This window comes from Cyprinodon tularosa, unplaced genomic scaffold, assembly GCF_016077235.1.
Source record: "Cyprinodon tularosa strain WSP-4 unplaced genomic scaffold, ASM1607723v1 ctg407, whole genome shotgun sequence".
Lineage (NCBI taxonomy): Eukaryota > Metazoa > Chordata > Actinopteri > Cyprinodontiformes > Cyprinodontidae > Cyprinodon > Cyprinodon tularosa.
In genome coordinates this window covers 155,484-226,826 of record NW_024039127.1, presented here as the reverse complement: position 1 = coordinate 226,826, position 71,343 = coordinate 155,484, and the positions used below count along the sequence as shown (strand labels likewise).

Below are 71,343 nucleotides of genomic sequence, written 5' to 3'. Positions count from 1 at the left end.
TGTCAGTTTCCAGAAAGAAATTAGTTGTTTTTACAATTGTAGATGAGTTAAAAAAAAAAAAAAAAAACCTTTTTAGTGCTGCCTTAAAATCATCATATTCTGTGTAAACTGCAGAGATTGTTGCACTAACAAAAACATGTGAAAATTCAAAAGGCATCAAGGATGCAGGGGCGGTTCTAGAACTTCAAAGGGGGCTTTCAGCCCAGACCAGTAAAAGCAGACCAGGAAGAAAGAGTCCACAGGGGAAGTTCTTCATCTGAGTGTGAATAGGTGTTTGAGCAAATGGGGGAGCCATTAAAATAGTAGATGTGTATGAAGCAAGGGGGATATTAAATGCATTAAAGGAAAAAACATGAATAGTTCTAACAATTATTAGACAAGCGGTTAGACTTATATGCAATTCAGGAGCCTGTAAAATTTACATTAAAAATAATGTAGGACTAAAACCATCTAAAATGCTATTTTTTGTAAAATCAGCAAATGGTCGAACATCCTAGGAGTGGATGTCAAAGGATTAGGAAAAAGATTGCAAGTTTGCATGTTTTTGTAGTAATATCACCAACTCACCAGATTAATTTGGTAGGATGGGAATTGATCGGAACATTTAAGCAATTTTTCCCAAACAGGGGGGCATGAAGGCTGAATGTGTGGAACATATAAATAGCGTTTCAACAAAATCTTCTTGTGTTTATATGCACTATGCTAGAAGCACATAGTGGGTGTTTCCTTGTAGGGACTGGTAAAGATGGAAAAAACCAAAGTGGTTTTGCTGCCTGGTGATGATCGTTGGTCTGGTGTTACTAGGGACTGAAACTGACTGTCTGAAACAAAGGAGGAACAGAATGGTCTTTGATGGATCCACAGCAAGTCATCCTACAGTGCCAAAATGTGGTGGCAGCATTCCAAGCGCATTGCTGAAGATTTGAACAAAACAGACTGTTATGTTTGTACTCATATTCCTACTTCTATGCATACAATATGAATTGAAAGATGCTGATGTTTAATATGCCCAACAGGGGGGAACAGGGGGTTACAATTATAAAATTAATGTGTGAGCATATGAAACATTGAAGAAATAAGATGCTACATTCTGTCCTGTGATTTAATTAGGAGGTTTATTCTAGACTTGCCTTCAGCCAGAAAGCATTTACAGGGTCATAAACCTTTATGACCTGCCTCTCAGCCAGTTGGTCATTCTAGGGTCATAAAACCCACCCATCTGTTTCTGCTCTGTGAATAAAAGACTCTGCTGTTCTGTTGGGGGTGAGAAAGGCGCTGGGATGTGAGCAGCAGCCTTTCTAATTCCTGCAGGAAAAGCTGTTTAAAAAATCCTTTAGTACTTCAGATTCATTTTTGTCCTATATGAAATATGAACTCACAATATTTTGATTCTAACAGAATGTAAAACAACAATTCTTTTTGTTCATAATTTTGTTTAAGATTACATTATATAACTCAGACCCACTATCAACAGGAGTCATAGTAGCTCTTAAATTCTCAACTTTGCTGGTAAAACAATTATTAAAATAATTTGCAATTTTTTTGTGGTTTGTTAATAAAAAGCCCATTATGTCTTATTTTGAAATAATTCTTTTTTATTTTTTTTATTTACCTTAACTACATTATTTCTTAAACCTTTGTAGTATTCTTTATGTACTGATTCACCAGAACTATATGCTTTTGTCTTAGCACTATCCCTAATACGCATCAGTTCCTTCAATTCATCATCCAACCATGGTGCACTTCTATTCCTAACTGTACTTTTCCTCAATGGGGCATGTTTATCAACAATTTTCATTAATATTTCCATAAATCTGTTTAGAGCTGAGTCTAGGTTAACATCAGTGCACACTCCTGACCAGTCGGCAGCTTGAATATCATTGATACACTGCTCCTGATTGAAATATTTAAATGATCTTCTGTGGATTACTCTTCTGCCACCTTTAAGTAATTTTGTTTTCCTTGTGACCCCTATAATGTTATGGTGACTACAGCGGCATAGACTTTAATCTCAGAATACTGACTTTTTTCTCAGAATTCTGACTTTTTTCTTCTGACTTTTTTTTCAGAATTCTGACTTTAATCTCAGAAATCTGACAGATGATTAATATTTCTAATCAATTTACAGTGTTGGTTTTGGGGGGGGGTACTATATAGATATATAAAAACAAGAAGGTCTAACTAAAAAATAACCAGAATATATGTTTAGAGTAAAGATTGACTACTTGTGTTTACACAAGCACACAATTTCAAATCTGCTAAGCTTGCTGTGCAAGAAAATGTAAAAAATACGTATAAAGAAATATAACAGGAAGTACTGCTAAAACATAAACTAAATGTTAAATAATGTAGATATTGGTTTAAAAAATTCTTCAGATTTGTAAATTTGGAAGGAATACATAATTTTGGGGGCCGGTGCAAAGTGGATTGGGCGGCAGCCAGAGGCGGAGACCTCGTCGACCTGCTCCGCGGGCACTTAAACTGGCTCTGGGGACGTGGAATGTCACCTCACTGGCGGGGAAGGAGCCCGAACTTGTGCGGGAGGTGGAGCGATACAAACTAGAAATAGTTGGGCTCACCTCTACGCACAGCCAGGGCCCTGGAACCGAGCTCCTTGAGAGAGGCTGGACTCTCTTCTACTCTGGAGTGACCCGCGGGGAGAGGCGGAGGGCGCGGTAGGGGCTGCTTGTCTCCCCCCAGCTCAGCCGTCTCATGTTGGAGTTCACCCCTGTAGACGAGAGGGTCGCCTCCCTTCGCCTTCGGGTTGAAGGGAGGACTCTGACAGTTGTTTCGGCCTATGGGCCGAACGGCAGTACGGAGTACCAGGCCTTCTTAGCATTCCTGGGGAGGGTGTTAGAAAGCACCCCTCCCGGGGATTTCATCATTCTACTGGGAGACTAAACGCCCACGTGGGAAACGAAAGTGACACCTGGAGGGGCGTGATCGGGAGGAACGGGCCCCCAGCTCTGAACCCGAGTGGTGTCTCATTATTGGACTTCTGTGCAAGTCACGGATTGTCTATAATGAACACCATGTTCAGGCATAAGGATGTCCATCGGTGCACTTGGCACCAGGACACCCTAGGCCGAAGGTCGATGATCGACTTTGTAGTCGTATCTTCCGATCTTCGGCCGCATGTCCTGGACACTCGGGTGAAGAGAGGGGTGGAGCTGTCCACCGACCACCACCTGGTGGTGAGCTGGATACGCTGGAAGTGGAGGAAGCCTGAAAGACTCGGCAGGCCCAAACGAGTAGTGAGGGACTGCTGGGAAAGCCTGGTGGAACCCTCGGTCAGGGACGTGTTCAACTCCCACCTCCGGGAGAGCTTCTCTCAGGTTCCGAGGGAGGTTGGAGACATGGAGTCCGAATAGGCTCTGTTCTCTGCCTCTATAGTCGATGCAGCTGCCCGTAGCTGTGGCCGTAAGGTTTGCGGTTCCTGTCGTGGTGGCAATCCCCGAACCCGGTGATGGACACCGATAGTAAGGAATGCTGTCAAACTGAAGAAGGAGTCCTATCGAGCTTGGCTGGCTTGTGAGACTCCTGAAGCAGCAAGCAGGTACCGTGAGGCCAAGCGTGTCACGGCCCGGGCGGTTGCAGAGGCAAAATCTCGGGCCTGGAAGGAGTTCAGAGAGGACATGGAAAAAGACTATCGGTTGGCCTCAAAGCGATTCTGGCAAACCGTCCGGCGCCTCCGGAGGGGAAAGCAGTGCTTCGCTAATACTGTTTTCAGTAGGAGTGGGGAGCTGCTGACCTTGACGGAGGATATTGTCGGCAGTGGAAGGAATACTTTGAGGATCTCCTCAACCCGACGGACACGCCTTCCGTGGGGGAAGAAAAGACGGGGTGCTTGGGGCTGAATTCGTTCATCACCCAGGCCGAAGTCACCGAGGTGGTCAAAAAACTCCACGGTGGCAAGGCTTCGGGGGTGGACGAGATCCGTCCTGAGTATCTTAGAGCTTTTGTGTAATGTTTGTTTTTTCTCCCAAACTGTTAATATTTGATCATTGCTGCACTTTAAGGAATGGAAATGTCAGGAAAGCTCTACATAAACGAAATGTCATTTTTTATATGTTACACCCCAGTAAAAGGGGAAAATAGAAATACACACGGACACGATGTAGCTCAGTCAAATCCAATGTTGTAATGGATGAATGAAAGCAACACGGCATTAGCAGTCGAAAACAGATCATTTGATCCCAACTTAAAACTTACAGTAAGAGAGAGTTAAACTTAATAAAACAACACACAGAATTGTTACTTCCCAACACAAAACACTGAATAGAAAAGCGTTCTACATACAGTTTTATTTTTATCTTATTAACTTTTTTAACAAAGAAGAAGAAAACCAATGGATTACCGATCTCTTGATCATTCAGTCGTAACTTTAATAATCATGTCCGTTTCTATCATCTTATGCAAAATGACAATAAAAGTTGTCTGGGTCTAAGTTACTATGGTTGTAGTCTGGATTCAAATTCTTTGATTGATGGACATTATTGATCCCATAGTGGAGAAATGTACTTAAATTCAAACACCTTTCTCTCTTGTGCCTGAAGTATCTTTCTCTGCCATTCAGTCTGGGTGAAATTTGACCGGGACTGATGTGTTTCCCTGCAGGAGCAGATTTAGGGCAAGAGTCCCTCTGTTGCCCTTAGTGGACAGGAGGCCAAGATGGTCTTTGAGAAAGTTTGTCACTAAAGTGTCTGAACCCTCATCTTCTCTGGGTAACTTATAAAGCTTAGTGGGTTTTTCTCTTTTCCCTCCCAGTTTGAAGGGAATGTTAGAGATCTGGCTTTGCTTTGCTTCGGTTTATTCTCCTGAAGCCTCTGTTTGCTGTAATCATTGGTCCTTGGTTAACTGTTGTTGGTTGTTTTCTTGAATTTCCTTTGGTTGCATCTAATTCTGTCTTTGTTTCAAAGCTTATTTTTTGCTTTCCACCATCTATAGAGATGTTGTTCAGTTCCTTTTTTATTTTCATTGTAAATTGTTTCTTTTGTAATTTTTCTGCTTGCTATATTTTCATCAGTTGAATCTGCAATGTGATCATTTGAATTATAAATTCTGTTTCACTTCATATTAGTTTATCTTTATAGCATCAATTAACAGTAAATATCGTTTTCATGCTTTAGATGAGTGAATGTAATTTCTATTCATTTCATGCTTATACAATATTTAAAGCTACATTGTCAGTTCTACCCAATTAAACATCAGTTTGTTATTCAAACAGGTTAAAATGTTTGTGTCTAGGAAGGTCCAGCAGATGGCGTCGCTGCGCTGGCTTTGCTCCATCCCTCCACCACTAAACAACATCCAGTCCCTGATTGGCTGCTATTTCTGAAGAACCAAATATGTTTTGTTTCCATCTCAGGTGTTGCTTTGCTCTCGGTTCGCCACAGTCACTCCGTTGGCCGTGCAACAAGCAACGCTCATTTCATAGGGATGGAATGTGAACACCATGATGCTGTGCTCACACTGAACACAGTGCAACTGCCAGGGGTGAATCTAAAGGAGAGGCTAGGGGTGCCACAGCCATCTCTAGCCAATCGCTGTCCATCCTTGACCCTGAACTGTTTTTGGTGCCTATCAGTTTTCTTCACCCCTCTATCCATATCGGCCTGTCTGGCCACCCCCCCCCCCCCCCCCCCCAGCAGCTCCTCGTAGTTGTGCTGCAGAAGGTCCCGCTTCTTGAGTACTGTAAAGGAAGAAAATATTCTAACATAGTTAACTTTGGAAAAAGATTGGCTTCTGATTCTTCCCTTCCCCAGGTCCACTCGGCGAGCTGCGTTTGGTAATAAAACCAACATTGCGTGTTGACGTCACAGAATTACAGAGTTTAATCCAATATAAGACAATGCATACACTTTAGAAATAAGACAATGCACAAACCTACACCAGAAACTGCAGAACAACAGAGACATACATTCCATTACCTGACATAGGAGGAAAGAAAGCAAAGAGTACAGAGACATCTTTGGAGAGTTGCAAGGGCAAATCTGATCTTTTTCTTCTATTTAGAAAGCTTTATCCTCTTGTATCTAATCCATTCAAAAAGGGCTGGCCCTCGGTCCTCCAACCAAACGCCATCTCTGACACTGCTAGGGCTTCCCCTTATTTACTGCAAACATCTGGGGTCATTTGCTTCTTTGTTTTAACAAGAAAAGGCGGAAAGCTTGTCCTGGCATCTAGAATTCCTAAAGTCATAAAACACAAGATAAGCTCTCACAGACAGCTTGTGGAATGCGGGGGGCCTCACCATCCCTGGTTGTTTATTCTGAAAGACTTTTGACCTTCTGTAAACCAAGCAGAAATCTCTCCTGCAGGCTTAACTGTTATTCACCCCCCAGGAGATACTCATTTTAAGGCCTCCTGTGCTTTGAATACTTACCCATTAGTAGTTTTAAATCATTAACACAGCCTTGTTCAAAATTAAGAAATATGTTCAAGTGAGAGTGTTTACACATGCCATAAGATTAACTGTAATAAAGTCTAAAAAATAATCATTTTTCTTTAACAGTCCCCGTTTTGAGGTCTGAGACATACAGACCTCACAAATAAAATGATTAAGCCTTCTAATAGAGGAACCAAAAAATTATTTAGTATACTAAAAAACTAAAACATTAGCCCAATTTTATAACAGTCCCCTTTTTTAAACAGCACCTCCTAGGTCCCCTGCCAGGCCATGTGTCTAAAGCTGAACTCCATAATCTAAACTTATCAAATGTATCTTGCGCTGTCCAACAATTTAATACTCACCTGATGAACCACAAAATTTTAACCAGTAAAAACTAAACTAAAAATACATTTCACTTATCAAATATGAAAAATCATAAAACTCAGTTATCTGAAAGAGAAGCAAACACACAATAGGAATATCAGCCCAGAATATGAAATAAAAAAAAAAAAATAAAAGTAAGATATCTCAAAATTACTAAAAAATGCTCAGCAGACTTAAAAGACAATATTCACCACAAAAACTACAATTTGTCAATAAAAAACAATAACAACATCAAGAAATACATCATAAACACATAAAAATTACAAAATATTTTTTTTTTTTTTTTTTTTCACAATTCAATAATAAGAAGTTAGAGTTCGTCTCTATGCTCCTTCGATAGTCTTTCAAAAATGAATATGAATTCTTCGTCAGGAAACGATCCAAAAATACGCGCAAAAAGAAACGAATGTTCTTGAAGAGTTCGCAAAAACAAAAACACGCAATAAAAAGAAGATAAGTTAATGATGATCTTGTAGCTGGATCCTTCACGTGTTCCTCCTCGGTTGTAAACCTCAGGTTTTCACCTGAGTGTCCGTTGCTCACTGAAAATTGGAGTATTATGCCAATTTAACAGTGAGTTTAAGGAGAGGGTGCAATCTCCTTTTCTCAATGGAAGGACACCGGAACAGGATTATTGTGCCTGTCTGGGCCTTTTAAGCCTTGTAATTCAGGAAAATGAAGTGGTTTTGGCAGACTTCTGCCCGGAAATGCAGATCCTCCTCCGCGCTGTGATGGCCCTCAGACACTCCTCGACCGCAGGTTGAGACTGTAGATTCTCCTGTATGCCCTGCAGCGTGCGTTGTGGCTCCTCAGCTGACTCCAATGGAACCACGTGTCTCCTTCTCTCTTGTAGACGGACAGCCTGAGATGTACTCTCCACGACTCGGTATGGTCTGGCGAAGCGAGGTTCAGACCACTTTCTTTTGATGACCATCAGGCGCACCCAGTCGATTCCCCGAACTGATCCCGAGCCTGGACGTTCCTGTGACATCTGGTATTTTGTAAATTCTGCTGCCAGGACCTGTAACTCATTGAAGAAATCTTTATGAGATAAATGTGCAAGCTTACCTTTCCATCCTGGAATGCGGGTAGCAGGTCCTGGAAACATCCGTCCTGTCTGGAGCTCATATGGAGAGAACCCTGTTGATTGGTTAATGATTGATCCTACACTTTATGACAGCTTCACTGTCTTCCTTTTGTATTATAAATCTGCTACTTTGGAGTTGTATTTTATCAATCCTTTGACCCTCTTTTTATATAAGGCCTACATGAGAAATGAAAGTTTCCTATCATGTTAAACCCAAAACTTAACTGTATTTTAGAAGCAGTTCCATAACTGTTAATTTGTAAATTTCCAATTTAGACCAATTTAATTTCAATCATCATATTTTCTATTTTTTAAAACCTTAAAGAATGATCAGCCTGCTTTACATGAGTCACTAAATATCAAAAATGACCTACTTTATTCCAATCATATTTTAAATCCCAAAAATTTCAACCATTTTTACCTTTGATCCATTTATTCATTTGAAAACCTATTTATAAAATATTTAATTGAATAATGTATTACCCTTTTTATATTGTTTATCAATTATCAATGCCTTTTCAGTTTTGGAGAGAGATTCAATACAGCTAAATTTATTAAATGATGTAAATCTTTAGTTTAGACCTTCCTGGATGTCTTAGTTAAACAACTTATTTTAAAACATATGAATAGAGATACAACAATCCAATGATCACCTTCCTTAGTTTAAGAACACTATTTTATGTAAATTATTTGATAGTCAATATTTTGTTTAGTATATTCAATTTATACATTTTACTTATTTCATATCCAAATAGTTAGCTCATCTTTAATGCTGGTAATACACCATAAAACATTTAATGTATTTTGATTTAACTTCAATAACCTCTTTTTCCGAAAAGTAAATGCAGAGATCCAAACTAAAAATTTGCCTATCAGATCAATTCCATTCATGTCCCCCTGTTTCTATAACAGAACAAATGTTCTGTCATAGAATACAATAAAAATCCTATACAACTCATTGAGATGAAATCCGCTATCACCACTAACTTTAGCCTCATGTAACACAGTTGGATGCAATTCAAACATGGTGTCCCAGTTACTGTTACAATCTGCACACCTCAAGCAAAGAATTTAATGTTTGATTAAATTTATGAAATCAACACAGAACTTGGTGTCATTTGCTCAGTAAGTCAGTCTATAGACACCCAATCCACTTTAACACCTTAATTTCAAATTCCATTTAAATTTAAATTTAGTTTTACTGAATGGTAGCCACTGTACTATGCAAATAAAAATTTAGATCATCTTCCTTAGTAGATGAAGCGTAACACACAATGCAATTCAGCTATAGTTAAAAAAAATGTAATTGCAATCATTAGTCCCTGCCCATTCTTTTCAGGCAGGAAGGGAAAAAGACACATTAGCATTTTGTGAGACAAACAGAGTGAATCATGGAGGAATGCAGTGTCGTAACAGTTGGTGCACACCAACCCCTAACTGCATCGTAAAACCTCTGACCCCAGGAGATGGGGTTGTCCTCAACACCTAGAATTACACTGCAGGGCTGCAGGACGTGAAGAAAACAGGGCGCCTCAGTGCTATATCTAAAATAAGAAGAGAACAATGGCATCACACACTACAAAAATTTAAAGAAAAGAACTTATTCACCACTACCAAGTTGTGTTGGCACCCATTTCGTCTCCAACCTGCAGACTGAAGGGAACCCCAGGAGTGGGCCTTGGCGCCCAGGTCACATGATCAGAGGTGAGAATCCAGGATCAAACATGAGAACACACAACAGGACCACCGCTGAGCGACTTGCCATGCCCCAATTCTGTATCTGCTGAATCAGAACGTGTCTAGAGAAGCAGTAATTCCAGCAGTGCAGAAACATCTGGATACAGTCCCGCTTTGATGAACTTTGGTCAGCCTTTCGTGGTCGACAGAGCAGGACATAGAAACCAGCAGACCAGTCATCTACTGAAGCCCCCGTCCGGGTTTGTCTATGATCTTTGTGGTTCCGACTCACTGCTGATTTCCAGCCATAGAAGACTCCCACAGATAACGCCTGAGTCCCTTTTGTTTTCAGCCAGGCATGAAAAGCAACAGTCAAAGGAGACATCTGTTGCCAGGTAACAGTTCGCCTTCACTGACCTTCGTAATCGCTCAACAGCGTTTGGCTTTCATACAGCAGTCCAGCAGAAGATGGGCACAGTTCAGCATCATCATGTCTTTGTTCAGCAACAACAGCGGCCTGATGCGGTAATCAAGAAGATCCCTTCAAATACATCTTCCCATGATCTCTGAGCTCAAAAGACCCTTCCCCCAAGATTGCCATCAAGTCAGAAGGAAGGAGAACTGCCAGAGAAAAAATAATACAAAGTAATTAAAAAGCAAAACTTATATTTGCCACATTTTGTTACTTTCACTACTATAAATAAAATTTATCTTGTGATGCCTCCTCCCGTGTGGCGCTAGATTTGTTGTTGTTATAGCACAAACGGCCAACTGCCCCAAATCCTGAACTGCAAAAAGAATAGATAGAAATTTGTTAAAATAGTCCACGATCGGATGTGCCAGAATTAAGAAAATAATGACACTTACTGTTCAAAATCAATAAACGTCAATACCTCGATGACATTCACTCTGCTTGTGCCAAATATCAACTACAAATTCTAAAATCACAACCTCACAAAATCATTAAAGAATTAGAACAAACTCTAGAATGTCCAAGTACTGATACTTATAAAAGTTGTGATGGAATTGCCCTTGGTCAAATAATTATGAATTGCATATTGTTCTACTACATACCAAACATCCTTATCATTGTCCCACGCTTCAAGACAAAGTCCTATTTCAAAATTTCAGAAATCCTTTACATTTTATCTGAATTTCATAGCAGTTTTAACCAAAATTTTCCTCAAAATTAACAATTTACACCCAACTGTATATAATCAAAGTCAGCAGTGATTCAGAAATCTATCAACAATTTTAAATGTAAATAGACATGGCATAGATGTTATTTGAAACCGTTCAATTTGAGATGATCAAATCTAATTTAGTAGAAGCTTCTATATCACATACACCATATTGTAGTAAAGCAGGAAGGCCATATGACTCTACATTAAAGAAATCCATAATTCACTATTGTTGAATCGAAAAAATCAAAATTATTGATTAACTAATTTACCATTAACCATATCCAAAAATTTACCAGGAATTAGGGTCTACTTCTGCTTCTCCCCCTGTTGATATAATAAAATTACCATTTTGAAAACAATTTGGAATCTATGTCACTTTTATATAATAATTTGCTGAAAAACCAAAATATCATAAGATGTTCCACCATTTCTCCAAATCTTCCATCTAGTATTCAAACTAGACTGAGATTATGTAAATTTAAAAGTTCCATCTGTAATGTCTTATCTTTATAACATCCCCCTGTGTTTTCTTATTTCCAAAAGAAAAACAATTTAGAGGTGGAAAAACAAAAATGGAAGAACTTACCCCCATTATGCTAAAATTTCAACATGTCCAATCAGTCACCCATATGAAATATAAACCAAGTTTATTTAGTTAGAATTTAGGTTAGTTTGTTAGTGTTGTTAGTCAAAGTGGATAACACAATTTCCTAATAACTACATCTATCTGCTTTAAGCCAAGGCTGAATTCTCGTTTCATATTAATTTCACTGCACAAGCAGAAGATTCAGCTTCAACCAGATTGTGACACCAAAATATGAAATCGTCATTACCTTAAAATTGTCCCTTAAAGCAGTAATAAAAACATATTTATGAAACAAAACCTTCAGTGTACCTAAATAGTTTAAAATAAGAAAAATATCACACAGCTACACACTAAACTGAGGTCATATTTACATAGAGCATCCTAAAACCCATCAAAGGCCATCAGCCTACACATTCACTCTCATTCACACTCAAGCACTCATCAACACCCCATTGTAAGAAAGATGCAGGATGTTACCCCAGATTTCAAACCAAAATTCATCCTGTAAAAGTCTTAAACACAAATATTATAACACCATGGTTGAAAAAAATAATAAAAAGACATTATTATCCAATAGTTCTAATATTGTTCAGTTTTGAGTGAACCTTTTTAAAAACTCCAAATTATACACACAACCGTATTTCATGATAGCCCACTGTTATTAAATGGCTACCTAGACCCCCTGTAGGAAAACCCAAAAACCGTTCATGTGGTCATGTAATATGCGAAATTGGCTGCACACGAAGATCGTCCTACAAGAAACAAAGTCATTCATTAGTGTTTCAACATGTCCCACATTAACAGTGTAGAAAACACTGTTACGCAGAAAAACATCCATATGTTCTCATTTTTGTTCTCTTACAATCAGTGAGGGTGTTCCATCCTGTCAGGAAACCTAGAAATTTAAGTGATTGTCAATGTTACAGTATTATAATAAACAATTGGATCATTCCAGTGCTCAAGCCTGGAACTGATGCAACACATTTCACCCGCTGAGAAAGTAAAAACATCTGTAAATCTGTTAGTTTGTACTTTTCATTTCAACACAAAACACAGTCCTAAAGCAATTCACATCAAAATCCAAGAATCCTGAAAGCGTGAGCTGGAAATAGCACAGAACTGAAGCACTCCCAAAATGCAAATAAGGGGGGTCAATCAGTCCCCCTGCTGTGAAACAAAACTTGCATCCAAAACGGAGACACCTCTGTCCCACAGAAGCACATTTTAACAGAAAGTTAGTAATACAACATCCAGCAAAAATATTTAACAATATTTCAGAGCACAATCTTGAAACACAAATCACTTCCGCACAATCTCAGCACAATTCAGACACAGACAGACGAATAGACAGCAGCGCGTGGTGGGACATAGGCTACAGTATAACGGGGGAAGACAGACACACAGCCACAAACACAAAGAAACATACAAAACACAGAAACACAGACAACGTTGTAGTTCAGTCAAGAAAAGACAGAAAAAAAAGAAAAGAAAACGTCAGGAGCCGGCTAAAAGAATGTATGACGCATCTTTTAATTGTCCAATTTCAATTTTACAAATTCCTTTTATTCTCATTTCAACTTCTCAGTCCTACACTTCAGAGCTGGGTCAAGCTCGAGGCGAAAATAAGCCTCAATTTAGTTTATTCGATCACTCAATCCGCCCAGTGACAAAAGGTTTTTTCTTTTTCAGCTGGGGAGAGCGATTGAACCCGTATTAAATCAAATAATTTATTTTAGTCCTTTATACTATAAGCAACCCGCTTAAGGGTGCCAAAGAAAGGTGATCCAACCTGCTATTAGTCCTTTATTTTCCACGAGTGATACAACTCGGTCCAATTAACCTGCTATTAGTCCTTTTCCATGAGTGATACGACTCGATCCAATTAACCCAAATAATTATAAGTCCACTGGAGATGAGTCGAAATCTCCGGCTGATACAAGCCAAAACTAACCAATACACAAATTTCCAAAATACTTTTTTAGAGGCCCAGGCATTGCTCCTCAGGGTAAAAAGAATATACATTTTTTAAAACCCAGCTTAAGTCAGAGTTAACGTAAAGGCTCTGTTTTGAACTAGCCACAGTTCCCTGTAATGTGTATTTATTCAAATCCTTAAACAACCGACTCTTTTAGAAGGGATTTTATCTACCTCTGCAGCTTCTGAATTCTGTGAGGCCGCACACAGCAAATCAGCCCCGGTCCGACCACACGGCGCTTCAGACAACTGAAAAATAATCAAATACTGTCTTACCACACCGAAGCGTCGGGCCGAAACGGATCAATCAGGACCAAACAGCCGCGCGCCGAGACTCCAGAACCGGCACGAGCCCCCAATTGTAAAGGAAGAAAATATTCTAACATAGTTAACTTTGGAAAAAGATTGGCTTCTGATTCTTCCCTTCCCCAGGTCCACTCGGCGAGCTGCGTTTGGTAATAAAACCAACATTGCGTGTTGACGTCACAGAATTACAGAGTTTAATCCAATATAAGACAATGCATACACTTTAGAAATAAGACAATGCACAAACCTACACCAGAAACTGCAGAACAACAGAGACATACATTCCATTACCTGACATAGGAGGAAAGAAAGCAAAGAGTACAGAGACATCTTTGGAGAGTTGCAAGGGCAAATCTGATCTTTTTCTTCTATTTAGAAAGCTTTATCCTCTTGTATCTAATCCATTCAAAAAGGGGCTGGCCCTCGGTCCTCCAACCAAACGCCATCTCTGACACTGCTAGGGCTTCCCCTTATTTACTGCAAACATCTGGGGTCATTTGCTTCTTTGTTTTAACAAGAAAAGGCGGAAAGCTTGTCCTGGCATCTAGAATTCCTAAAGTCATAAAACACAAGATAAGCTCTCACAGACAGCTTGTGGAATGCGGGGGGCCTCACCATCCCTGGTTGTTTATTCTGGAAGACTTTTGACCTTCTGTAAACCAAGCAGAAATCTCTCCTGCAGGCTTAACTGTTATTCACCCCCCAGGAGATACTCATTTTAAGGCCTCCTGTGCTTTGAATACTTACCCATTAGTAGTTTTAAATCATTAACACAGCCTTGTTCAAAATTAAGAAATATGTTCAAGTGAGTGTTTACACATGCCATAAGATTAACTGTAATAAAGTCTAAAAAATAATCATTTTTCTTTAACAGTACTACAACCAACCACTCACTGCTGCAGCAGGAACATAGTTTACAATCATGAGTTATCATGCAAAACAAAGTATGTTGGTGGATTGGTTTCATTCTGATATTTTATGGGAATTTTTTTTCTGTCTGGCACTTTTGCTGTTCGGTGCATCTGCATAGTGCCACCTGTTGGGTGAGAGGAATTCAGGATCTCGATGCAGGAACCACTGCAGCGTCAGGCCAAACATGATCAACCTGGCCTCTGAAACAACACCTGCACCATGGCTGAGTGTGGAAACTCATTTTTAGGATTTTGGTTCCCTTGCAGGGCCTTCACCGTTCACACATTCAGTATGAGCCCTGTTAGGTGACCAAAGGTTTGAGTATGAGAGTTAAAATATGATGATATTTAATTAATGAACATTTTGAAATAAAGGAAATCGAGTCAAGTTGATTCATTTTCATTTATTACCTAAAATCCCTGCTATCCTTTTATTACAATCTCAGTATATGATGTGAAAAGAAGAACATTATAAATTAGTTTGGGATTTTTATTCCAAATAAATGACAAAAGGTTTTTTATGATTAATATTTAAACATTGCATTGTGCCATAATTTGTAGAGCGGAATGACAGGCGCATGATTAAAAAACTGAAAAAACTGAATAAAAAAGACTTGGAATTCAGAAAAACCAGAGAGCCTCAAGCCATATGAGGAGCCTCAAACAGGATAGGAGCCTCAAACAGGATAGGAGCCTCAAACAGGATAGGAGCCTCAAACAGGTGAGTAATCAATACAAAATGTATTAACAAATAAAACCAGTTTAAGCAAAACATTAAACACATCTTGAAAAAAGTAAGAACATTGTTTAAGGTCAGGCTAAAAATGCAAAATGTCTCGGAGAAACCAAAGCTTTAGTCCTCTATAGATTTAACAGATATAGAAAAAGACCACCAATCATTGACATCAAGTCTTCTTTGCTCGGTTCTGGATCCAGATCCTGTTTCTACTCTGGTTGTTGGATAAGTTTCGGTTTGCAGGAACTTCTGATCATGTCTACATGGACATCAAAACATTTTTCCCAGTTTTCATCATTTATTCTCGTTCTGATTCGTTCAGTCATATCATTTCTCGCAGCTTCTTTTAAAGTAGTATGCAGGACATCTTTGCTTTCTCCAAGAATCAACTTGTAATAGGTCCGTTTTTTGTCACGTTTACAACATTTCTTCCAGTCGATTGCTAAAATCACAGCTAACACTAAAAAGATATGAGAAGAACCCCAAATCCAAAGCTCTGAAAGGAGAAAAGAGAGGTCCTGGTATTTAGTTATATCATTAGAAGGTATACAGGTGCTGGTCATAAAATTAGAATATCATGAAAAAGTAGATTGATTTCAGTAATTCCATTTAAAAAGTGAAACTTGTATATTATATTCATACATTACATACAAACTCATATATTTCGGATGTTTATTTTGTTTAATTTTGATGATTACAAATGACAACAAATGAAAATCTCAAATTCATCATATCAGAAAATTAGAATATTGTGAAAAGGTTCAAAATTGATGGCCCCTGGTGCCACACTCTAATCAGCTAATTAACTCAAACCACCTGCAAAAGCCTTTAAATGGTCTTTCAGTCTAGTTCTATAGGCTACACAATCATGGGGAAGACTGCTGACTTGACAGTTGTCCAAAAGACGACCATCGACACCTTGCACAAGGAGGGCAAGACACAAAAGGTCATCGCTAAAGAGGCTGGCTGTTCACAGAGCTCAGTGTCCAAGCACATTAATAGAGAGGCGAAGGGAAGGAAAAGATGTGGTCGAAAAAAGTGTACAAGCAAGAGAGATAACCGCACCCTGGAGAGGATTGTGAAACAAAACCCATTCAAAAATGTGGGGGAGATTCACAAAGAGTGGACTGCAGCTGGAGTGAGTGCTTCAAGAACCACCACACACAGACGTATGAAAGACATGGGTTTCTGCTGTCGCATTCCTTGTGTCAAGCCACTCTTGAACCACAGACAGCGTCAGAAGCGTCTTGCCTGGGCTAAAGAGAAACAGGACTGGACTGCTGGTGAGTGGTCCAAAGTCATGTTCTCTGATGAAAGTAAATTTTGCATTTCCTTTGGAAATCAAGGTCCCAGAGTCTGGAGGAAAAGAAGAGAGGCACTTCATCCACGTTGCTTGAAGTCCAGTGTAAAGTTTCCACAGTCAGTGATGGTTTGGGGTGCCATGTCATCTGCTGGTGTTGGTCCATTGTGTTTTCTGAGGTCCAGGGTCAACGCAGCCACATACCAGGAAGTTTTAGAGCACTTCATGCTTCCTGCAGCTGACCAACTTTTTGGAGATGCAGATTTCATTTTCCAACAGGACTTGGCACCTGCACACAGTGCCAAAGCTACCAGTACCTGGTTGAAGGACCATGGTATCCCTGTTCTTAATTGGCCAGCAAACTCTCCTGACCTTAACCCCATAGAAAATCTATGGGGTATTGTGAAGAAGAAGATGCAATACACCAGACCCAACAATTCAGAAGAGCTAAAAGCCACTATTAGAGCAACCTGGGCTATCATAACACCTGAGCAGTGCCACAGACTGATCGACTCCATGCCACGCCGCATTGCTGCAGTAATACAGGCCAAAGGAGGCCCAACTAAATACTGAGTGCTGTACATGCTCATACTTTTCATGTTCATACTTTTCAGTTGGCCAACATTTCTATAAATCCTTTGTTTTTATTGGTCTTCAGTAATATTCTAATTTTCTGATATGATGAATTTGAGATTTTCATTTGTTGTCATTTGTAATCATCAAAATTAAACAAAATAAACATCTGAAATATATGAGTTTGTATGTAATGTATGAATATAATATACAAGTTTCACTTTTTAAATGGAATTACTGAAATCAATCTACTTTTTCATGATATTCTAATTTTATGACCAGCACCTGTAAAATATTTAATGTTTCCACCTGAACCAAACAACCACCTGCTGCCCTGAGAGCAGAGCTTCCTGACTGAAGCTGGTTCTGATGATTAATCCATCAGAACCAGCTTCCTGACTGAAGCTGGTTCTGATGATTAATCCATCAGAACCAGCTTCCTGACTGAAGCTGGTTCTGATGGATTAATCATCAGAACCAGCTTCCTGACTGAAGCTGGTTCTGATGATTAATCCATCAGAACCAGCTTCCTGACTGAAGCTGGTTCTGATGATTAATCCATCAGAACCAGATTCCTGACTGAAGCTGGTTCTGATGGATTAATCATCAGAACCAGCTTCCTGACTGAAGCTGGTTCTGATGATTAATCCATCAGAACCAGCTTCCTGACTGAAGCTGGTTCTGATGATTAATCCATCAGAACCAGATTCCTGACTGAAGCTGGTTCTGATGGATTAATCATCAGAACCAGCTTCCTGCCTGAAGCTGGTTCTGATGATTAATCCATCAGAACCAGCTTCCTGACTGAAGCTGGTTCTGATGATTAATCCATCAGAACCAGCTTCCTGACTGAAGCTGGTTCTGATGATTAATCCATCAGAACCAGATTCCTGACTGAAGCTGGTTCTGATGGATTAATCATCAGAACCAGCTTCCTGACTGAAGCTGGTTCTGATGATTAACCCATCAGAACCAGCTTCCTGACTGAAGCTGGTTCTGATGGATTAATCATCAGAACCAGCTTCCTGAATGAAGCTGGTTCTGATGATTAATCCATCAGAACCAGCTTCCTGACTGAAGCTGGTTCTGATGATTAATCCATCAGAACCAGCTTCCTGACTGAAGCTGGTTCTGATGATTAACCCATCAGAACCAGCTTCCTGACTGAAGCTGGTTCTGATGATTAATCCATCAGAACCAGCTTCCTGAATGAAGCTGGTTCTGATGATTAACCCATCAGAACCAGCTTCCTGACTGAAGCTGGTTCTGATGATTAATCCATCAGAACCAGCTTCCTGACTGAAGCTGGTTCTGATGATTAATCCATCAGAACCATATTCCTGACTGAAGCTGGTTCTGATGATTAATCCATCAGAACCAGATTCCTGACTGAAGCTGGTTCTGATGATTAACCCATCAGAACCAGCTTCCTGACTGAAGCTGGTTCTGATGATTAACCCATCAGAACCAGCTTCCTGACTGAAGCTGGTTCTGATGATTAATCCATCAGAACCAGATTCCTGACTGAAGCTGGTTCTGATGATTAATCCATCAGAACCAGCTTCCTGACTGAAGCTGGTTCTGATGATTAATCCATCAGAACCAGATTCCTGAATGAAGCTGGTTCTGATGATTAATCATCAGAACCAGCTTCCTGAATGAAGCTGGTTCTGATGATTAATCCATCAGAACCAGCTTCCTGACTGAAGCTGGTTCTGATGATTAATCCATCAGAACCAGCTTCCTGACTGAAGCTGGTTCTGATGATTAACCCATCAGAACCAGCTTCCTGACTGAAGCTGGTTCTGATGGATTAATCATCAGAACCAGCTTCCTGAATGAAGCTGGTTCTGATGATTAATCCATCAGAACCAGCTTCCTGACTGAAGCTGGTTCTGATGATTAATCATCAGAACCAGCTTCCTGAATGAAGCTGGTTCTGATGATTAATCATCAGAACCAGCTTCCTGACTGAAGCTGGTTCTGATGATTAATCCATCAGAACCAGCTTCCTGACTGAAGCTGGTTCTGATGATTAACCCATCAGAACCAGCTTCCTGACTGAAGCTGGTTCTGATGGATTAATCATCAGAACCAGCTTCCTGAATGAAGCTGGTTCTGATGATTAACCCATCAGAACCAGCTTCCTGACTGAAGCTGGTTCTGATGATTAATCCATCAGAACCAGCTTCCTGACTGAAGCTGGTTCTGATGATTAATCCATCAGAACCAGCTTCCTGAATGAAGCTGGTTCTGATGATTAACCCATCAGAACCAGCTTCCTGACTGAAGCTGGTTCTGATGATTAATCCATCAGAACCAGCTTCCTGACTGAAGCTGGTTCTGATGATTAATCCATCAGAACCAGCTTCCTGACTGATAAACAGGTTTAAAAGCTTCCTGTTTATTATTGTTATGCTGCCAACGGATCCATCTGATGCTTCAACCAGCAGTCTTGGTTTGATAATCTGGGATTAAATCAGAAAACCAGCAGATTATTCAGAGGTGTCAAGTAACAAAGTACAAATACTTTGTTACTGTATTTAAGTACACTTTTTAGGTATCTATACTTTACTCCTTTACTTATTTTTCTTCCTACTTCTGACTTCTACTCATTACATTTTCACACCAGTATCTGTACTTTCTATTCCTTACATTTCTAAAACAAACGTTACTCGTTACTCTTGGCTTCGGTTTAATGTTTCTAAATATTTATTTCCCGTCATGTGCTCCATCCAATGCAGATCATTGGCTCCGCCCACATCTAGTGAAAACTAGTGTGATTGGATGAGTCATAGAAGGCAAACACTCATTGGTTAGCTAAAGGAAATCATCAGAAGCAAGCAGGTGTTCTTCAAACTGCTAACGTGAATTGTCTATGCCATGCTACAATGTGGGATTCAGGAAAAGATGCTGAAATGTCTGAAAGGTCGGAAACAGGCGAGAGCGTATCGGGAGACGGAGACCAACCAGACCTCCCTCATCCTTGGTCCTATCTCAGAGAACGTTTAGAAATAGTCCAAAAATTATGCTTTCAATTCATATAGCGGCATGTGCTGTTTTTTTAAAGGTTACTTTATTCTTTTATACTTTAAGTAGTTTTTGGTGCGCATACTTTTTCACTTTTACTTGAGTAAAGACGTCAAGTTGATACTTCAACTTTTACCAGAGTGTTTTTAACCTGCAGGATCTATACTTCTACTGAAGAAACTAATGTGTGAACTTTTCACACCGCTGTTATTATTGTGTTATCATTTCCTCTTACCAGTGTGAGTCTGTCAGAGTGGAAAAATCTTCCATTTGAAAGTAAGTTTGTATGAACGATGCAAACAGCTACTTTTATACAGAGCGTTCATGAGGAGAAATTAGCTCTCGTATGCGTTTAATAGGTGTTCCCTCTCCGGAGCGGGTACAGGGTTGTACATGTGCAGGTGGAGAGGGCGGGGCTTTTCCAAAAATTCACCTAAATCCTCCCTTCCACCTTTAATCCTGAAAGAGGTGTTCAGTAAAAGGCTCCTGATGAACGAAGTTGGCCAATCAGAACAGAACAGAGAAGTGGTCTGAAAACATGGGAGGAGTGAGTCCTCCTGTTTACTCCTATCTCTGTCAGGTTCCTGGAGCTGCACCTGCAGCAGCTCCTTCCTCCTTCCTCCTTCTCTTCTTTTTCTCATCCATTCTTCCTCTTCTAAAGCCATCCTTCATCCCTAACACCTCCTCCTGTTTTCTCCTCTTGTTTTCTCCTCCTGTTTCCTCTTCCTGTTTCCTCCTCCTGTTTCCTCCTCCTGTTTCGTCCTCCTGTTTCCTCCTCCTGTTTACTCCTCCTGTTTCGTCCTCCTGTTTCGTCCTCCTGTTTACTCCTCCTGTTTCCTCCTCCTGTTTACTCCTCCTGTTTCGTCCTCCTGTTTCGTCCTCCTGTTTCCTCCTCCTGTTTCCTCCTCCTGTTTCGTCCTCCTGTTTTCTCCTCCTGTTTCCTCCTCCTGTTTCCTCCTCCTGTTTTCTCCTCCTGTTTCCTCTTCCTGTTTCGTCCTCCTGTTTTCTCCTCCTGTTTCCTCCTCCTGTTTCGTCCTCCTGTTTCGTCCTCCTGTTTCCTCCTCCTGTTTCCTCTTCCTGTTTCGTCCTCCTGTTTTCTCCTCCTGTTTTCTCCTCCTGTTTTCTCCTCCTGTTTCCTCTTCCTGTTTTCTCCTCCTGTTTCCTCCTCCTGTTTCGTCCTCCTGTTTCCTCCTCCTGTTTCGTCCTCCTGTTTCGTCCTCCTGTTTCCTCCTCCTGTTTCCTCTTCCTGTTTCGTCCTCCTGTTTTCTCCTCCTGTTTTCTCCTCCTGTTTTCTCCTCCTGTTTCCTCCTCCTGTTTCCTCTTCCTGTTTCGTCCTCCTGTTTTCTCCTCCTGTTTCCTCTTCCTGTTTCGTCCTCCTGTTTTCTCCTCCTGTTTCCTCCTCCTGTTTCCTCCTCCTGTTTCCTCCTCCTGTTTCGTCCTCCTGTTTCCTCTTCGTGTTTCCTCCTCCTGTTTCTCCTCCTGTTTCCTCCTCCTGTTTCCTCCTCCTGTTTTCTCCTCCTGTTTCCTCTTCCTGTTTCCTCCTCCTGTTTTCTCCTCCTGTTTCCTCTTCCTGTTTCGTCCTCCTGTTTTCTCCTCCTGTTTCGTCCTCCTGTTTCGTCCTCCTGTTTCCTCCTCCTGTTTCCTCTTCCTGTTTCGTCCTCCTGTTTTCTCCTCCTGTTTCCTCCTCCTGTTTCCTCCTCCTGTTTTCTCCTCCTGTTTCCTCCTCCTGTTTTCTCCTCCTGTTTCCTCTTCCTGTTTCGTCCTCCTGTTTTCTCCTCCTGTTTTCTCCTCCTGTTTCGTCCTCCTGTTTTCTCCTCCTGTTTCGTCCTCCTGTTTCGTCCTCCTGTTTCGTCCTCCTGTTTTCTCCTCCTGTTTCCTCTTCCTGTTTCGTCCTCCTGTTTTCTCCTCCTGTTTCCTCCTCCTGTTTCCTCCTCCTGTTTCCTCCTCCTGTTTCCTCCTCCTGTTTCGTCCTCCTGTTTCCTCTTCGTGTTTCCTCCTCCTGTTTTCTCCTCCTGTTTCCTCCTCCTGTTTCCTCCTCCTGTTTTCTCCTCCTGTTTCCTCTTCCTGTTTCCTCCTCCTGTTTTCTCCTCCTGTTTCCTCCTCCTGTTTCGTCCTCCTGTTTCCTCCTCCTGTTTCCTCTTCCTGTTTCGTCCTCCTGTTTCCTCCTCCTGTTTCCTCCTCCTGTTTCCTCCTCCTGTTTCCTCCTCCTGTTTCCTCCTCCTGTTTCGTCCTCCTGTTTCGTCCTCCTGTTTCCTCCTCCTGTTTCCTCCTCCTGTTTTCTCCTCCTGTTTCCTCTTCCTGTTTCCTCCTCCTGTTTCCTCCTCCTGTTTCCTCTTCCTGTTTCGTCCTCCTGTTTCCTCCTCCTGTTTCGTCCTCCTGTTTCGTCCTCCTGTTTCCTCCTCCTGTTTCCTCCTCCTGTTTCCTCCTCCTGTTTTCTCCTCCTGTTTCCTCTTCCTGTTTCCTCCTCCTGTTTTCTCCTCCTGTTTCCTCCTCCTGTTTCGTCCTCCTGTTTCCTCCTCCTGTTTCCTCCTCCTGTTTCCTCTTCCTGTTTTCTCCTCCTGTTTCCTCTTCCTGTTTCGTCCTCCTGTTTTCTCCTCCTGTTTTCTCCTCCTGTTTCGTCCTCCTGTTTTCTCCTCCTGTTTCGTCCTCCTGTTTCGTCCTCCTGTTTCGTCCTCCTGTTTTCTCCTCCTGTTTCCTCTTCCTGTTTCGTCCTCCTGTTTTCTCCTCCTGTTTCGTCCTCCTGTTTCCTCCTCCTGTTTCCTCCTCCTGTTTTCTCCTCCTGTTTCCTCTTCCTGTTTCGTCCTCCTGTTTCCTCTTCGTGTTTCCTCCTCCTGTTTTCTCCTCCTGTTTCCTCCTCCTGTTTTCTCCTCCTGTTTCCTCTTCCTGTTTCCTCTTCCTGTTTTCTCCTCCTGTTTCCTCCTCCTGTTTCCTCCTCCTGTTTCCTCCTCCTGTTTCCTCTTCCTGTTTCGTCCTCCTGTTTTCTCCTCCTGTTTTCTCCTCCTGTTTCCTCCTCCTGTTTCCTCCTCCTGTTTCGTCCTCCTGTTTCGTCCTCCTGTTTCCTCTTCGTGTTTCCTCCTCCTGTTTTCTCCTCCTGTTTCCTCCTCCTGTTTCCTCCTCCTGTTTTCTCCTCCTGTTTCCTCTTCCTGTTTTCTCCTCCTGTTTTCTCCTCCTGTTTCCTCTTCCTGTTTCGTCCTCCTGTTTCCTCTTCGTGTTTCCTCCTCCTGTTTTCTCCTCCTGTTTCCTCCTCCTGTTTCCTCCTCCTGTTTTCTCCTCCTGTTTCCTCTTCCTGTTTTCTCCTCCTGTTTCCTCCTCCTGTTTCCTCCTCCTGTTTTCTCCTCCTGTTTCCTCTTCCTGTTTTCTCCTCCTGTTTCCTCCTCCTGTTTCCTCCTCCTGTTTCCTCCTCCTGTTTCCTCCTCCTGTTTCCTCCTCCTGTTTCCTCTTCCTGTTTCGTCCTCCTGTTTTCTCCTCCTGTTTTCTCCTTCTGTTTCCTCCTCCTGTTTCCTCCTCCTGTTTCCTCCTCCTGTTTCCTCTTCCTGTTTCGTCCTCCTGTTTTCTCCTCCTGTTTCCTCTTCCTGTTTCGTCCTCCTGTTTTCTCCTCCTGTTTTCTCCTCCTGTTTCCTCCTCCTGTTTCCTCCTCCTGTTTCCTCCTCCTGTTTCGTCCTCCTGTTTCCTCTTCGTGTTTCCTCCTCCTGTTTTCTCCTCCTGTTTCCTCCTCCTGTTTCCTCCTCCTGTTTTCTCTTCCTGTTTCCTCTTCCTGTTTTCTCCTCCTGTTTTCTCCTCCTGTTTCCTCCTCCTGTTTCCTCCTCCTGTTTCCTCCTCCCGTTTCCTCTTCCTGTTTCGTCCTCCTGTTTTCTCCTCCTGTTTCCTCCTCCTGTTTCCTCCTCCTGTTTCCTCCTCCCGTTTCCTCTTCCTGTTTCGTCCTCCTGTTTTCTCCTCCTGTTTCCTCCTCCTGTTTCCTCCTCCTGTTTTCTCCTCCTGTTTCCTCTTCCTGTTTTCTCCTCCTGTTTTCTCCTCCTGTTTCCTCCTCCTGTTTCCTCCTCCTGTTTCCTCCTCCTGTTTCCTCTTCCTGTTTCGTCCTCCTGTTTTCTCCTCCTGTTTTCTCTTCCTGTTTCCTCCTCCTGTTTCCTCCTCCTGTTTCCTCCTCCTGTTTCGTCCTCCTGTTTTCTCCTCCTGTTTCCTCCTCCTGTTTCCTCCTCCTGTTTCGTCCTCCTGTTTTCTCCTCCTGTTTCCTCCTCCTGTTTCCTCCTCCTGTTTCGTCCTCCTGTTTTCTCCTCCTGTTTCCTCTTCCTGTTTCGTCCTCCTGTTTCCTCTTCCTGTTTCGTCCTCCTGTTTCCTCTTCCTGTTTCGTCCTCCTGTTTCGTCCTCCTGTTTTCTCCTCCTGTTTCCTCCTCCTGTTTCCTCCTCCTGTTTCGTCCTCCTGTTTTCTCCTCCTGTTTCCTCTTCCTGTTTCGTCCTCCTGTTTCCTCTTCCTGTTTCGTCCTCCTGTTTCCTCTTCCTGTTTCGTCCTCCTGTTTTCTCCTCCTGTTTCCTCCTCCTGTTTACTCCTCCTGTTTCCTCCTCCTGTTTCGTCCTCCTGTTTTCTCCTCCTGTTTCCTCCTCCTGTTTCCTCCTCCTGTTTCGTCCTCCTGTTTTCTCCTCCTGTTTCCTCTTCCTGTTTCGTCCTCCTGTTTCCTCTTCCTGTTTCGTCCTCCTGTTTCCTCTTCCTGTTTCGTCCTCCTGTTTTCTCCTCCTGTTTCCTCCTCCTGTTTCCTCCTCCTGTTTCGTCCTCCTGTTTTCTCCTCCTGTTTCCTCCTCCTGTTTCCTCCTCCTGTTTCGTCCTCCTGTTTTCTCCTCCTGTTTCCTCCTCCTGTTTCCTCCTCCTGTTTCGTCCTCCTGTTTCCTCTTCCTGTTTCGTCCTCCTGTTTCCTCTTCCTGTTTCGTCCTCCTGTTTTCTCCTCCTGTTTTCTCCTCCTGTTTCCTCCTCCTGTTTTCTCCTCCTGTTTCCTCCTCCTGTTTCGTCCTCCTGTTTTCTCCTCCTGTTTCCTCCTCCTGTTTCCTCCTCCTGTTTCGTCCTCCTGTTTTCTCCTCCTGTTTTCTCCTCCTGTTTCGTCCTCCTGTTTCCTCTTCCTGTTTCGTCCTCCTGTTTCCTCTTCCTGTTTCGTCCTCCTGTTTCCTCTTCCTGTTTCGTCCTCCTGTTTTCTCCTCCTGTTTCCTCCTCCTGTTTACTCCTCCTGTTTTCTCCTCCTGTTTCGTCCTCCTGTTTTCTACTCCTGTTTTCTCCTCCTGTTTTCTCCTCTCATCTTGCAGTTTCTTTGGTTCTTCTTGTGCTTTGGAGGATTTCCTGCTGAGTTTCCTCCTTTGGTCTGAAACCCTGAGAAATTCAATTAGAAACTGGATATTAGAAATTAAGGCACTGACTAATAAATGTTCCTAAATAATAAAAAAATATATTAAAATATATATTAAGTTTCTTGAAATACATGAACATTTGATATTAAATTATTTAAATACATGATGTGTTTTTAATGGCGTTGCCCCGAATCCGATGCCATAATTTGGCCCTGATAACCGATACCCGGCTGTGCATCATCGGCCGATACCATCTGTTTGAAATCGATGTGTGTTTATGTGAAGAACTTCATCCTACCTGGATGTTAAATAATCACCATCATGGCTTCATGTCCAGCTGCTGCCTTCCTTTGAGAAGCAGGAAACAGACTAAAACTAAGTGAATCCAGTAGAACTTTTTATTGCCTACCTGGAATGGGTGACAACAGTTGAAGAAACTTTTGGCTCTAAAATGATATCGGTGCCCTATTGTTTGGTACTCGCCGATACCAGTACCACCATTTTAGTGCTGGATCGGGGCCCCACCTGATACTGGTAAACAGACATATAGATATAGACATGTCATCTTCTAAGGCTGCTTAGTGTAGCAGTGGGTAGCACTGCTGCCTTGCAGCAAGAAGGTTCTGGGTTCGATCCCCGGGTCTTTCTGCATGGAGTCTGCATGTTCTCCCTGAGCATGCGTGGGTTCTCTCCAGGGACTCCGGCTTCCTCCCACAGTCTAAAAACATAACTATTAGGTTAATTGGCTTCTATAAATTCTCCTTAGGTGTGAGTGAATGATTGTTTGTCTCTGTGTTTCCCTGCGATAGACTGGAGACCTGTCCAGGGTGGACACCCCGCCTCCCGTCCAGGGTGGACACCCCGCCTCTCTGTCCAGGGTGGACCCCGCCTCTCGCCCGTAGACCGGAGGTAGATACCAGCGCCCCTCGCCATCCCAGCAGGGATAAGCGTGACAGAAACTTGATGGATCTTCAACTGCCGCTTTTCAGAAATGTTTTCATCTCAGCACCAACAGGAACCTGATTAGGAACCTTGAAACCGTATTTTTCAGACTATAGAGTTACCTCACTATAAACCACGCCCACTACACATTTTGAAAAAAAATGGAAACAAGCATATATAAGCCGCACCGGGCTATAAGCCGCTGACATCTACTGAACTGTCTCCACCAAACCTGTAGGGGGAGCTCTACACATAACCCCTGGAGTAGGGAGGAAGACCAATGCTAGCTCCCGTTAGCTTGTTAGCTCGCAGCACTAAGAGCTTCTACTGAGAGATTCGCCGCCTCTTTATTTCAGCTCTGCAGGAGTTAAGCTCAGTCTTTTCATCGGTTCGGCAGCTTTAATGCAGATTTTTTACGTTTCAGGAGTCGCCTGAAAACCTAAAAAAAACTAGAGAACAAGGAGGCGCAGTAGGAATGTTAGTAAAGGAGCATAAAACTGCTGTTTAAGCATAAATATGAAGAACAATTCAGTACATGCATCTTTAAATGATCAGAGAACCAACAGAAATAAAAAGCTGTAATAGTTTTTCTCACAGCAATGCAACTTGGCCCTTCTGCAACTCTCTGTCGATCTTTTTATAACGTTCCTCCTCCTCCAGTGTTCAGCTCAGACTTCCACCTACTGCTGTTAAAAATCTGTAGGTGACTGGAAGCTGAAATGGATCCATCGCAGAAGAACCGATTGATGAACTGATTTAATCCAAACTGCTTCTTTCACCAAAGTTTTCCCTCCATATTTCAGAGTCACTCGCTCCAAACACTAAATGTTTTGTATTATTCACTGAAAAATGACACTAATGCCCCTGAAAACAACCTGCAATGCATGGAGGTGACATGATGAGGGAAGCAGCCTGATAGGAAAAGGACAAAATTTAAAATGAAGGTTGCAGCCTGTGGGCATGAAGGTCTGAATCTAAAGCTCCGTTTCCAGTCCCCTCTGAAACCGATTTCTGCTGAGTTCAAACCGAACTTGGATCGGTTAACCGTGCCTAGCTCAGTTCCTTACGACCGTCTACCCACCACGCTAGCACGGTTCTCACCTACTAGTGGGGATCTACAGTACTACTGCTCTCTAGGGAAACAAGCAAACCAACATGATGGCGCCTGTAACATTCAGGAAGTTTGCGGAGAGTCAGGCGAAGAAGGCAACCTTTGGTGAATTTACTTGACAGAGTCACTTTTGGGAAGTGGATACGACGAGATGTTGTTCATCACATCCAGGTCAGGTCCTCGGAGATGTGGACTCCCAGGAACTTAAAGCAGCCTATGCGGTCCACCGCCGTCCCCATGATGTGGATGGGCGGATGTGAGTCAGCGTCTGCCACCATGAGCTCCTTGGTCTTTTCTGTGTTCAGCTGCAGGTTGTTTGTGTTCAGCTGCAGGTTGTTTGTGTTGCAGTATTCAACCAGACGGTCCATCTCCTCCCTGTAGGCGGCCTCGTCATTGTCTCTGATGAGGCCCGTCACCGTGGCGTTGTCGGCAAACTTGATGATGGCGTTGGAGCCATGGACAGGTCTACTATCTGTCTGAATCACAGAGCTGCTCCATGTTGATGGAATGGAAACAGAGGCTGTTTCTACCTATTAGATCAGAAGCGACTGGCGCAGTCTGTTGACGTCTTTATGTTGTTTTCAATGATAGAAATAGGAAAAAGAAATGAAAGAAATTTGAACTTAATTGAAATCACATTGGAAAAATTCCCTCTCTGAATTTAACCCCTCCCCTTGGGGAGCAGCGGGCTGCCATTGTGCGGCTCTCAGGCAGTAGTGAGGGGTTAAGGGTCTTGCTCAGAGACCCAGAATGGAGGGTTAGGGTTATGGGGTCATATCACTGATCTAATTGATCGGCTGGCATTCCCACAGCATGCCATTCAGAGCAGAGAAATGTTAGGCTCAGAGCAGGTGGACCCGCTATTCGAGGCAGACAAACAGTGTTTAGGTTTAACAGTTTATTAATAGTACAAATGGGGCGGGTGGCATATTGTCCACAGCAGGAACCTCGACACAAGGAGATAAAAGTTAATGACCTCGTTGTGCTGAAAGTGCTCACACACAAACGTTTGGGTCACTAACCTGGGCTTAATGTCTAGTTATGGTCTGGGGGTAAAGGTAGTTCCCAGCCTCCAATCTGGCGCTGCGATTGCCGCTCAGAGAGCCCCAGATGGCAGGCGAATGTGAAGACGAACGTGAGCAGGGTGAGTGGTAAAGCCAAGCCAAAGACGAGGTCGGGAATGTGGTCGATGGTTGAAGCCAGGAGGTCAGAAAGCAGGTGAGGTCCAAACGATTATCCAGGACAGACTAAGGTGACAGTTCCAGGTTTGATTCAAAGAGCAGCAGGCAGGCTGGAAGAGGGCAGGCAGGCTGGAAGAGGGCAGGCAGGCTGGAAGAGCAGCAGGCAGGCTGGAAGAGGGCAGGCAGGCTGGAAGAGGGCAGGCGGGCTGGAAGAGCAGCAGGCAGGCTGGAAGAGCAGCAGGAAGGCTGGAAGAGGGCAGGCGGGCTGGAAGAGGGCAGGCGGGCTGGAAGAGCAGCAGGCAGGCTGGAAGAGGGCAGGCAGGCTGGAAGAGGGCAGGCGGGCTGGAAGAGGGCAGGCGGGCTGGAAGAGCAGCAGGCAGGCTGGAAGAGGGCAGGCAGGCTGGAAGAGGGCAGGCGGGCTGGAAGAGCAGCAGGCAGGCTGGAAGAGGGCAGGCAGGATCGGTAGTCAGAAAACAATGCTGTCGTTACACATTGGGCAGAGATCAGGTGGGCAGATCAGAAAAAGACGGGAACTTAATGGACAGCAATGACCCTAACGACTCCCTTTTCAGAGGCATAGACCAGTATTGGGTATTGCAGTCTAACGCAGATCTCAACATTCCTAACGGGCGGACCCGTTCATCCGTTTCTATTTCGATGTTTTCTAAACTAAAACCAGGCTTTGTTGGGCTGCTGGATAAAACCTGGAACTCAACGCTACCTAAACTCCAGTGGATTGATTTGAACTTTTTTAGAATAACTCTGACCTGGGTGACTGAGAATCTTCACCAGCACATTTGGAAGAGCAGTTGGGATCTGTCAAGAGACATTTAGACTGAGCGCAGCGTCCCGACTTATTTCTCTGTTATCGTGTCTGAAGAACGATCAAGTTTTACCTGATTGATCATTTCAAAAATGAAAAGATCTGTTTTGTTGAATGAAGTAACGTTTAGGCCTTAGTGTAAAGGACAGAGCTGGCTAGCTGTGCTGAGTAGCTAACAGGTTAGCCTCTTTTAGCTCAGCCAATTAGCCACATTAAGCTACACGACTTTTAAATTCGTGTCAGCAACAACCATCCATTTTCTACAAGTAGAATAAGTGTTTCTGTGTCTAAAATCTTCATGAAAGTTCTTTTTTGGAGATGTTCCATTTATCCTCTGCTGCCCTCAGATCTTAAGAAGAAGTCCTGAGACTTTATGTGTCACCTTGTTAAATATCAGAGCTCAGTCTGTCCCAGAACAAAGCTTCAAGTCTCACAACGATTGGTTTCTACTTAGCAAATATAGGTAATAATAGTTGAGATCCTAGGTAGGGTTACCTACCTAGGACCAACTCCCTGAATAAAAAGTGTCACCTCCTGTGCTTCCAGCTGACCCGACTGCCCTCACCCTTCCTGGCGTGGCGATTTTATTTTAGCCCCCCTTTGTTTGTGAAATGATCTTTTTTAACTATTTGACTCAAATCTGCATTGAATTAGATGCATATCTGTGAGCGACATGAACACACGGGAAACAAACATGAACTCTGCGGTTTTGTCGTACTGTGTGAGCTGTATCTGCGTGAAACGATGCCTGGCTTAACGGCTACATGACTCGCTGCCTCCTAACGTTTTGCAGTTTGGTTCTGATCTGCTGCTGCTCTTCTTGGAGGACTATTGACTCAGATTTCCAGAAGCTCAGAGAAGCTGGAGTATTGTTTCAATCTCATTGTTGGTTCCTGCAGTGAGAAACTCTGCTGCTCTCTTGTCCACCCCCTCACATATTCATATCAGCTGAATTAGAGAAAGTATAATTAGTTGGAGCGATTAGTGGGAGGATGGGATGTGTGAGGGGATGTGATGCCATGATTTATGCAGTATGAGCGTAGGGTTGTTTATATATTATGATATGTGGGTTGGTCTGCAGGGAGCAGCCAGAGAAGCAGTTTCCCTGTGGCAAATTTACATGTGGAAGAGTTTGTATCCTTGATATCTCAGTTTAATGATTTGGTCTAAAAGTTCAAGATGAACACATAAGGTAAATCCATCAAGTGGATAAATGTACGATCCAACTGGTTTTCTAACTGCTAGTCCTCCTGCTTTTCCTCCAGTCGATCTTCCATGTCCTCAGCCTTAGGAGCAGCTAGCACATGTAGCCCTGCAGCAGCTCATGCCTCTGACTGTGGAGGCCGAGGAACGGATCAGCAGGAGTCAGCCAGCCATTTCGCCACCTCTGAACCCTGATGGGAGGGTGAGCTGCAGTGCTGCCAGCAGCTGTGTGGGAGAACGGCAGCGTGCGCTCATCCAAACACTGCAGCTAGCCCAGAAGAGGTGTAGGTAGACTAATGGCTCCCCTACAGATTCTGCTGGAAGGTGGAATGGAGGAAAATCCAATTCTGCTTCAATTATTACTTTATACTTTGGTTAATCATGTCTCTATCAAATAAACGCTGTATAGTGTGTTTATATTCAGAGGCAATAAGGCAGCCATTGTTCTGCTATTTTTAGTCCTTGCTCAGAAAATCTTATAGTTATTTACTTTAAGAAAAGCCAACAAATGAACCAGAGAATGTGGAGAAACTAAAAGGTAACGCTGACATTCTGGTGAAGATTCTCAGTCATCCAGGTCAGAGCCATTTCCAAAAAGTTCAAATCAATCCTCTGGACTTTGTTTCCATGTCTGAAGACGTTTCTCTTCCATCCAGGAAGCTTTTTCAGTTCCAAATGTCAGAAATACTGTAGTGTTGAGTTTTAGGGTTTATAGAATGGACCAAAAACTATGAGACATGCAAACTGAACCGTACGAACGGGTCCACCTCTTAGGAATGCGCACTCGTTGGGTTCGATACCTGTCTTTGTCTCTGAAAGACACGCCTTTCAAAGACAAAGACAGGTATCAGGACAACTTTCTGTCACCTTTGATATTAGACAGTTTATATTCTATAAATTGTATTAATTTAGACATTTGTTAATGTGGAGATCCACGTGTCTTTGCTAAGAGCGTAAAACATCGTCTGTAAGCATGAAACCAGGTATGTTTATCAGTACCCTGTCTCACAATCTGAAAACTGGGACAGAATTAATTGTTTTAGTTGGAAATACTAGTACATGCATTCATCCAAAATGGCAGCAACACTGATGCAACAACTCCAATAAGCAGCAACAGTTCTTTTATCTTTTATCTGAGCAGCAGCTGAGTGCCAAATTTTATTGGCGTCCCTGGTTGGGGGGCTGAATTGTGAGCCTCTCCACCTCTTTGTCATTCTGCGGATGGACCTCAACAGCAGTAATATCAGGGACATCATAAACCAGAGTGCAAAGCTTTCATTCTGAAAGTTTCTGCAAGAGGGAAATGCTTAATAGACCTGCAGGTTTTTTTTGTGTATAAATACTGTGTGGGATTGGGAGGAACTGCATCCCTGATCCAATCCAGAGGTCTGTTTTGTTATCAATGCTCTGTAGCAGTCCCAGATTGTCTCTAACAAACACTGGGTTCAAGCATAAAGGTGTTCAAGCAGCACCTCGGCAACTTTGAAGCAAAACAGACTTCTAGCAAGGGTCTGCTTGGAAGGTCCAGCTGAGCTCCTGCATGTTCAGCTTCTCTGAGCAGCTTTTCTGAGTCCAAGTAGACCATCTCCTTTACATCCATTGTTGATGTGGACGTAGCTGTGGCCATAGGTCTATTGTGCTTATTGTGGTAGTAATCCCAGACCCCTCAGTCTTGGAATCAGACATCAACGGGAGTCAGTGGAGGTGACTTCTGCTGTTACTTGGAATGTTTCCTAGAGATCTGCTTTTGGAGATGACCCAGAACACGCTGCAGAAAATCTATCTTGCTCTGTTGAGTCTCCCTATTCTGCTGACAAGCATGACATAAAAAACCTTAAATATTCCTTTCGCCAAACTTGTTCAGATTATAGTAAAAACCCATGAATGTGTCGAAACCTCATTTATTTCCCTTTCCCCTGCAATTCCCTCATTTCCCCGATAGATGGCGCACTAGTTTAGACATGTTGACCTTTGTTGTAGTGTAAGTTTCTGGCCGCCATTTTCCACCTTCAGCAAAATGAGTGGACCAAAGAGAAGTGGATACTGAGTGCTGAGTGTTCAAAAAGGAGTGTTGCCTGGCCAATAGAGGATGCTAGAGCTGTTTTGTCCGTCATCGGATTGGTGACATATTTCCATCCTGGGGAGCAAAAAGCTTTGGCCATAGAGTCTGGTTTAAAATTTATGTGCAGTACCTCCTCTGTGATGCAAAAGGGTTGAGGGCTCACAGTCATAGACTGTTTGGACCTGATCATCAAAATGAACCATCAGTGCAAAGACAGATGGAGACGATTCACTGGGTCCTTTTCCAGGACCTGGTTTAGCTCCAAGGCTAGGCTAACTGCAGCTAGGCTAACTGCCTGCAGCGAGGCTAACTGCCTGCAGCGAGGTTAACTGCCTGCAGCGAGGCTAACTGCCTGCAGCGAGGTTAACTGCCTGCAGCGAGGTTAACTGCCTGCAGCGAGGTTAACCGCCTGCAGCGAGGCTAACCGCCTGCAGCGAGGCTAACCGCATGCAGCGAGGCTAACTGCCTGCAGCGAGGCTAACTGCCTGCAGCGAGGCTAACTGCCTGCAGCGAGGCTAACCGCATGCAGCGAGGCTAACTGTGCAGCAAGGCTAACTGCATGCAGCGAGGCTAACTGCCTGCAGCGAGGCTAACTACGTGCAGCGAGGCTAACTGCATGCAGCGAGGCTAACTACGTGCAGCGAGGCTAACTGCATGCAGCGAGGCTAACTGTGCAGCAAGGCTAACTGCATGCAGCGAGGCTAACTGCCTGCAGCGAGGCTAACTACGTGCAGCGAGGCTAACTGCATGCAGCGAGGCTAACTACGTGCAGCGAGGCTAACTGCATGCAGCGAGGCTAACTGCATGCAGCGAGGCTAAGGCTTTATCCTGCTTTCCCTGCCTCCCTTTTCAAATGTCAGGATCTGATCCAGCCTGGATAAAGACAGCTAGGACTGATTTAAAGCACTTGGTAGAAAAGAAGAATGAACAATCTGGGATTCACATGGAAAATAATAGAATCTAGTAAACTTTTTCTAGATGTTTGTTCATTTCCATAGTTGCTCTTAAATAAACACATTCTCAGAAAATAAATAGTTTTTATATATTTCAACTGAAGTTTGATCAACAGCTGTTTGCCTAATATGCCAAGAAACTGTTGCTGAGTACAATGTCAGCGTCACTTTGCCGCAAAGCATGCTAACTACGCTAACAAGCAATCAACACAATAACGGGCGGCTACTGCTCAAAAGATGGCGGCCAATTTACAGACTCAGCAGAAGTTTTTCGCCAACAAACTGAGATTCAAGACTTAGAGGAGAGGACCTATATGAACAGGTATCTGCTGTCACCCAGAGAATGAAGCTGCTTTGGATTTAACTTTCCAGTGTCTCCATGGATGCTTCGCCAAATTTATCAGGAAAAAACATCAACCTGCTAAAAAGAATCCAAGTAAAGTGAAAGAAGGAAACCCTGACCAAGATGTTCTTGTTCTTCACTTCATCATTCATCAAGAATCTCTCTGTCAGTCTGTATTGCAGCTTAATCATGTCGTGGATCCAGCAGTAAAACTTGTTAACTTCATGCTGAACAAAGTGACTTAATCACCGTCAGTTCATTACGTTCCTGGAGCAAACCAATGCAGAGCACCAGGACCTAAGCCAGGCACACAATGTACGATTTTTTCCCTTTTCAGGACGATTTTTCAACCCTTTCTCGCCCGTAAGTCATAAAGTTTGCCCACCCCTGGTTTTTTCATGAACTTGGCACTGATGGCTGGATTTGACTCCTTTTTCAAATCTGCTTAGGTCCACTCAGTGATCATCGTCTGTCATGTGATCCTCCTGTTCCTGCTCATATTTTAGCTTGTCTGTTCCCTGCCTTTGGTGGCAGATTATTGGATCTGTGTGTGGGAGTAACTCTAGCGACTCTGTCTTCTTCTGATTTCCTCCTCTGGGCTCAGACTGAACTCATAACTAGAGGATCCAGTGAAGCTGCTCCAGCTGTTGAGCCAATGGTTGCAGAGCGAATAATAAACGCCTGTTTTGATAAAACTCTGTTTGCTTGAATTCTCGGTCCAACGTTCTGAGCGTCTGAGAGTCTACAGTATTACAAAACATTTTAACCAGAAACACCTTAAGGCCTGTTTTCAATTAGACAAGATGTAGAAAAGTTCCAGGGGTGTGAATACTTTCAAAAGTCACAGCAAAACAGATGTTAAGTATTCATATGGCAAAATATTAAAGTAGATCATTTTATACCTTTGGGTCAAGAATCAGTAACATAATACAGTTTTATAGGGGGGGGGGGGGGGATTTTTGGCTGATATCCGATTATTTTAAAACTCATCTGGTCTCACCTATATTTCATGCATTTAAAAACAAAACAATATTGGTAATTTAATATATTGATATGATCTATGTCTGATGTTTAGCTTTAAAGGTAAAATCGATCGCTAACATTCAGATTATGTCCTTCAAAATATTTGTACAACAAACTGTTTAATTTGTCTTCAACTATAAACTATAATAAAAGGAACACATTTCTGATGCAAAGAGGCTTTTTCTCAGCAGTGAGATGAAAACTGATCTCAAATTTGTTGTTAAGAATATTATGTGATGAGGAGAGAAAGGTTACTTGATAAAAGATGGAAAATAAAGCTCATTAAACATGAACACAAATATTTCTGGATTAAAAAAATTTAAAAATAACTTAAATAAGTGAGGAACAAATGAGATCTGCTGCCCTCTGGTGGACAAAATCTGGCAGTGCTGAAACTTCTCCTGCCGCAGAGGCGCAGCCAGAACATGTTAATAATGGTGTCCAGGCAGTAACCATGGTCACTGGGGGGGGGGGAAACTTGTATATTATATTCATACATTACATACAAACTCATATATTTCAGATGTTTATTTTGTTTAATTTTGATGATTACAAATGACAACAAATGAAAATCTCAAATTCATCATATCAGAAAATTAGAATATTGTGAAAAGGTTCAAAATTGATGGCCCCTGGTGCCACACTCTAATCAGCTAATTAACTCAAACCACCTGCAAAAGCCTTTAAATGGTCTTTCAGTCTAGTTCTATAGGCTACACAATCATGGGGAAGACTGCTGACTTGACAGTTGTCCAAAAGACGACCATCGACACCTTGCACAAGGAGGGCAAGACACAAAAGGTCATCGCTAAAGAGGCTGGCTGTTCACAGAGCTCAGTGTCCAAGCACATTAATAGAGAGGCGAAGGGAAGGAAAAGATGTGGTCGAAAAAAGTGTACAAGCAAGAGAGATAACCGCACCCTGGAGAGGATTGTGAAACAAAACCCCTTCAAAAATGTGGGGGAGATTCACAAAGAGTGGACTGCAGCTGGAGTGAGTGCTTCAAGAACCACCACACACAGACGTATGAAAGACATGGGTTTCTGCTGTCGCATTCCTTGTGTCAAGCCACTCTTGAACCACAGACAGCGTCAGAAGCGTCTTACCTGGGCTAAAGAGAAACAGGACTGGACTGCTGGTGAGTGGTCCAAAGTCATGTTCTCTGATGAAAGTAAATTTTGCATTTCCTTTGGAAATCAAGGTCCCAGAGTCTGGAGGAAAAGAAGAGAGGCACTTCATCCACGTTGCTTGAAGTCCAGTGTAAAGTTTCCACAGTCAGTGATGGTTTGGGGTGCCATGTCATCTGCTGGTGTTGGTCCATTGTGTTTTCTGAGGTCCAGGGTCAACGCAGCCACATACCAGGAAGTTTTAGAGCACTTCATGCTTCCTGCAGCTGACCAACTTTTTGGAGATGCAGATTTCATTTTCCAACAGGACTTGGCACCTGCACACAGTGCCAAAGCTACCAGTACCTGGTTGAAGGACCATGGTATCCCTGTTCTTAATTGGCCAGCAAACTCTCCTGACCTTAACCCCATAGAAAATCTATGGGGTATTGTGAAGAAGAAGATGCAATACACCAGACCCAACAATTCAGAAGAGCTAAAAGCCACTATTAGAGCAACCTGGGCTATCATAACACCTGAGCAGTGCCACAGACTGATCGACTCCATGCCACGCCGCATTGCTGCAGTAATACAGGCCAAAGGAGGCCCAACTAAATACTGAGTGCTGTACATGCTCATACTTTTCATGTTCATACTTTTCAGTTGGCCAACATTTCTATAAATCCTTTGTTTTTATTGGTCTTCAGTAATATTCTAATTTTCTGATATGATGAATTTGAGATTTTCATTTGTTGTCATTTGTAATCATCAAAATTAAACAAAATAAACATCTGAAATATATGAGTTTGTATGTAATGTATGAATATAATATACAAGTTTCACTTTTTAAATGGAATTACTGAAATCAATCTACTTTTTCATGATATTCTAATTTTATGACCAGCACCTGTATACTTTCCTACAGCCTTTGCTAACAAATACACGCTTATTAAACATTCATGGCGTCTAAATTAAAGGTGTGAAGAAAATTCCTTCAGGTTTGAGTTTTAGGGCGAACATTTTATTCATTGTTATTATTTAGCTATTTTTATCAATAATCATTATGCATAACATTAATGTTTACATGTACTAATATCTACATTAAATTGATCATTATTATAATTATTAAAGTGTTTTTTTTTTTTATTTCTGATTTCATGGAAGACTCATAGAGGACTTGCAGAGACTTGCAGAGATAGTTCTGAAAAGAGCATTAATTCTGTATTCATTACCTTTAATGTTATTATATTGATGAGCATCATTAACCACAGAGTTTCTGTTGTCAAGTAAATGTTAACATAGGAAAAATTTAACCCTTTATTGGGCAAGTTGACGTTTTTGATCACTTTACAAATGGAGTCCCCCCACCATCCACCTGTACATCATATTTAGGAATTTGACCAATTAGCTGAACCCTTGAATGATATGTTACCTACTGGAAATTAAGCTAAATAAAAAGAAAAAAACAGGTAAAATCTTAATTAAAATGTTAAAAAGTCAAGAGTAAAAGTAAAAAGCTAATTAAAAAGTAAAAAAAAAAATCAAGAAAAAAAAGTAAAAAAGTTCAGCCAGGCCAACAATTCCCCTTAACGACCCCCCTTTCAGAGACATAGACAGGTATGGGGCATTGCAGGCTAACAAAGAAGCCAAACGACCCCCATTCCAAAGGGGGGGACCCGTTCATCCGTTTCTATTTGCATGTTTTCTAAACTAAAACCAGGCTTTGTTGGGCTGCTGGATAAAACCTGGAACTAAACACTATTTCTGACATTTTGGATTGAAAAAGCTTCCTGGATGGAAGAGAAACGTCTTCAAACTTGGAAACAACGTCCAGAGGATTGATTTTGAACTTTTTTAGAATGACTCTGACATGGATGACTGAGAATCTTCACCAACATACAGCAAGAAGTTCTGTTGTTTTCTCACATATTCATTAAAATCTGAATTATTTTGACGATCCCACCTGGAAGGAAGTGTTTGTTCTGCACAGATTCACTATTTTCACCTTATTTAAACCATAAACCAGTCAAATTCAAGCTAATTATGAGCCGAGTGGAAAACATCTGTAAATAGAATATAGAAGAAGATTAATGGGAGAATAAATCCAACTGGATTTAAAATGAAGAACAAAGAAAATTAAAATAAAGGCATTTTAGAAAAAAGGAATCTTATATTCTAAAACATATTTTGATCGAACAGAACGATATAAAAACCATAGAATAATTTCCAGCAGTGAAGCTGAAGCCTGATCAAGGTGTCGTTACTGTTCCTCAGTTGGGAAATTCAGCTGATTAACGGATAAATGAATGTAAATTCAATCCACAATATGAAGGGAAAATAACTAAATCCTACAGGGATGAAAAAAGCTCTGCAGGTTCTCAGGCTCCTCTGATTTAAGCAGCTTTAAGTAGAGGAGGAAAAACAGGCCTTCAGTGGGAAAAAGTCCTGCTTGGATTTAAGCAGAAGACCTTTCAGTCGTATGCGGCTGATTGACTGTCCACATATTTGATTTGAATCTGGAATATTCTGATGGCAGACGATGGAAAGCTGCCTGATGAAGCAGTGAAGAACCTCCATCCTGGTTCTTCCTGCAGCTGCTCATCGCTCTGCTGTCCTTCACATGCAAAAGGAGCTCGCATGCAAACTGTTTGCATGTCAGGATTTACATGCAAACAATTCAGAAATCCAAACAATTCAAAGTGGCTTCATTTGCATTCTTCCTCTTAAGTGACCGATTTGCTTGAAGGTGTTTTACAGTCAGTAAATCATTCCTCTGCAGCTTCCTGAGATCTTTAACAAACATGTTTCTATATATAATTAGTTTGACGATTCTGTGTTGATTAGCTTTACCATCTTTGTTGGATTCTTGCTTATATTAAGTGGATGGCTTTAATTTTGAACTAAAGAGTGTATTTCTCCGCTGTCAGATCAATAAAGTCAATCAATCAATCAATCGCTCTAAGTTTTTATTGCATTTTTAAATGAATCAAACAGTCCAACTTTGGAGCAATAAAAGCACGGAGCAGCAGAAACAGAACAAACGTTTGCAGAACTGCTAAGTCACAGAGGAACAGATTTAACCTTTGATTGACAGGCATCCTGTCCTTTCAGCCAATCAGACGCGACTATGAAAGCATACAGGAAGTTACGCACCTGCATGGAGGAGGACTTTAGTTATTCAGGTAAACATGTTTGCAGAAATGATTCCTGTTTAAACTAAGTAAAGGATAATTGGAATGATAATCAGAAAAATACAGGAGATAAATTCAGCTACGGTTAGCTTCTATAGAACTACATCCACACTGATCTTTGCTGCATCACACATCTAACAAAGTTCTGCCTCCTTTCAGACGATTGTGACCAGAAGGTCAGAACCAACAACAAACGTTTGGTTTGAAGCTCGTTATTCCTCCCGGAGGAAGATCTCTCCCTCCGACTGCTCCTTCCAGCTCAGCTTCACGTCTCCTTCCACTCCACTGTCCTTCAGCTTCTGTTCAAACTGGGAGAGAAAAACAGAAACCAGCTGAATCCCTCCAGCAGCGGCTAAAGGCTCAGCATCACACTGCAGGTTCTTACATCACACTTTGGGTCTTAATGACTGAAATCTTTCGTTTTCTAAATAAGGGAAGATTGAAAACTCATTCAGGATTGTCTGAGGCAACTACCAAGCACAGTAATGGCAGCATGGTGCTATGGACCTGTAAAAGGGCGCCTCATTCCTAAAGTTTAACCTTGGAGATATTTGGGTGTTCAGCAAAGACTCTCCTTCCTTCAGCGTCCTTCCAAACCTCTAAATCCAGCTTCTTTGTATCTGAAGCTGAGACTCCTAATGCAAGCGTCACTCAGAGGGAGCGACCAAAGCTGAAGGATTCCTACCTTCTTCAGCAGGTCTTCCAGCACAGCAGCGTCCTTCAGGTCCAGGGAGGAGCTCTTCACCAGCTTCACCTTCACCAGCTGCTTAAAAACCGGACCTTTAAGGAACAGAACCGGGTCACAAGTTACTTGATTTGATCCTGGATTCACTTTTCATGGTTTAGGGAATTTAACTGGAGAGAAGCTGTGTGTTAAAGGAAAAATCGCTCACATTCAGAATCCAAACTTAAAGTTCTTTAATTATGAAATTAGCTCCCTTCTAGTCTCCTCTGTTCACACCTGCTCCCAATCTGCTGATTAGTCTGGTCTTTGCTTCTCTCTCCCTATGCGCCTCCTGCTCAGAAACTGTTTCTGGTTTGTCGCCGTTTCTTTGCCGCTTGTTGAGAGTATTCCTGTTTTTCAGTATATGTTCATTTGGTGGATTATTGTTGTGGATTTTGCTTCTGTTACCCTTTTTGTTATTCGATCTGCAAGTAACCACCTTCAGCTTCAGTGTCTGCATTTGGGTCCTGTCAAACCTCCACCCAACCTGAGTGTACAAACCAGCAACAGTTTCTGAGCAGGAGGTAGATAGGGAGAGAGAAACAAAGAACAGGCTAATCAGCAGATTGGGAGCAGGTGTGAACAGAGGAGACTAGAAGGGAGCTAGGGAAAAGGGGGGCAAACAAGAAATACCTAAGAACTCAAATACAATCAAAAATAACTAGAATAACCCAAAAATTTAATAAAACCAATGAAAACTCAAAGATAAAACTCAAACAGAACCAAAACCATGACAGTTTTTATTTCATTTAAATTCCTTTGAAATTGTTCATGATTGGTGTGTATAATAAAAACTTTTGTAAGTTTATTTTTTTGTGAGTAAAATATCTCAGAAGAGAACATTATTTTAAAGTAGACTGCTTTTCATTTTAGTGACATAAGCTCAAGCAGACAGTGAAAATGCAAATCATCAGTGATTAGCAAAATGAAAGGTGTTAGTCATTTTTATTCAAAAATAATAGTTTTTCCAAGGTTTTTGGTTTTAAACTGGTTGGAAGTTATATGTTCAACCGACCTTTGGTTAAACCAGCCAATCTAGTTTGACTGTTTTTCCCCAGTTTTACCCAGTGGATCAAAACAAATTAGTTACATTGGCAAATTGCACTATTCAGACAGACCAACTATTCCCTCTAACGACCCCCCTTTCAGAGGCATAGACAGGTATGGGGCATTGCAGGCTAACAAAGAAGCCAAACGACCCCCATTCCAAAGGGGGGGACCCGTTCATCCGTTTCTATTTGCATGTTTTCTAAACTAAAACCAGGCTTTGTTGGGCTGCTGGATAAAACCTGGAACTAAACGCTATTTCTGACATTTTGAATTGAAAAATCTTCCTGGATGGAAGAGAAACGTCTTCAAACTTGGAAACAAAGTCCAGAGGATTGATTTTAACTTTTTGTGGAAGTAGCAATAACTTCTTCAATGTCAATCCAGCAGAATATAAACACTCCTACATTTTTTGGCATTAAAGAAAAAATGACTGGACAAGAAGTTGCTCATAAATTACTTATTTAAGGCTTCATTAATGCTTCAATTCTTTACATCTTTTTAGAACAACTAAGAGGTGATTCTAACCAATTAGCTGATGAATTTAGTGGTGAAGAAGTGACCTTATTTAGTCAAATGGAAACTGTTAATAGAAAAATAATCAGGATCATTTAAAGAAAAAGCTGGAAAGCAGTTAAATCATGGCTCACCTTCATAGCAAAAAAAAGGCATGGAAGAGCTACAAGGCCAGTCCTGCCATCTTCCTCCATCATCCAACGCAGCAGCTGCACAGTTTTCCTCTGGTCCTGCAGGTTCTGATGAAGCCCAGTGATTAAATGAGAAGCTGCTTCCATCCACCCACGTCCAGGAGTTCCTGTAGAGACCGATCCAGGCTTGATCCTCTCCCACTGACTGCAGCAGCTCCTTTATCTGCTCCAGCTCTGAGGTGGATCTGACGCTGGCCAGGTCCGTGTGATGCTCTCTGCAGAGGCTCTGAGCTCCAGCCCAGCTCATAGTTTGGTTGATGAAGATAAATGAAGCATTGCGCCCTGAAATTATACAGCAGATTAAGTCAGTGTTATGCGTAAACTTTGACCTTTAACCTCCAAACACTCTCTGATCTTTCGCTCTTTTCTGCCAACCAGCTCCGGTTTATACGGAGCTGAACTGAACTCCACATTTAGCTCTCCTGTAATGGCAGCGCATGAAGAGAAGCAACAGATGAATAAAGAAGCGACATTTTAATGAAAATACCGCATGCTTCTAAGAAAAGGAAAATGGAAGCACAAACCACCAAAGGGAGATCTTCGAGGTCTGCCTAAATGACTTTTACTAACATTACCAGGCGGTCAGTGTTATGACAAGTGTTACCACTAGGAGTCACTGTCGTGTTAGCGTTGTTAGGTGGCAGCTAGATAAGAACAGAAGAAGAACCTGTACGGCTAGGATAGCCGAAAGTAAGGTTGAAGTGTTAAAAATAAAAGTACAGTTAGACAATTACAAGACTCCTCCATTATTAAAGAACACGACATGGTACCAGGAGTAAACTGAGAAGCCGACATGGATTTGAAACCACCAGAGATCCTGAAGCTGACGGGCAACGTCGACGAAAACTGGCGTACATTCAAGCAACGCTTCAGCTTGTATGTTACGGCCATGGGGCTGGATACAAAGCCGGATTCGAGAAAGGTAGCGCTTTTGCTAACCCTTGCAGGGCCACAGGCCATTGAAGTATATAATACGTTCATGTTTGAGACGGCAGAGGATGAGGAAAAGATGGACGTTGTGCTTGCTAAGTTTGATGCTCACTGCACTCCGAAGAAAAATGAGACATATGAAAGATAGATGTTTAGGTCTCGTATGCAGCTGCAAAATGAGCCATTTGACAGTTTTTTGACAGCCCTGCATCTGAAATCGCAGTCGTGTAATTTTGAGACACTGAAGGACTCCATGGTCAGAGACCAGATTGTTTTTGGCGTTGAAGACAAAAAGCTAAGGGAGAGACTTCTCCGCAAGTCCGAGCTGTCGCTAGACATGGCTATAAACATATGCCAAGCGAGCGAATTATCCCAAAAACACATGAAAACATTCAGTGAGATGCCAAGTGTGACAAAAAGGCAAACATGTGAACGTAGTGGATGACACAGATCTAAGTGACACTTTCTTTGTTGGGCTCGTTAACTTTGAAAATGAAGGGGAAAAAGTTAACAGCATCACAAATGATGACAAATGGATCACTCCTCTGCTGATTAATGGGACTGTGGTGACTATGAGACTGGACACTGGTGCTAAAGCAAATCTCATTAGCATGTCTGATGTACGGGAAATGCAGGTAAAACCAAAGATACAAAGAAAGAGTTCAGCACTTAAAGATTATAATGGACAACCCATAGAGTGTTTGGGTACATGTAAACTCAATATTAATGTTAAAGGTAAAGTGTACACGGTACATTTTTCTGTTGTGAGTGATAAATGTGAATCATTGTTGGGTGATAGGAGCTGTGAAGAGCTTGGGCTAGTGAAAAGAGTGTACTGTATTGAAACAGCCTCAAAATATGACACTAATGATATTGTGCAAAGCTTTTCTAATGTGTTTAAAGGATTTGGGACACTGCCCTTTACCTACAAAATCCAACTAAAGGAAGGCGCCCAACCAGTTGTGCATGCACCATGGAGGGTCCCAGCTCCACTGCGTGAAGCCCATAAACAAGAACTTGACAGGATGACCAATCTGGGGGTGATCAAAAAGGTCCAGGAGCCTACAGATTGGGTCAACTCCATGGTGGTCACAAAGAAAAAGAATGGAGAGTTAAGAACATGCATGGATCCGAAAGATCTAAATGAGAACATTAAACGTGAGTACTATCAAATACCAACACAAGAGGAAATCATCAGTGATATTGCAGGAGCGAATTATTTCACAAAACTTGATGCCTAACAAGGCTTTTGGCAGTTGAGACTAGATGAGAGCAGCACTAAGTACTGTACCTTTAATACACCTTTTGGGAGGTATTGTTTTCTTAGACTACCATTTGGGATCAAATCTGCACCAGAAATACTCCACAGGGCTATGGAACAGATCATAGAAGGCTTAGAGGGAGTCAGAGTTTACATTGACGACATCATAGTATGGGGCTCAACCCTCGAAGAGCACAACCAGAGACTGTTCAAAGTGATGGAGTGCTTACAAAAGTATGGACTGAAACTCAATAGAGCTAAGTGCGAGTTTGCAGTACAAGAGATCCTGTTCCTCGGAGACAAACTCACAGCTCAAGGTGTCCAACCGGACCAAGACAAGATAAAGGCGATACTGAACATGCCAAGTCCAACAGACAAAACAGGTGTGTTACGCATAATGAGAATGGTCAATTTCATAGGTAAATTTATTCCCAACCTCACAGCTAAGACGTCCTGCATTCGAGAGCTCTTACAAAATGACTGTGATTTTGCATGGACCACAAAACACGAACAAGAGTGGCAAAGACTAAAGCGGGCTCTCACCATAGCGCCAGCTTTAGCTTACTATGACCACAACAAAAAACTGAAAGTGTCCACTGATGCATCAAAAAACGGCATTGGAGCAGTGCTTCTACAAGCTGAGGGGCAGTACTGGACACCGGTGGCGTATGCGTCGAGGGCAATGAACAAGTCTGAGTGCAAGTATGCCCAGATTGAAAAGGAGTGTTTAGGTGTAGCCTATGGGTTGGAACGGTTTCACAGTTACATCTATGGACTGCCATCCTTTACTGTGGAAACTGACCACCGGCCACTAGTATCTATAATAAAATGAAATGTCGCCGAGGATCCAGCGCTTGATGATGAAAATGCAAAAATACGACTTTGAGCTGGTCTATACACCGGGAAAACACTTGGTGCTCGCAGATGCCTTGTCCAGAGCACCTGTTGAAGGCTCAGTTAGCGCAACAGACGAGGACATTGAAAGTCACATAAAAATAGTGGTGACTGCTCTACCAGTGTCTGATACAAAATCAAGACAAATAGCAGAGGCAACAACACAGGATACAGAACTGCAATGTGTCATTCAGAACATGGATGATGGATGGGTTGCAGGCTCGTGCCCTCAGTACTATCATGTGAGATCTCAGTTTTGTTGATGGACTGTTACTAAAGAAAGGACGGATAATCATCCCAGAAGCTCTGAGGCCTGATCTTCTAAAGAGGATACACGAAGGACATCTTGGGATTGAAAAATGCAAAAGGAGAGCAAGAGAGTCTGTGTACTGGCCAGGACTAAACAAAGACATCGAGACACTAGTTAGCAAATGTGAAACATGCCAAAAACATAGGAGTAAACAAAGCAAAGAACCAATGGTGATACCAGAAATGCCCACATCCCCATGGCAGAAAGTAGGGATGGACTTATTTCACCTCAAGGGCAAAGACTATCTTGTGGTAATAGACTACTTTTCCAACTTTCCAGAAATGGCACTACTCACAAATACATCCTCAGCATGTGTGATCACGCATACTAAATCCATATTTGCCAGGCATGGCATTCCACACATGGTAGTGAGCGATAATGGGCCATGTTTCAGCAGTAGAGAATGGCAAAGGTTTGCAACGCAGTACGAATTTCGTCACGTCACAGCAAGTCCACACTATGCACAATCAAATGGTCCGGCTGAAAAAGGTATGCATATCCTAAAGCAACTGGTGAAGAAAGCAGCTGACAGCAACTCTGATCCATATTTGGCACTACTTAGTTATCGGGCCTCTCCACTTCAGCACTGTCACCTGCAGAACTACTGATGAATCGAAAGCTGCGTACAACACTTCCCAGCTATTCCAATCATACCACACAAATGAAGCACAGGAAGCTTAACAACAAGCTCAAAGAGCAAAAAATGACGCAAAAGAGATTCTATGATGTGTCGGCCAAACCACTCTCTCCCCTGACAAACAACGACACAGTTAGGATTCAGGATGCGGATGGTTGGCATGTAAAAGGAACTGTGGTGAATGAAACAGCCCAAAGGTCCTTCACAGTGAGAACAGAGGATGGACAGGTGCTGAGGCGCAATCGCCTAGTCTCCTGAAGACTCCACACATAACCAGTGAGTCCACCAATGCTACTTCAGAACCACCGGGAATAACTGAAACTGCACCTCTAATGAACTGTAATGCAAATATACCACCGGGCAAACAGGATTTGAGAAGGTCAAAATGTGAAATAAAGAAACCCGACAGACTGGAGATGTAAAACAAATGTTCAATGTAATCTATGTTTTGAGTGCATGGTTGCTCAGAGTTTGTGTTAATGTTACTTAAGAGCAAAAGTACTGTCATTTCGCTGTACAGTGTTTATTGTTCAATCACCTTAAAGAAAGAGGGATGTTATGATAAGTGTTACCACTAGGAGTCACTGTCGTGTTAGTATTGTTAGGTGGCAGCTAGATAAGAACAGAAGAAGAACCTGTACGGCTAGGATAGCCGAAAGTAAGGTTGAAGTGTTAAAAATAAAAGTACACTAAGACAATTGCAAGACTCCTCCATTATTAAAGACACAAACAGGACAGTCAGTTCATCCTAAATGTTACAAAACAAGCCACAGAACCGTAGTTTTAACCCAACTGGTCACAGCAGCTGGAGAGATAAAAAGAAAAGAGAAACAAAAACCCCTTTTCCACCACCGTGCACAGAGCGGTCCGAGCACGGTAACCGAGATAACTGTTGAGTGTAAACGGTACGCAAACTAAACTGGACCGCGCCAGACACAACCGAACCGCACTAACTAGCACCAGTTCATCAGTAGGGCTCTGCACGGTTCAGCGGTGGCTCGGTTCTCTGATAACAAAGAGTGCATGATCAGACCGCATCCTCTCCTTACAGTCAGCCTCCAGTAGTTGATGCTTCTGCTGCTCCTGTGTTCGATGCCAGAGAGCAGCTTTGCTATATTAGCTGTGATCAGCGGGTAGAAAGTAGTTAGAATCTATGTTGAAGTGAGAAAGTCCTCCTGAAAACATGGTCTGTGCAGTCAGTTCATCCAGATTACCATCCTGCCTTCAAAGATTATTTCTCTGTGGGAGCCGCTCAGACCCCCACATACCGGCGCTGCGCTGTCACTGGGAATCCCCATATATCCCCAAAACCCCCCAAATATCTGGCCTCTGCACAAGAGGAGCAGATGGTTGGTCCTCATTGTCTTTTTTGGACTGCCCTCTGTCACCGGTCCTGTTCAGAACTTTTATGGACAGGATTTCTAGGTGTAGGACGGGTTCTGGTTTGGGGACCAGCAGATCTGTACAAATCAGTAACCATCAAATCAGTGCAGCACTTTACTGCAGATAAAAGCTGTTTATAAAGCGCTTTGTAAATAAAATTCACACTGAATGGAGTGAGGAAGACGTCCCATAGAAATTTTTAGCATATTTCTACTGCATGTGGATCCAGTGGAGGAAATGCGATCTGAGTGGGAACCCTGGACCTTAGGAGGATCACTTTCACTAAATATTCATCCTAAATGAACAGTTAGTCTAACTTCCCCTCTAGGTGTTTGATCATCCATCCTCACCTTCAACATCAGAGCAGACTGTTTTCATGGAAATCTCACAGGAAACATCGATCCACTCTCCAGTCGCCCACATCGCTCCACAGGGCTCATTGCCTTCCATGTTGTTTGGTTCGCCATGGAGCCAGTTCCTGAACTCAGCCTCACCGCCTTGGTAGAAGTTTGGGTCAGAGTAGGACCACCTCCAGCTGTTCACGTCATCGTAGAGACCGATCCAGGCTACCTGCAAGGAAGAGCTGATATCTGAGGCCCCGTCCACACGAAGTCAAACCCTGGCCTAAGTTCACTAATTTTTCACCAAACCAGCCTCTCATCCATACGAAGCCGGCGTTTCGGGGGTCTGTAAACGATCTTTTTTTTATTAAGCCTTCAGAGTGGGAAGATTTTGAAACGCCGTTTTCGCGTTTCCATCTTTAAGCTCTAACCGCATTTTTTTCTTACACGCATGCGTCATAGCGTCGCCTCTAAACACGCATGCGCGACACAGTATCACAACAACAATGGCGCCGTACTGTGTTGAATGGTTGCTGCTCATGCTACTCACCCTGCTGTCGGGCTTACAACAGAATCTTCTTCTTCTGGAATATCTCCAGGAAGAACAGAGCAATATAGACAACATAGTTCAGCACCTGAATTTGACTGAACCACCAAAATGGACCCGCAGGGCAACCATGTATAAATATTAGTGCGCATGCCCAACATTTCGTCGCCTATTTTTGCTTTGGCACCACAGCGCCACTTACAGGCCTGGCATACATTTTGCAGCGTTTTCATGCATTCGTGTGGACGATCACATTTATTTTACGTGTCCGTCTTTACGACAAACCTTCTGGAAAATATCGTAAGCATTTCGTGTTCGTTTTGACTTTGTGTGGACGGGGCCTGAGTCCCAATAAACTCACCTCTAATTAGTGTTACCTGAACTCTGAAACAACAGGAAACTTTAACATTTTTAATGTGACATTTAAGCAGTGGCGGCTGGCCAATAGAGGGTGCTACGGCCAAGGGTGTAACTTTGCGATAAAAGTTGTTGGGGAGTTCTAAGGGTGGCTAGGACTGAATTAAAGCACTTGACATTTAACAGAAACAAATTGCACATTTATAAGATAATAAATATATAAATTTATTGTATCATTCATCTATCCTTTGAAATCTTCCATGAGGAGGCCTTTTTTTTTCTTAGGTTTTTACTGCACTAGTGGCTCATTATTGGAAAGTACACTGACAGGAAAGGGGAATTAGACAGGGGGGGAGTGTGGCAAAGGACCACAGGTCGCGGACTAGGGCCGCTCTGCATGGATCATGCACGGTAACCACTGCGCGGCCATTTTAACGTCTCATTCCATCGCTAAAGCCAATTAACCCAATTGAGGAATCATTTGCACAAGCTTTATGTAGCATACTTTAATGTATATTACAATCTCATGTTTTCTGCAAATGTACATTTAAGACTTCCACCATGTTGTTCAGAGTTGTCACGTCCTCCAAGCTGGTGATCACTGCCAGGTCCAGGTACTTTTCTCTGCAGTGACTCTGAGCTTCTTTCCAGGTCTTTGGTTCGTTGACATAATGAAAGTGACGTTTAGGGAAACCAGATGCCGTACACAGCACTGCAACACAAACAGACAGATCTAAAACTAACAGCGTTTTATGGTGGTTCGGTTCAACTGAATTATTGTTATTTGTTGAATCCTGAAAATGAAACTAACTACATATTAATATTCAGTTTTTCTATTATGTTGTAATACATAATAAGTACATTTGAATAAAGGAGATAAAACCTATAAAGTATCAGGGTTTGGTTTTAGTTTAAGGACCCAAATGTAGAGGCAGGGAGGCAGAGGTGAGTTCTTGTAGTTTTAATGGAGTGTTCACAGGTAGCAGAGGCAGGAATCTAAAATCCAACTTAAAAATGCAAGACAACCAAGAACCATGGAGACATCAGGGAATTATGCACTAGGACACACTGTAATGTGTCTAACAGACCCACTGAATTATTATTTATTTCTTTATACTCAAAACTACGACAAAAATCTCCTGACTAAATCAGGAAATTAAACAACGTGATTGGCTGCAAGGAGAGCGGAGACAGAGGACACAGCAGACAGTTTACTGCAGATAACCTTGGATCCGTTTCATAAAGCAGGGTTAACAAATTCAGACTCAAATACTCAACTCTAAATTAATCTAGCCTAAAGATGAAACTCTGAGTTTTTAGTTTCATAATAGCTGCTATGAATTAGTTCAATCAACTCTTAGTAGATCCACTCAGAGTTTAGCACATGCATAATAAGTATGAGCAGCCATTATCAGTGGAGCACCGCTTGGACGAGTCACCATGACAACAGGCAACAGGAAGTTCATATTTCACTCCACTGGAACTAGAGATATTGATGCAGAAATAAAAAGGAGAATGTGTTTAAAGACAGAGAAATAGGCTACAGTTGCAAAGGAGATGAAGATGGAGAAGATTGTTGCTCCAGTTAATGTGTAAGTTTATATAAAGTGGGCTATGGCAGGCCGTTTTATCATTTATTAACTTGGGGGACTCAGATTTCAGCTTTCAAAAACCTCCAATGCAGCGATAGAGTTGATTTCTTCCCGCTATCATCGCAGCTCCAACCCCTTTACAGGAGGACAGAAGACCTCACCTATTCAGCCAGGCCAACTATTCCCTCTAACAACCCCCCCTTTCAGAGACATAGACAGGTATGGGGCATTGCAGGCTAACAAAGAAGCCAAACCCCCATTCCAAAGGGGGGGACCCGTTTGTCCGTTTCTATTTGCATGTTTCCGAAGCAAAACTGTCTTGGTTTTCGTTCTGTTCAAGTTTTATCTCTGAGTTTTCTTTGGTCTTATTTCCATTCCTGTGTTCTAGTTATTTTTTATTTTATTTGAGTTCTTAGATACTTCTTGTTTGCCCTCTGCTGCCCTCTTGTGTCAGTCTCCTTTTCCCTAGCTCCCTTCTAGCCTCCTCTGTTCACACCTGCTCCCAATCTGCTAATTAGACTGTTTCTCTCTCCCATTTATTCTCCTCCTGTTCAGTCACTCTTTGCTGGTTTGTCATCATTTCTTTACCCCCTTGTTGTGAGCGTTCCTGGTTCTCAGTTTTTGTGGATTTTGTGAATTTTTGTTTTGGATTTTTGGTTCTGTTGAACTCTTGGTTAATTAAATCTTCAAGAAACCATTTCAGTCTGCATTTGGGTCCTGTCAAACCTCCACCCCCACTGTGATAAAAACCAGGCTTTGTTGGGCTGCTGTATAAAGCCTGGAACTCAACGCTATTTCTATTTTGAATTGAAAAATATTCCTGGATGGAAGAGAAACGTCTTCAATTCTGGAAACAAAGTCCAGAGGTTTTTATTTAAATTTTTTGGAATTCAATGTATACAGCTTTTTAACAGGGAATGAGCAGCTTCCAACAGTGAAATGAACATAACCATTTATAAAGTGCAGCAATGATCATAATGTAAACAGTGTAGGAGAATAGGAAACCAGTTTAAAGTCATGGTGCAGAAGGCATTTCTATGGAAAGGTTCAGTTCAAAATAAATAAATATGGTGCAAAATGCAATTGAACATTGAGTTATGATCTATTTAAAGGGGTTATGAAAAATCCAGCCATGTTGGTAGAGCAAATAGATGATGTTTACAGTGTGCAGTGGTGTCAAAAGTTCACACATTAGTTACTTCAGTAGAAGTATAGATCCTGCAGTTTAAAAACACTCTGGTAAAAGTTGATGTGTCAACTTGACCTTTTTACTCAAGTAAAAGTGAAAAAGTATGCGCTCCAAAAACTACTAGTTGATCAGTGTGATGGCGGTGGGGAAGAAGCTGCTGCAGAACCTGCTGGTCCTGCATTGAATGCTGTGAGGGCAGCAGGGAGAACAGTCCATGGTGGGAAACTTGGTTTCCCTGATTACAGGTTTAGAATACTTAGAACATTTTCAGTAAACCTGCTGCTTCAAACGATGTCTGGAGGATGAGAAGCAAACCCCCACACTACCTTCATGACCCCCCACAGGGTCGTCACCCTGACTTTGAAGACGTCTCCGACGTAGATGAAGATCCCCAGATTAATGAGTAACCATTAAGTTCAATGGAGCTGCAGACAGTTTTACCTTTGAACCCTTTGGTTCCTCGTTTAACCTCGAAAGAAATGATCAACCAATCAGCCAAGGTATCAGGAGGAGAACTGCCGTCTCCCCGGTCTGTCAGGAAAAATGAGCCAAATTTCCAGGAAAGGATTAAGAGCAGTTTGTTAAATAAAACCCAAAAGGCTGTTTTATTTACAGACTGCAGGTAATCAGCTCAACCAATGTCACCTGAAGGAGCTTTTCAATGCAGCCGGTTTTAAACCTACTTAAAGCTCATTTCCTTCTTTTTGAATTATTCAGATATGATGTCATATCTTCCAGTTTGAACAAAGTTACAAATGAATGGATCAAAGTTGAGTTTATCAATCTGATGTTTGGAAGGTTTAAAGGTTTCCTATGATGAAGAAACTGACTTCCTCATATAGAGACATGAAAGATGTGGAATAATTCGGATATTTAGGAAATCAAACAGGAAAATCTTTAGTTTAAAGGGAGGTTTTTAAGTCGGAATAAACTGCTTTGTTTTAGCCGAATGTTTTTTGGGGATGTTGTCAGGCGCGGATTTAGGAAATTTGGGGCCCTAGGCAAAGACAGGCAGGGGGCCCTCTGAAATAAGAAGACAAAAAATAAAACAGACCCATTCTACAGATAGATAAATGTTAATAGAATAGACATCCATTATCTGTTCTAGGTTGTGTCCCTCTCTTCTTGTCCCTTTTTCCTCTCTATTTATCAGCATTCTGATGGCATTTTAGCCGAAGGATTTTGATCAAAAACATAATTAATGTAAACAAATAAGGAATATTTGTATTAATTATACATGTAAACAGAGTTTTATGGGGCCCCCAGGAACTCGGGGCCCTAGGCAACTGTCTAGTATTGCCTAATGGTAAATCCCCCCTGGATGTTGTAAAACTTTGGACCATGAAAGAAAACTGCAAACAATCCCAACATGAAACCAGGAGGATATAAAACACTTACATGATGCAGCGGAGATGAACTGGAGAATTCCCATCATGCCTCAGTTTTTGTCTCTTCAGACTCTGGATTTGCAGCCGTTTCAGTGCATTTATATCACTGCTGTCACGGACTTGCAAAAGAGGAATGCAAACTATCCGTAATCTGGGATGTAAAACCCCTTCCACGTAGGAATCTTTGAAGTAGTCAAACCACTTTTATTTACATCTGATTTACAAGATGCTCAGTCAGAAAAACATCCTCATGGAACCAGGGATAGGGTTTAAGAAAACAAACATGTAACAATGTTAAAAACAGCTTTATTAGAGATGTTCATCCACCTTTAGGCAGAATTATTAGGAGCTGATGATTTTATTCCTACTTTAGATCAAACATGTAAAGTCGTTCATGTAGTTTCCTGTTTGCAGGTTTTCTTCTGTGTTTTAAATCTAACGAGCTTCTAAAATATGCAGTAAAACTAAATATCTGAACGTTTAAGAAACCCTCTGTAATGAACAAACAGCATTAATAAATAGAATAAGAGCATCAGGCTTTTAGCTAGGAATAGTTCATAGGGGTCCACCTTGGTGTATCACATCTTTAGGGGGTCCGAGGGGATCCTCACCTGGAAAATCTTCAAATTTAGACTCTCAAACACTATTTCCTGCTTTCTGTCTTTGTTCCTGGTTATGGGAAGTATGTGTGCTTGACTAGAGGTGGAAATTATATCATTTTCAGGTTCAATATTATGATTCATAGGTTAATTCAAACAATCAGAAAGTCTGATGCTACGCTCACACTGATATTTCAGCAGCAAAAAGCTCCTGCTGCTTCATCTCTGATGTTCGTCCACATTAAGGTCAGACGTCCAGTAAAGTGAGTCCAGATGCTTCTGCTGCTCCTGTGTTCGATGCCAGAGAGCAGCTTTGCTATATTAGCTGTGATCAGCGGGTAGAAAGTAGTTAGAATCTATGTTGAAGTGAGAAAGTCCTCCTGAAAACATGGTCTGTGCAGTCAGTTCATCCAGATTACCATCCTGCCTTCAAAGATTATTTCTCTGTGGGAGCCGCTCAGACCCCCACATACCGGCGCTGCGCTGTCACTGGGAATCCCCAGCAGCAGCTGCCTCAGGCCCGCTCGCCTCTTGGGGGTTTTCCCCTCCTGTTGGTGGCGGCTGGAAGTAGATGTTAGCGTTTTTCAGGTCTGTGCTACAAACTGCAGGCAGCAGGATAATAAAAGCCAACATATTCTGCCGGCAGGTTTCTACATTTGAAGTTAATTTAGGCGTTAATAAACTGTTTCAGAGGAGTGATCATAGCGCTCTGCATCAGCAGCGCTGCGTCTGACTCCCTGCCAGCTCCCAGATCAGCTTCTCTCATTGGTTGAATTTGAACTGCAGCATTTATTGCTTAAGAAAACATTTGAGCAAAGTTTGCAGGGGAAAATGAGGGCAAAGCAGTACATTCACAATGCTAGCTAAAAGCCTGATGAGCATTAAACTACAGATTAAGGTTAAAAATTCAGGTTTTCCTGCTTCAGATTATGCCTCTAAATTCAAAGATTAGACATTTGTTTCCATAACAACTTGGAAAGAAAAGATGATAATTACACCACAAACATGATAAATGACTGAGTGGTAAAACATCTAGAGACTAAAGAAGATAAAAGACTTTGGAGGAGACGCCTTTTCCTGCTTGCAGCTCATAATTCGTCCTTTTTGAAGATCTCTCCGCCAGATTGTTTCCTCCAGCTCAGCTTGACGTCTACTTCCACCCCAGAGTCCCTCAGCTTCTGTTTAAGCAGAAACACACAACAATTATAAATGCAAAAATGTGCAAGAAATAATTTTTTAAAACATGAATTAGTTGCACAGTTAATATTGAGTTTACAACAGAGACTTGAGCTCTTTTTTGTTTTAAAATTCAGTCATTTCACTTAGATAAACAAGAAAACTCCTTTTTAGATAAATACAGTAGTAGCCATTCAAAATTTCCCCACTTTCCTTGATGGGACCTTGGCTGGACCTTGGCTGGTCCTTGATGGGACCTTGGCTGGTCCTTGGCTGGTCCTTGGCTGGACCTTGGCTGGTCCTTGGCTGGTCCTTGGCTGGTCCTTGGCTGGTCCTTGGCTGGACCTTGGCTGGTCCTTGGCTGGTCCTTGGCTGGACCTTGGCTGGTCCTTGGCTGGTCCTTGGCTGGTCCTTGGCTGGTCCTTGGCTGGTCCTTGGCTGGTCCTTGGCTGGACCTTGGCTGGTCCTTGGCTGGTCCTTGGCTGGTCCTTGGTTGGTCCTTGGCTGGCCCTTGGTTGGTCCTTGGCTGGTCCTTGGCTGGACCTTGGCTGGTCCTTGGCTGGTCCTTGGCTGGTCCTTGGCTGGACCTTGGCTGGCCCTTGGCTGGCCCTTGGCTGGTCCTTGGCTGGACCTTGGCTGGCCCTTGGCTGGTCTTTGGCTGGTCCTTGGCTGGACCTTGGCTGGCCCTTGGCTGGTCTTTGGCTGGACCTTGGCTGGTCCTTGGTTGGTCCTTGGCTGGCCCTTGGCTGGTCCTTGGCTGGACCTTGGCTGGACCTTGGCTGGACCTTGGCTGGTCTTTGGCTGGTCCTTGGCTGGACCTTGGCTGGCCCTTGGCTGGTCTTTGGCTGGTCCTTGGCTGGACCTTGGCTGGACCTTGGCTGGTCTTTGGCTGGTCCTTGGCTGGTCCTTGGCTGGTCCTTGGCTGGACCTTGGCTGGTCTTTGGCTGGCCCTTGGCTGGTCCTTGGCTGGTCTTTGGCTGGCCCTTGGCTGGACCTTGGCTGGACCTTAGCTGGTCTTTGGCTGGCCCTTGGCTGGTCCTTGGCTGGTCTTTGGCTGGTCCTTGGCTGGACCTTGGCTGGCCCTTGGCTGGTCTTTGGCTGGTCCTTGGCTGGACCTTGGCTGGCCCTTGGCTGGTCCTTGGCTGGACCTTGGCTGGTCTTTGGCTGGTCCTTGGCTGGACCTTGGCTGGCCCTTGGCTGGTCCTTAGCTGGACCTTGGCTGGCCCTTGGCTGGTCTTTGGCTGGTCCTTGGCTGGCCCTTGGCTGGTCCTTGGCTGGTCTTTGGCTGGTCCTTGGCTGGCCCTTGGCTGGTCCTTGGCTGGTCTTTGGCTGGTCCTTGGCTGGACCTTGGCTGGACCTTGGCTGGTCTTTGGCTGGTCCTTGGCTGGACCTTGGCTGGCCCTTGGCTGGTCTTTGGCTGGTCCTTGGCTGGACCTTGGCTGGACCTTGGCTGGTCTTTGGCTGGTCCTTGGCTGGTCCTTGGCTGGTCTTTGGCTGGCCCTTGGCTGGTCCTTGGCTGGTCTTTGGCTGGCCCTTGGCTGGACCTTGGCTGGACCTTGGCTGGTCTTTGGCTGGCCCTTGGCTGGTCCTTGGCTGGTCTTTGGCTGGTCCTTGGCTGGACCTTGGCTGGCCCTTGGCTGGTCTTTGGCTGGTCCTTGGCTGGACCTTGGCTGGCCCTTGGCTGGTCCTTGGCTGGACCTTGGCTGGTCCTTGCCTGGACCTTGGCTGGCCCTTGGCTGGTCCTTGGCTGGTCTTTGGCTGGTCCTTGGCTGGTCCTTGGCTGGACCTTGGCTGGTCTTTGGCTGGTCCTTGGCTGGACCTTGGCTGGCCCTTGGCTGGTCCTTGGCTGGTTTTTGGCTGGTCCTTGGCTGGACCTTGGCTGGCCCTTGGCTGGTCTTTGGCTGGTCCTTGGCTGGACCTTGGCTGGCCCTTGGCTGGTCCTTGGCTGGACCTTGGCTGGTCTTTGGCTGGTCCTTGGCTGGACCTTGGCTGGTCTTTGGCTGGTCCTTGGCTGGCCCTTGGCTGGCCCTTGGCTGGTCCTTGGCTGGTCCTTGGCTGGTCCTTGGCTGGTCCTTGGCTGGACCTTGGCTGGACCTTGGCTGGCCCTTGGCTGGTCCTTGGCTTGGTTCTGTTGTTTTTCTTTAAGTTTTCAGTTTCAAGTTTAGCTAGGTTTTTCATTTTTTTTCTAGCTTTATTGGTTTGTCTGGATTCATTTAAGTTGCTTAGGTTTTTCTGTCTGTCCTCTGCTGCCCCCTTGTGTTCTTTTCCCTTGGCTTCCTCGTCAGCTCTAATCACACCTGTTCCCTATCCGCTCATTAGCTCTACCTTTGTTCAGTCAGCCATAAATACACTCCCTCTGCAGTCCCTCTTTGCTGTTTCCTCGTCTTACCTTTTCTCATCCTGGCTCCTTGATGGTTTTCCCCTGATGTCTCCATGGTTCTGGTTTGTGTTTGATTTTTATGTCGGATTTTTGGGATTCCTGTTTTTATTTACCATTTCAAAGTTGGACTTTTGGGTCCAAACAAAAACCTCAAAACCAAATCTTGACAGGAAAGGGCCATTTTGAAAGGCTGCTACTGTAACTGAAAGCATGAAGGCATCATGACCAAAATGTTTCCAGGCTCCTAGTTAAACGGCCTTCCTGGCTGTCGTTGAAGGAAGCTTTAGAGGAAACTACCTGTAAGTCAGTTAAGTGGATGTTAAACTAACAGGCGTTACCTTCATCAGCAGGTCTTCCAGCACAGCAGCGTCCTTCAGGTCCAGGGAGGAGCTCTTCACCAGCTTCAGCTTCACCAGCTTCACCTTCACCAGCTGCTTAGAAAGTCCATCTTTGGGGAAGGAAATGGAGACAGACGTTAGAGCAGTGTGGGGCTGAGTTACAAGCTTCATTTCTGGGGATGAGAAAAGCAGATTTTGTCCATTTCAAATAAATCTCAGTTAGTCTTGGGTCAGATGGGTCAGTGAATCGATTCAGTAACATCTTGGCTTAGTTCAGTGGCAGCTGGTCAACCGATGGCGCTAAAAACAAATAAAAATGAAATTATAAAATTAAAATACTTTGAAATATATTAACATATTTTTAGATGTGCAAGATAAATATCTAATCTTTAATAATGTGTAAAGCTGTTTCATTCACCGATCGGTGACGTATTTCCACCGTGGGGCGCAAAGATCTTTGCCTATAGACTCTGGGTGTGTTTGATTTCAGAGGCTGTGTCCTTCCAGGACCTGGTCTACCTGGACTGGGTCCTTCAAGGTCCATGAAAATAAGGCCAGAAGAGTTTTGGCTGTGGATTCAACGGCTTCCACCGCCCGTACGCTGTGTCGCCTAGCAACAGTGACACTTGACAGGCAAAGTACACAGAAGCAGCAGACAGAGGCTGTTTCTCAATTCACTAGAACTAGAGTACGGACTGGTGTTCTCGCCAAGTCCGTTCTTGACTAGAACCCAGGAAAGTCTGGACTCGTAGAGAACGGGAGAACGCAGAATAAGTCTGGGTCAATTAGAACAGCAGCGTACTGATGACATCACCACATTCAAAGCTCGTCTGGAGCTGCATTTCACCTCCTGTTATTAATAGTCTCTGGATAATAATACATTCTGACTTTCTTTCACGGGGGAATAATAATAAACACAGTCAGATAAACACAAACCAAATGAACATTTTGCCAAATAAAACAAAAATATCGCCATCAGAGCCAGCGGTCCTTTTACACACGGCTATGCAGAGAGAGCGCCACTGCAGACGGACTAACGTTAGCCCCGGCCGCTGCAGACGGGCTAACGTTGAGTCCTGGCCACTGCAGACGGACTAACGTTAGCCCCGGCCGCTGCAGACGGGCTAACGTTAAGCCCCGGCCGCTGCAGACGGACTAACGTTAAGCCCCGGCCGCTGCAGACGGGCTAACGTTAAGCCCCGGCCGCTGCAGACGGACTAACGTTAAGCCCCGGCCGCTGCAGACGGACTAACGTTAAGCCCCGGCTGCTGCAGACGGACTAACGTTAAGCCCCGGCTGCTGCAGACGGACTAACGTTAAGCCCCGGTCGCTGCAGACGGACTAACGTTAAGCCCCGGCCGCTGCAGACGGACCAACGTTAAGCCCCGGCCGCTGCAGACGGGCTAACGTTAAGTCCTGGCCGCTGCAGACGGACTAACGTTAGCCCTGGCCGCTGCAGACGGACTAACGTTAAGCCCCGGCCGCTGCAGACGGACCAACGTTAAGCCCCGTCCGCTGCAGACGGACTAACGTTAGCCCCGGCCGCTGCAGACGGACTAACGTTAAGCCCCGGCCGCTGCAGACGGGCTAACGTTAAGTCCTGGCCGCTGCAGACGGACTAACGTTAGCCCTGGCCGCTGCAGACGGACTAACGTTAGCCCCGGCCGCTGCAGACGGACTAACGTTAAGCCCCGGCCTCTGCAGACGGGCTAACGTTAAGTCCTGGCCGCTGCAGACGGACTAACGTTAGCCCTGGCCGCTGCAGACGGACTAACGTTAAGCCCCGGCTGCTGCAGACGGACTAACGTTAAGTCCTGGCCGCTGCAGACGGACTAACGTTAGCCCTGGCCGCTGCAGACGGACTAACGTTAAGCCCCGGCCGCTGCAGACGGGCTAACGTTAAGTCCTGGCCGCTGCAGACGGACCAACGTTAAGCCCCGTCCGCTGCAGACGGGCTAACGTTAAGTCCTGGCCGCTGCAGACGGACTAACGTTAAGTCCTTGCCGCTGCAGACGGACTAACGTTAGCCCCGGCCGCTGCAGACGGACTAACGTTAAGCCCCGGCCGCTGCAGACGGGCTAACGTTAAGTCCTGGCCGCTGCAGACGGACTAACGTTAGCCCTGGCCGCTGCAGACGGACTAACGTTAGCCCCGGCCGCTGCAGACGGACTAACGTTAAGCCCCGGCCTCTGCAGACGGGCTAACGTTAAGTCCTGGCCGCTGCAGACGGACTAACGTTAGCCCTGGCCGCTGCAGACGGACTAACGTTAAGCCCCGGCTGCTGCAGACGGGCTAACGTTAAGTCCTGGCCGCTGCAGACGGACTAACGTTAAGTCCTGGCCGCTGCAGACGGACTAACGTTAAGCCCCGGCTGCTGCAGACGGACTAACGTTAAGTCCTGGCCGCTGCAGACGGACTAACGTTAAGTCCTGGTTATCCTCCTACAGCAGTGTGTCGCAGTGAGCTTGATGCAGATATTTTTGATTGATGCTCAAATTTGAAGCGTGGTCTGCGCTTTACACTGTGGGTCTAGATACGGCCGAGGTGGTGAGGGAGTGGGGGTGAGTTTGTGCGACAACAGAGGGACATGAGGGCTAAAAAGAGCGGGGATCCAGGTGGCAAAAGGGTCCCAGCGTTCTGGCGCACCGCGCTCTTCTAGCGGGTCCATCTTCTCGAGTTGTTTTCAGCAATTTCGGTCATAAAAACAAAAGAAGCCGGCCTCCTGTCTGCGGCACTGTCTGAGGTCACCTACAATTCGGGAGAGGAGCAGCGGAGCGTCTGCGGAGGGGGCGGGGACGTCTTTTTGTTCACTGCGGCACCTATGCAGACGACTTAGTGCATGCTGGGACAGCTGTCAAATTCAAGAACGGACAGGTCTGCTCTGATGCATGCTGGGTAAAGAGGGAGGGAGGAGAACACGATCCGGGAGTTTCACAGAGATGAACGACTCTGACAAGTTTTGTTTTAAGCTTTTAAATATGTCATTTTCATCACTTATGTTACAAAGTCAAACTGTACGAATATAATAAAAAAGACCCAGAATCATTTGAACATAAAAAGGATAAAGAGCAGTTAAATTATGGCTCACCTCCATAGCAAAAAAAAGGAATAGCGGAGCTACAGTCCCAGTCCTCCCATTTTCCTCCATCATCCATTGCAGCAGCTACACAGTTATCCACTGGTCCATTAGGTTCTGATGAAGCCCAGTGATCATATGAGAAGCTGCTTCCATCCACCCACGTCCAGGAGTTCCTGTAGAGACCGATCCAGACTTGATTCTCTCCCTCTGACTGCAGCAGCTCCTTTATCTGCTCCAGCTCTGAGGTGGATCTGACGCTGGCCAGGTCTGTGTGATGCTCTCTGCAGAAGCTCTGAGCATCAGCCCACTTCTTGTTTTGGTCGATGAAGATAAATGAAGCATTGCGCCCTGAAATTATTCAGCAGATAGAGTCGTTCTTGTCCTTCAGTCCAGCTGAATTGAACTTCACATTTACAGGAGAAAGCAGCTCTGCCTAAACATTCGGCAACTTTCTGTTAACAATGGGAGCTTTACTGGAAGTTCAACAAACTTTTATGAAGTCGTAGAGAAAAGAATCAATTATGAAACTTAACCATTTTATTTACTTTGTTTGAATAGAGGGGTTCAGGGCTAAATGCTTGTTGTGTTTAGTTGTGATAGCACCAACATGTTGAGCATTAGATGGCAGAATAACAATAGGAAAAGTTTTTAAAAGAACCCAAACTTCTAAATAAAGGAGAAGGGGAAGCATGAAAGGGGATCCTGCAGGGATCCAACATATTTGGACTACAGGGAGCGTCTTCCATTAAAGGACATAACCTGTAAGGTTTATGATTGCTGATGAGTTGGTCAGAGACATGGGAACTGGGATGGTTTGGTTAACACCCCCCCCCCCCCCCCCCACCCCCCCAGTGTTGCCAACTCAGCGAAAATTTAGGGACTTTTCAGACCCCTCCAGCGACTCTTTTTCAAAAAAGCGACTAATTCTCCCAGCGCGATAGGAGACTCGTTTTGAGGAAACTACGGTAGTAGCTCTGTGGTTGCACAGAGGTGTCTGTTTCATAGAATAAAATCACCCGCCGACGGGTTATTAATCCGGAAAAGCCCAATCTGTGAGTTTATTGCCAACTTTATGCAGTTTCACGATGCCGTCTGCATGTCTGCAGTGGAGAGATTGCTTGAGTTATATTTGCCCCCTAGTAAACAGGGCAGGTTATTGTATAAATATTGTTGCTTTATACAGCGTTTCAGCTCATGCAGCTATTTTCATTCTACACATCACTGATCGTCTGATCGCTGCGCTGAAATCATTGCGGTGTTGGCGACACTGATGACGTAGAGCTAGTTACATTTAATTACAAATAGGATTCTCCCCCGCTGCTCTCAGGTATATATATATATATATACACCGGTATATATATATATACACATATGACTTCCTGGCTGTGTGTTTCCTGGACGGGGCCGCCTGTGGAGCTGGTTGACAGTTGCCTTTTGTATCTATGCTTCTTTTTCTATGTCTGCTTCTGTCTCCTTGAACCCCAGTGGGCCTCAGCAGATGGCCGCTCACACTGAGCCTGGTTCTGCTGGAGGTTTCTTCCTGTTCAAAGGGAGTTTTTCCTCTCCACTGTCGCTACAAGCATGCTTAGTGTGAGGGATTGCTGAAGAGTCAATGAGTCGATGCAATCAGCTGGTTTTCCTTGGATAGAAAACTTTGAATCAATCTTTGAAATGAATTATGGACCAAGTCAAACCAGTTATTTTACAGACGTATGATATCAACAGTGAAACCTACAGGCAAAGATTTTGGGTTCCTTCAGGTAGAGCCTGAAGGAACCTAAAAGGAGCTTTATTCAAGGTTGAAAGAGCTGTAGATCTGTAAAAATGTCTTTCCCATTTTTGAATACCTTTTGTCCTTATTTAAGTTTGGTCCCTCTCAGGGTACTTAATTCATGCAGTGTGGTCATGCTCAGGCATGGACTGGTAATCGGGCGTATCGGGCATTTGCCCGGTGGGCCGACGTGCTGTTTGGGCCGACATGTATATTAATAATATGTATTATTATTATTATTATTATTATTATTATTATTATTATTATTAGTATTATATTTCTGCCTCGTTTTATTTGCATAATGCATGAAGAAAACTAAAATCAGCAGAAACTGCGCGAGAAAAAGAAACGAGTTCTTCAAACGGATGCTGCGAAATGTGTCAAACTGACTGACATGTTCCCATCAGCAGGCTCTCCATCTGCTCCGGTGTCTGATGTGAAATATGATGGTGGTGGTGGTTGCAGTGGAGGCGACGGCGAACCGAGCAGTGAACATGATGTCAGTGCGGCTGCTGCAGTAGTAGAACCTGTGGTAAGCCGGATAGTTTTCAGAGCCTCAAACTACAGTATGTAACGCAGACCTCCCAAGACTCCCGGAAGGTCCGGGAGTCTCCCTGATATCAATAGTTGCCCGTGAGTCGGATAAATTATCCAGGATTTTAGACTGAGGTGGAGTTTTTTAATGCCAGTGAGAGCGAGCAGGCAGCACAATGATTCGTGCATCATGTGCTGATTAGAACTACTGTGATTGCACAGACAAGAGAGAGCGGGGGGTGGGGAGAAGGTTGCTGGTGAAACCTGTGCAGCGTTTCTGTCCAAAGCGATGCTCTGATCAACCAGCGTTCCAGGCGACTGGTTGATCAGAGAGCTGATTGGATCAGTCCCATAAGTTTCTCTGGTTCCTCTCTGGCAGTCACCTAGTTACCACTCAAAGCTGTGCATCCTGGGAAACGGCAGAGGGTCAATCCTCGGATAAAAAATTTAAATATCAGACAAATTTTACAGCTGGATATACTAAAATACACTATATTGCCAAAAGTATTTGCTCACCCATCCAAATTATTGGAATCAGGTGTTCCAATCACTTCCATGGCCACAGGTGTATAAATTCAAGCACCTAGGCATGCAGACTGTTTTTACAAACATTTGTGAAAGAATGGGTCGCTCTCAGGAGCTCAGTGAATTCCAGCGTGGAACTGTGATAGGATGCCACCTGTGCAACAAATCCAGTCGTGAAATTTCCTCGCTCCTAAATATTCCACAGTCAACTGTCAGCTGTATTATAAGAAAATGGAAGTGTTTGGGAACGACAGCAACTCAGCCACGAAGAGGTAGGCCACGTAAACTGACGGAGCGGGGTCAGCGGATGCTGACGCGCATAGTGCGAAGAGGTCGCCAACTTTCTGCAGAGTCAATCACTACAGACCTCCAAACTTCATGTGGCCTTCAGATTAGCTATAGAACAGTGCGCAGAGAGCTTCATGGAATGGGTTTCCATGGTCGAGCAGCTGCATCCAAGCCATACATCACCAAGTGCAATGCAAAGCGTCGGATGCGGTGGTGTAAAGCACGCCGCCACTGGACTCTAGAGCAGTGGAGACGCGTTCTCTGGAGTGACGAATCGCGCTTCTCCATCTGGCAATCTGATGGACGGGTCTGGGTTTGGCGGTTGCCAGGAGAACGGTACTTGTCTGACTGCATTGTGCCAAGTGTAAAGTTTGGTGGAGGGGGGATTATGGTGTGGGGTTGTTTTTCAGGAGCTGGGCTTGGCCCCTTAGTTCCAGTGAAAGGAACTCTGAATGCTTCAGCATACCAAGACATTTTGGACAATTCCATGCTCCCAACTTTGTGGGAACAGTTTGGAGCTGGCCCCTTCCTCTTCCAACATGACTGTGCACCAGTGCACAAAGCAAGGTCCATAAAGACATGGATGACAGAGTCTGGTGTGGATGAACTTGACTGGCCTGCACAGAGTCCTGACCTCAACCCGATAGAACACCTTTGGGATGAATTAGAGCGGAGACTGAGAGCCAGGCCTTCTCGTCCAACATCAGTGTGCGACCTCACAAATGCGCTTCTGGAAGAATGGTCAAAAATTCCCATAAACACACTCCTAAACCTTGTGGACAGCCTTCCCAGAAGAGTTGAAGCTGTTCTAGCTGCAAAGGGTGGACCGACGTCATATTGAACCCTATGGATTAGGAACGGGATGTCACTTAAGCTCATATGTGAGTCAAGGCAGGTGAGCAAATACTTTTGGCAATATAGTGTATATCCACGTCTAGTGAAGGGAAGGAACAGTGGCGGATCTAGACCAAATGTACCAGGGGGCCAGGAGGGGGCCAGCGTGTTTCCATGGGGGCCCAGAAAAGCAGGAAATAAAAAACAAGAGATTCAAATATATTAAGAGAGCTGCATGAAGAGAAATTTCTTTGCAATGAGGTTCAATAAAAATTCTATTTCTTATGAGGTCAATATACATTTAGAATTAAGGAATTTTACATATTTCTGACTTAATTCAGGTTAAAAGTACTGTTTTCTATAAATTTGAATTTGAACTAAAGAAAAACTGTTAAATTCATCTGTAAAAATTACAGCATTTTTTAAAATTTGTTGTGGAAAACACAACATTTAACAGATGAAAACTTGGATCCTATCTCAGTGCCACTGAAGCTATCACCTTATGGTTTTTGAATATAAATTAGTAAAACAGAATTTGTAAAGAAACAATGAAATAGATCCAAAGGACCCATCAGTAACCATGTCTGTTCCAGCCCAGATCATTATTAGAAGTATTATGTTTTTTAGTACAGGGGCCATAACAGGGCTCAGGACATGATCTACAGGGGCTCTAAAAAAAATGTGGGTGTCCAGTCTAGACCAAAATGCCATTTTCTGTCCCAGTCCACCCCTGGTCATGCTCAGAGGTAGAGGCTTTCCATGGAGTACTCTCTCTGCTCTGAACTCTATAGGGAATCCTAGAGATGTTAAGCAGATGGGGAAAGCCTTAGCTAACTGGGTCCAGACAGCATCATGATCGAAAAAAGAAAGTACACCATTACAATCACAAAAAAAAAAATTGCAGTAGTGAAGTGAGAAGTTTGTTTTCTTTCAAGAAACTCAGGGGAAAGATTAATCTTAAAGAAGAATAATAGTTATTTCTGGTGAATAACAGCCATCACACAGAGTGACACTAATAGAACAGGAGACCTGGAGGAAGAATAACAGAGGAAAAGATGAAGAGAACAAACTGCTTGGTTTGATCATCCATCCTCACCTTGAACATCAGAGCAGACCAGTTTCATGGATTCTTCACAGCGAACATCGAACCACTCTCCAGTCACCCTCATCCCTCCGCATGGCTCATCACCATTACCGTTGTTTGGTTCTCCAGACACCCAGTTCCTGAACTCAGCCTCACCATCTTGGTAGAAGTTTGGCTCAGAGTAGGACCACCTCCAGCTGTCCACGTCATCGTAGAGACCGATCCAGGCTCCCTGCAAGGAACAGCTGATATCTGAGTCCCAATAAACTCACCTCTATTCATTCTATTCAGTTTATTTCTATAGCTCCAATTCACATCATGTCATCTCAGGTCACTCCAGGATGGAGTCACAGCCAAACAGGAACAGACCAGATGAAGCTACTATGAGAAAAAGCAGAGAGAGCAGAACGTTAGAGATTGAACTAACAGATTCTGCAGAGTGGGAGAATAGAGATAGAATGAAGCAGAATGATGAAAAAGGGGTCCCTATGTCCTCCAGCAGTCTAAGCCTATAGCAGCACACATGCAGAAAATAGCTCAGGATATGTCGTATTTTGGATGAGTTCTAAGAAAGTCCTCAGTGGGACAAAGCTGGAGCCAAGGATAAATATCTGGACTGAAATACTCCCCCACCGGATCGGGCTGTTACCGCTAATGTTAGTGTCACATAAACACTTGAAACAGGAGAACTCTTGTCACCAAAAATAAGACAGTTTAACATTTTTAATGTTACATTTGAACCAGACTTACATCCTGGGTAAATGTGTTCAAATCCACCATGTTGGTTAGCGTCTTCACGTCCTCAGAATTCCTTATCACTGCCAGGTTTGAGTACTTTTCTCTGCAGTAGCTCTGAGCTTCAGTCCAGGTCTTCAGTTCGTTGATTAAATGAAATTGAGGTTCAGGGAGACCAGGCGCAGCACACATCCCTGCAACACAGAGAGACATTCATTCAGTCTGTGTCTGATTAGCAGGGGGGACTGGGAGACACCCTGCTATGCTCCCCTTCTCAAAGGTTTTTCTTTTAATTCAAGCAGATTACACCACATTGATGTTAGGGAGACAGATTAATGAGTCCCTATGGTCCCTATGGACCGTGGGGACATGTCCCTATGGACAAACTGGATGAGAGAGAGAAAACAAGCAGCCTACAAGTATGGACCATCTGGGACCATCTGGGAACTGGGCTGGATTCCTAACCGCTGAGATTTAATCTAAGAAAATCGTTTCGTCTTTAATCGGAAAGATTAGTATTTGTAGTTAATTTTATGTCCTGATTGGAGTTTTTTGGTCGCTTTTTCCAAGGGCTTAAAGGTACACTATGCTACCGGTGTTGATTTTCCAGCGAGGCTCCCCCCAGAGGCCGAAAATAAAAGTGCACTGTCGTAAATATGCTCAGCTGTTCTCCTGGTTTCTCCGTAAAGCCAGGCGCGGTTGTTTTGAGCTTAGCAGACAGGCGAACGCAACGAATGACTAACACAGTGAAAGTATGAACATGCACACAGAGAGAGAGAAACCATTCCAATGTTACTTACAATCGCATCAGCAGAAACGCGAGGTCCGCGTCAGCCTTGCAGCCTTCTTTTTATTTTAGCTCTCGCCATTCGGAAAAAGCTTGCCCGATGTTCACCCGTGTACGACTCCTCTCTCTGTCCGGAGCCCTTTTCCTCTTTCTTGCCTGCTCCGACATGGGCTTTCGCTGTTTTCACGCTGGTTCCGCCATGATAACTGCACAAAGATCGCCACTGTGCTAGCAATGACCATGCTTTTAACTGGGGGGTGTAGCAGTTCTCGCCGTAAAGCAAGACAGACTCTTGCGAGACTTCTGAGCCTGTGGGTGCGGGTCGGTGCTCCTGCAATTGCAAGTACGGTATTTCCCCCACAGACCACCAGGGCGGCCGAAAAACCTTTGTTCACCTGAAATGACTAATTTAATCATCCAAAACGTTATGGAACACATTAATTAACTGAAAAATGTTGCATAGTGTGCCTTTAAGAATGAAAAGCTTTTACTGGTGAAGGAGAAGAAAGGATCATGAACATCAAACACAGCTGATGGTAGGATAGTGGTTCAACGTTAAAATCTTTAGAAAACCAGGCCATCAATTAGACGTTTCAAGGTATGAAAGATAAAGGAAAATGTAAACATGAGGTTTACTGAACTCTGCCAGTTTCTCTGTCCTGTGGTCAGATGAGACAAAGACTGAGCAACAAACAGCAGATCTTCTGTGAAGCCAAGATAAATACATGAGTTTACGTTATTTAAAACACTGAAGAAAATTACTGCGATTTCTTAGATAAGAACTTTTGCCCTTAATTTGACCCTTGAACTTACAAACCGGATTCCAAAAAAGTTGGGACACTAAACAAATTGTGAATAAAAACTGAATGCAATGATGTAAAGATGGCAAATGTCTATTTTCTATTCATAATAGAACATAGATGACAGCTCAAAAGTTTAATCTGAGTAAATGTTACATTTTTAAGGAAAAATATGTTGATTCCAAATTTCACAGTCTCTACAGATCACAAAAAAGTTGGGACAAGCAGCAATAAGTGGTTGGGAAAAAGATATTGAGCAAATAACGAACAGCTGGAAGATCAACTAACACTAATTAGGTCAAGTGACAACAAGATTGGGTATAAAAAGAGCCTCTCAGAGTGTCAGTGTCTCTCTGAAGCCAAGATGGTAAGAGGATCACCTATTCCACCATTGTTGCGCAGAAAGATAGTGCAGCAATATCAGAATGGTGCTGCCCAGCGTAAAATAGCAAAGACTTTTAAGTTATTATCATCAACCGTGCATAACATCATCATCAGATTCAGAGAATTTGGAACAATCGCTGTGTGTAAGGGTCAATGCCGTAAAACTTTACTGGATGCTTGTGATCTCTGGGCCCTTAAACGTCACTGCACCTCAAACAGGAATGCTACTGTCAAGGAAATAACAGAATGAGCTCAGGAATTCTTCCAGAAAGCACAGAAAGCATTGTCAGTGAACACAATCCGCCGTTGCTAGCTGAAACTCTACAGTGCAAAGAGGAAGCCATTTCTAAGCAAGTTCCACAAGCTCAGCCATTTGCACTGGGCCAAGGATCATTTAAAATTGAGTGAGGTAAAATATAGGACTGTTCTGTGATCAGATGAGTCACGATTTGAAGTTCTTTATGGAACACTGGGACGCCGTGTCATCCGGACCAGAGAGGACAAGGATAACCCAAGCTGTTATCAACGCTCCGTTCAGAAACCTGCATCACTGATGGTATGGGGTTGCATGAGTGCTTGTGGCATGGGCAGCTTGCATGTCTGGAAAGGCACCATAAATGCAGAGACCTATGTTCAGGTTCTAGAACAACATATGCTTCCATCTAGACGTCATCTGTTTCAGGGAAGACCCTGCATTTTTCAACAAGATAATGCCAGTCCACATTCTGCAGCAATCACAACATCATGGCTACGTAGGAGAAGGATCCGGGTTCTGAAATGGCCAGCCTGCAGTCCAGATCTTTCACCTATAGAGAACATTTGGCGCATCATAAAGAGGAAGGTGCAACAAAGAAGGCCCAAGACAATTGAACAGTTAGATCCTGTATTAGACATGAATGGGAGAGCATTTCTATTTCTAAACTGGAGAAACTGCTCTCCTCTGTCCTCAGACGTCTGTTAAGTGTTGTTAGAAGAAGGGGGGATGCCACACAGTGGTAAAAATGGCCTTGTCCCAACCTTTTTGGAATTTGTTGACGCCATGAAATTTGGAATGAACATATTTTTCCCTTAAAATGATACATTCTCTCAGTTTAAACTTTTGATCTGCCATTTGTGTTCTATTCTGAATAGAATATTTGTTTTTGACACCTCCACATCATTGCATTCAGTTTTTATTCACAATTTGTTTAGTGTCCCAACTTTTTTGGAATCCGGTTTGTAGTATTTAGATATTATGCACTTGAAATGGTAAATGGTAAATGGCATGTACTTATATAGCGCCTTTATTCAAGTTAGGAGACTTGACCAAGGCGCTTTACACTACATTCATTAACTCATTCACGCACACTTGAAACTGTAAAGTGACCTGAGATGACGTGTTGTGAATTGGGCTATAGAAATAAACTGAACTGAAATAAGGTAGTGCAGCTTTCTTCTAATTTTAGATATAAATTATTATTATATATTATATTATTATATAAATGATTCCATTGGTAAATTGTCTTATCTGCTCAATTATCAACTTTCTAAAAAAAAAAGTGCATTCTATTTTTTCATAATCATCCGAGTCTCTAGAATGAAGTCGTGTGGAAAAGCTGTGAGCTGAAGAGGTGAGCGCCTCACAGCAAACATTTTCTACAGCTTTCATATTTCTGATTGATTGAACACTTTGATTGTTTTTATTGTTTCTTAGAAATAGTACAAAAGTTTTTTCTAATGTATTTTAATAGTGAAGGTTTGAACATTTTATGACATCACACAGGAGAGAAATCAGACCATGAAATCAGGAAGTATGATTGAAGATGAAGGACTTACACGCTGCAGCGACGATGATCCACAGACTTTCCATCTTCTCTGCTCCTTCGGTCTGGAACTGAAGATCTGCGGCTGATTATTGTGACACTTATGTTTTTGTTGGTCCAGACATGCAAAAGAATGATGGAAACCATTTGCATTTTTGATGGCATTTACTTGACCAGTTCATGAAATTTCATACTATTTAAACTTGTGATTTACATCCTATTTTACACATGGCTGATTTGCCTTAAGATGCTTCCAAGTCACTGAGGTACAAAGCAAAGGTTGATCTCAGGGAATAAGAAGCAGGCAGGTCTGTTTGAACCAATAGATGTGATGATCGATGGTTCCTCCACCGGCAGCAGCTTCTTTCTTGATCATGTATCTCAGTTTGGGAGTAAAACTGTAATCATTATAATTATTAAAACCTTACAGAGTGGGACTTGTGTGTATTTTGCATCATTGTCTTGTTTTATAAGCCATTGTGTCTGCGTTTAAAGCGATAAAGTAATAGGTGGAAATCCTCCTCATCAGGTAAAGAGCTCAGAGCTCTGCGCTGATGAAGTCCTTTGAATGCTCCATGCTGACCCACCTTACATCCATCCCACTTCTGGACAAACTGCAGTTTCTCCACAGAGCTTCCAGGTCTATGGATGAAGCAGAAGTAAATGCTCCTCCCTCCACCCTGCAGGATCCTACACTGCAGAAACGCCTGTGTTAATCTGAGACTCTCTGTTTTAACTTTAACAATTAAAATTATATAAAAATCAATGTTTATATTTCTCCAGTTTATTATTTCTCAATTAAAAAGTGATTTTTGTAGTTATTGATAAATAACAGGAGCATCTTATAATCTTTGAGGATAAAAAAGGCCTCCCTGCCATTACCCTAATCTATGGCTGCTGCTATAGAGTCTCTCTCAGAATCATAATGGGCTTCTTCAAAACAATGACATTACTTTCAGTCTGAGATGTTGGACAAGTTAAAAGATTGCTTTAAACTTAATCTACTATAGTTGATTGAATAATTGATCATTTTAACTGTCAGAATCAGAATCAGACATACTTTAATAATCCCAGACAGGGAAATAACTTAACTGTAACTAACGATGTCCTTTCACATATCTTTCTATGTGAATATTCAGCTCTACTTTGAAAGCAAAGCCTAAAAGGTTCCTTTCTGATAAAGCTTGTTGTTAAAAACAGAGTGATGTGTGCAACAATTCATTTAAAAACAAATGATGTGGTGGAAATTACAATGAATGGACCATAAAGATATCAAACCTTTCTTTTTAAAAACTTTATGAAGCATCATAATAAAGAATAATTATAATTAAATAAATAATAATAAATGAATTGCAGTTGTGCATAGGTGATACTAAGGGCGGGAGAGAGGGGGGTAGGCACCATCACAAAATGCTTGGCATGTAAATTATAGTTAGAAATATGTCAAAAGTTGTCTAAAAAAGTGTTATTTTATAATATTACCACATTGTTGTAATAATAAATGAGATAAATACA

General features: G+C 43.2%; 2 protein-coding genes across 3 annotated transcripts; both read right to left on the bottom strand.

Moving 5' to 3' along the window:
• Positions 1 to 39,169: 39,169 nt before the first annotated feature.
• On the bottom strand, positions 39,170 to 52,857 carry LOC119792019 (C-type mannose receptor 2-like). Of its 2 annotated transcripts, none has more exons than XM_038298460.1 (6): positions 52,723 to 52,857; positions 49,089 to 49,255; positions 47,649 to 47,868; positions 41,827 to 42,165; positions 40,091 to 40,185; positions 39,170 to 39,713 (listed from the first exon to the last, which is right to left on the bottom strand). In XM_038298460.1, the coding sequence occupies exons 1-6, from the start codon at positions 52,757 to 52,759 to the stop codon at positions 39,618 to 39,620; spliced, it is 954 nt and encodes a 317-aa protein (XP_038154388.1). In that variant the 5' UTR covers positions 52,760 to 52,857; the 3' UTR covers positions 39,170 to 39,617. The 2 variants fall into 2 exon arrangements, with proteins under 2 accessions (XP_038154388.1, XP_038154389.1); XM_038298461.1 differs by having other exon boundaries at positions 49,104 to 49,255.
• Positions 52,858 to 54,399: 1,542 nt separating this feature from the next.
• LOC119791992 (C-type mannose receptor 2-like) lies at positions 54,400 to 66,100 on the bottom strand. The gene is made up of 5 exons (XM_038298414.1): positions 66,071 to 66,100; positions 65,333 to 65,552; positions 60,294 to 60,632; positions 57,206 to 57,378; positions 54,400 to 54,489 (listed from the first exon to the last, which is right to left on the bottom strand). The coding sequence occupies exons 1-5, from the start codon at positions 66,098 to 66,100 to the stop codon at positions 54,400 to 54,402; spliced, it is 852 nt and encodes a 283-aa protein (XP_038154342.1).
• Positions 66,101 to 71,343: the final 5,243 nt, after the last annotated feature.

What these genes read in the sequence shown, in the direction of transcription:
- LOC119791992 (XM_038298414.1), bottom strand. Translation starts at nt 66,100, where the DNA reads ATGGTGGATTTGAACACATTTACCCAGGAT. An exon ending in GGTCTGCTCTGATGTTCAAG is followed by an intron (nt 60,633 to 65,332) that starts GTGAGGATGGAT and finishes GAATAATTTCAG; the next exon opens with GGCGCAATGCTTCATTTATC. An exon ending in TGGAAGACCTGCTGATGAAG is followed by an intron (nt 54,490 to 57,205) that starts GTAACGCCTGTT and finishes CTGCTTAAACAG; the next exon opens with AAGCTGAGGGACTCTGGGGT.
- LOC119792019 (XM_038298460.1), bottom strand. Translation starts at nt 52,759, where the DNA reads ATGATGGGAATTCTCCAGTTCATCTCCGCTGCATCAT. An exon ending in ACATGGTGGAAGTCTTAAAT is followed by an intron (nt 47,869 to 49,088) that starts GTACATTTGCAG and finishes TCTTCCTTGCAG; the next exon opens with GTAGCCTGGATCGGTCTCTA. An exon ending in GCCTTTTTTTTGCTATGAAG is followed by an intron (nt 40,186 to 41,826) that starts GTGAGCCATGAT and finishes TGTTCCTTAAAG; the next exon opens with GTCCGGTTTTTAAGCAGCTG.